General features: G+C 37.3%; 6 protein-coding genes and 1 pseudogene across 6 annotated transcripts; 2 read left to right on the plus strand and 5 right to left on the minus strand.

The window, feature by feature from the left end:
• Positions 1-8,943: 8,943 nt before the first annotated feature.
• On the minus strand, positions 8,944-9,464 carry LOC141566859 (histone H2A type 1-J). The gene has a single exon (XM_074311982.1). The coding sequence runs from the start codon at positions 9,402-9,404 to the stop codon at positions 9,012-9,014; it is 393 nt and encodes a 130-aa protein (XP_074168083.1). The 5' UTR covers positions 9,405-9,464; the 3' UTR covers positions 8,944-9,011.
• A 219-nt stretch (positions 9,465-9,683) lies between these two features.
• On the plus strand, positions 9,684-10,147 carry LOC141566868 (histone H2B type 1-B). Its single transcript, XM_074311993.1, has one exon. It carries the CDS (start codon positions 9,725-9,727, stop codon positions 10,103-10,105), a length of 381 nt encoding a protein of 126 aa, XP_074168094.1. The 5' UTR covers positions 9,684-9,724; the 3' UTR covers positions 10,106-10,147.
• Positions 10,148-25,948: 15,801 nt separating this feature from the next.
• On the plus strand, positions 25,949-27,828 carry LOC141566852 (histone H1.3-like). The gene has a single exon (XM_074311974.1). It carries the CDS (start codon positions 25,996-25,998, stop codon positions 26,650-26,652), a length of 657 nt encoding a protein of 218 aa, XP_074168075.1. The 5' UTR covers positions 25,949-25,995; the 3' UTR covers positions 26,653-27,828.
• A 6,102-nt stretch (positions 27,829-33,930) lies between these two features.
• LOC141540756 (hereditary hemochromatosis protein homolog) lies at positions 33,931-35,879 on the minus strand (annotated as a pseudogene).
• Positions 35,880-39,697: 3,818 nt separating this feature from the next.
• LOC141566858 (histone H3) lies at positions 39,698-40,894 on the minus strand. The gene has a single exon (XM_074311981.1). It carries the CDS (start codon positions 40,854-40,856, stop codon positions 40,446-40,448), a length of 411 nt encoding a protein of 136 aa, XP_074168082.1. The 5' UTR covers positions 40,857-40,894; the 3' UTR covers positions 39,698-40,445.
• Positions 40,895-54,180: 13,286 nt separating this feature from the next.
• On the minus strand, positions 54,181-54,671 carry LOC141566854 (histone H3-like). Its single transcript, XM_074311977.1, has one exon. It carries the CDS (start codon positions 54,638-54,640, stop codon positions 54,230-54,232), a length of 411 nt encoding a protein of 136 aa, XP_074168078.1. The 5' UTR covers positions 54,641-54,671; the 3' UTR covers positions 54,181-54,229.
• Positions 54,672-59,518: 4,847 nt separating this feature from the next.
• On the minus strand, positions 59,519-60,031 carry LOC141566853 (histone H3). Its single transcript, XM_074311975.1, has one exon. The coding sequence runs from the start codon at positions 59,984-59,986 to the stop codon at positions 59,576-59,578; it is 411 nt and encodes a 136-aa protein (XP_074168076.1). The 5' UTR covers positions 59,987-60,031; the 3' UTR covers positions 59,519-59,575.
• Between the last annotated feature and the right edge of the window lie 12,058 nt (positions 60,032-72,089).

Raw genomic sequence — 72,089 nt, forward strand, 5'->3', positions numbered from 1 at the left:
TTGAAAATTTGCAGCTTGAGGCCTAGAGAAATCTCAAAAGTGGGGTGTCATCCAGGGTTGAGATGGTAATATTTGGAAATTGGGCTTTTTGCAAAAATGCATGAGGTCCCATCTGTGGACTGCCTTAAGGATGCTGATAGTCCACCCAACAATGCTAAACAACCCCCCACTGCACTCTCTAGCTAAAAGTAGTTAAGGAGTTAACAACTGGCAGGGGTCATAGGATGCTAAGGAGTTAATTGCTGGCAGGGACATAGAATGCTAATCAAGAAAAGTAAGAGAGAAAATGCTAGGAGCAAAGAGTTCTCATCTTTGGAGTGAGAAGAAGAGTGAGAGTGAGGAAAGGATGCAGACAGTTTCATCCTTCTTCCAGAGTGCTCACAGGAGTACTCTGAAATATCTGAGAAGTAAAAGCTGAACTGTTTGTCTCTTTGTAAGGAGCCCAGGCAGGCTTAGTAATTGACCTGATGCCTTCAGAGTCTTCTCAGCCCTGCAGGGAAAAATTTTTACATAATTAAAACTGAAAGCTGTTTGAAGCCCCCTGCAAGAGGGCATTTGTGTAAAGTCTATTTGTCAATCTCCACCTGGGTATGTGCCCCTACTTTGTACCAGCTTCAGGAGAGGGGGAAGTTTAACAGCTCCCTCAGGACTCCCATGGGCACAAATTGGGCAGGCCTGGCAGACTTGCCTGATTGTTTCTCCCAGCTTGTGACCAGTGAAAATGCTTTTCACCAGAGATTGGAAAGCATTTCTTCCCAGGTGTTTGGCCTGATGAAGACCAAAGATCAGTTTCCACTGACTTGCCTCTGGGATTAAGAGTTGGTTGGAGGGTGTTTGAAAACAGCCAGAGGGAGAAAGGATGTACCCCCTTTCTTCTGCAAGGATTTTCTCCTGTGAACTATAGGAAGAGGTATAAGAATCAAGGAGCTGGGGGATTAAAGGTGCCATGATCAGGGCTAAGAGGGTAGCAGCTTTAGCAGCTGAATTTGTAAACCTTGGCCTGAAGTGAATCTCCCCTCTGGTGCCCTTTACAAAATATGACTGCAACCTCCCTGGGTTTGTGGACAGCTTATAATAGCTGTAGAATTTCTCCTGCATGTTTAATGGGAGAATTCTTTGATGTCAACAGACCTCTCTCTCTTCATGTAGCTCCGTGAGCATGTAAAATAGGAAAAGCATATTTGGAGTCAGTCTAGATGTTCACTCTAATTCCCTTCCCCAGTTCCAAAGCTCTGGTTAGGGCAATGAGTCCAGCCTTTTGGGCAGAAGTCCCAGGAGGCAGTGACAGCCTCCAGAGTGCTATGAAGAGTCACGATAGAACAACCTGCCTTTCTTTCTCCATTTTCAAGAAAGCTCGACCCATCTGTGAACCACTCTCCATCTGGGTTCTCAAGGGGCATTTCCCTTAAGTTAGATCTGCTGGAGTAGACAGATTCTAGAGCTTCTTCCATAAGGATAATTTCTCCCGGTGGAGGTGTGTCAGGGAGCAGGGTGGCAGGATTTAGGGTGTGGCACACCCAGAGAGGCAGGTGTGGGGTATTTAGCAGGAGTGCCTGATAGTAAGTCTCCCACTTGCAAGCCACTGGGTGCCCTTTGGCTTCTAAAATGCTCCAGACTAGAGTTAAAACTTCTAATGGCTGTCCCAAGGTTAAAATGTAGTGGATCTCAAGATCTCTTAACTCCCTAAAAGTTGGTGCTTAAAATTTTCTCTGGAGGTCTGAGAAAATTGGGTCCCCAATTTCATCATTAAATCACACCTCAATAAAGAAACAGGATAGGAGGGAATAACAAACGAGCATTTAAATGACAGGTCACCAAGCTGGTGAGGCAGAGGAGAGGTCTTGAGACAGCCCTAGAGTTCCCCTGCAATTCCCACTCAATGAGGGGAGAGGTGAGAGACCAGAGTTGCAGGTTGAGTGAAGTTCTTCTGCCCATCCCATAACAAAAATAAATTCAGTGGTCTTACTGGCCACCAGATGTTGGGCTGTCAGGTGTTGAGGTCTTGGTAGATCAAGGGGGAACTTGACCAAGCCCCTGCAATAGAGCAGGGCATTGGTGGGGGGGCAGCTTGTCCCCTGTAGGCAGTCCCTCCTCCAGTGCTGCTCCTGCTCAAACTCAGGTCAAGCACTGGGGAGTCTCAGACAAATTCCATGACACCTAAAGCCCAACCTCTGCGGTTTCTGGCAATAGCAGCCAAGAGTAGGGACTTTTCTCCAAATCTCACTTTAATTCCATGGCCTCTTTCCTCGGCTACAGCCTGATTCCTATCATTAAAAATTCCAACAGCTGTTTTTAAGAGAGAAATTTGAGGGACCAAATCTGGCTACTGCAGCTTTCTCTGTATATCTAGGGCTGATTGTTTAAAAACATTTCCCCAGGACAGATCATGGAAGGTTTCAGCCTTGGACCCCTCAAAAGGTTTCGTGGGGTCCTTACAGTAATGCAGCTTGGGAGAGATTTGACATTGAGACACCTCTGCTCTTGAGTGTCTCTCCTGGAGGGAGTGCTGCATCTCCCAGGAGGCAGATTTAGAAGCTCCTACCAAGGACTACATAGGGATGCAGAGTGGGGCTCCCTTGTCCCTAGAGGGGCTGGAAGGAAGAGTTTGGTTTCCTTCCAGCAAGTTGAAGCAGCATCTTACACTGATGTTTTAATTTAAGCTTCCCAGTTTTGAGATCTTTCAAGCTGAATTTGTTTCTGCTTAAGAAAGGATCCCTAGAAACAGAGTACCATTTTGCCACAGGCTTGAGTTTCCCCAATTCAATAGCTCCTCATTCCTCTCTAGAGATGGAGAGATGACAAAATGCTCCCTGAGTTAAGGGGACTTTTTCAGAGAATGCAGGAATTTCCATTCAGGCATTCCTGAGAAAATCTGGGGGAGGTTTGTGGAAAGATATAAAAACATGGAAAAGTGACTGGGTTTAGTGGGACAGTGAATTAGTTAGATATATAAAAAAAGCATTGCTTTGCCTTAATGAATTCCCAGTTGAGATTATATAACAATTTGTAGTAGACTGAGTCAGTATGATTTCATGATTTTATTCAGCTTTGTCCAGTTTTGTCATTTCTGACCTTATACCATCGGTTTTTTAATATCCCTTTTTCTCCACTCATATCTACTAACCTGGTGCAAACATTTATTATCTCTTTCCTGGACTGTTGCAATAATCTTCTGTTTTCTCTATTTCAAATCTCTTAGCATTTTGTACTCTACTCATATAGAAAAATGATTTTCCTAAAGCCAGCTCTTTTCATGTCAATCCCTTACTCAATAAACTCATAATTCTCTTTCCTAACCTATACCTGACTCTCTTGTACATTTTTTTATTATACCCTATGGCTTTCTTACTGTATCTCTCAGGTGATACTTCATCCTTAAAGAGATGTCTTACTTGTTGAGGGCATGCTTAGAATACAATTTCTCTTTTCTATCTTTGAGATTACCTAATACTTAGCATACATTTATCTTAAATGTTCTTAATTGTTTATATGTTGTCTTTTTCATTAGAATGTGAATTCTTCAGTACAGTTACAACTAGCACCTAAAGCAGAGAATGTTTTCCATCCATATGATAAGAGAACTCAGAATGTCTTCTCCCAGAAGCTGGTTGCACACGAATTTCTTCATTTTAAGTAAGAAGATCCAGCAGATAGTGTACATATATTGGTGGGGAAGATAAAGTTTAGCTGGAAATTAAAGTGCCATCTAGTGGCTAATTTCTATGAAAGTCAGGTTTTTTTCCTTGAAGAAAAACAGTTTTGAAAAAATTTCTGCATCCAGAACTAAGAACAATTCTTTTACTTTATTTATTTTCCATCTTTTCTTTATTTATTTTCTTTTTCTTTTTAAATTTCTGCTTCCAGAACTAAGAACAATTCTTTTATTTTCTATTTATCTTCTATAATTTTCCAATTCCAAGTATTATTTCATTTCATTATTATTCCACATATAATTTCATTTAATCTTTACTAAAACCTGGTCAGGTAGGCAGTCAACAAAAATTCATTATATGCAAAAGTAAACTGGAGATAACCTCAGAAAAAAAGCACTAATATTAAGAACTAGGAAGATTTCAAAGGTGTGACTTTAGTTGACTGAAACAAAGCAATGTAGAAGATAGAGAAGTGTTAGGACTGGAGACAAGCTGTGTAAATGTCTAGAGTCAGGAAACAGAATATTTTGTGTCTGAAATAGCAAGGACATCAGGCAGCATACATCATAGATAATGATCATAGAATCATAATTTAGAGCTAGATGACATACCCATGAATGAGCATATTATTGTATTATCTTATCACGTTACATTTTATCATATATCATATTAGAATGAAGTTAAATTTCAGAGAGGTAAAGTAATTAAAGTAACATAGTACAAAATCAGCTAACCTAGCTAAATACTGGATCTTTTCCATGCTTACTACAACAGTATATTTCTTCTCTCCCTAGTGTATTGTGATTTTTTTTAGAAACAGGAATAAACTTATAGTTGATCTGGGCATGGAGTTTTCTCTTGACTCTGTGGCCTTAAAATGGTCTCAGTTACTTCTCTTTAATATGAAGAGAATATAAAGCTAGTACTACTGATTTCAATGTTGTGAGGAAAGTCTTAATAGCTTGCTTTTATGTAGCACTTACTATTTGCTAGGCACCATGTTAAGTGCTTTAAAATTTTAATCTTGATGGATTTTTACAATAATTCTTACAATAACTCTGGGAGATAGATATTACTTCCATGTTGCATATGAAAAAAACTGAGTCTGACAGAGGTTACAGAACTTGCCTAACATCACAGAAGTGTCTGAAGCTGGATATGAAATCAGATCTTTTTGACTCCAGGCCTGGCATTCAATCCACTATGCCACATAGAAACCCTTAAAAATATTTTGTAAATCTTAAATATGAATTATGATTTTTCTTTAAAGCAGGATAAATTGTAGGAAAGTTAAAGCACTTCAAATAATGTTTTGGGTACATAGAAGAACATCCTTTATTATATATGTTAAAAAGTATAAGTGCTTTCAATATACCAAGAACTATATTAAATGATAAAGGAGCTTAGATTTTAATAAAACAAGTCCTTAAGATTAGGTATTAAGTTCTTTAAAGTCTTAGTATTTTTCAACAAATGTCTATTTCCAACCTATTAAATTTAAGGGGATACTTAATACAGTCTCCTGAGTCATTTCTTCCCTTCAGAGCTATTCATTTGTGGATTAGCTGAGCATGAAAGTTGTAAACTTGGAGTTAGGAGAACAGATCATAGTATGCAGAGTTAAATAGCAACTGTGAGGCCTTTCTTGAGTATCAACTTACTCCTGACTACTACACTTTCAAGGGAAGAAGTGTTAGGATTACTAAGTGAGAACTGAGGTTGTCTGGACAGTGACAAGGTGAGAATTCAGGTTTTCTGGACAATTACAAGGTGAGAACTCAGGTTGACTTGATAGAGGGGGCAAGCTCATTGGCTGGGGTGGTTCTTCCCAGAAGCCCTTGCATTATCCCACGCCCATTCTCTGGGAGGATAAAAGAGACAGCACTGGGCGCAGAGAGGAGATCGGCCTGGAGAAGGATAAGAGCTGGAGGAGATTCAGAGCCAGGATTCAAGAAGAGGGTCTCTGCATTACATCAGGCCTGACGGGGCTCTCTGCAGGAAGGGAAGTCACTTCTCTGGACAAGAGTTAACAGCAACTGCCTGGAGACAATGGTTCACTACAGGAAGAAGAATCTGTCGGAGAGATTTGAGTAGAAGACACAGCAGATCTCTTCCCAGAGAGCGATCCAGCAGCTTCTAGAGACGACAGCTCACTACAAAGAAGGGATTTAATTAGGTAAAAAGAAATGAAAGAATTGAAAGCTACATAGAGAAAATTCAGAAGTTAATGGAATTCAAGAGAAAGTCATATTTAAGAAATTTTTTTTTCACATATATGAAAAGACAGAGAAGTAGCAGAACTGGAAGCAAGTAATTTTTTTTTAAGTGTTCTATTCCTTTTGTTTTATTAAATTTTATTGAGAATTTTTATTCACGATTTTTATTTTCAAAACATATGAATAGATAATTTCCAACTTTTGCTCTTGCAAAATCTTGTGTTCCAAATTCCCACCCCCATCTCTAAACAGCAAGTAATAAAATATATGTTAAACATGTGCAATTCTTCTATACATATTTCTACAATTATCATGCTGCACATAAAAAAATTAGATCAAAAATGAAAAAAAAAAAAAAAAAAAGAAAACTATACAAACCATAAAAAATGTGAAAATACTAGGTTGTGGTCCACACTCAGTTCCCACTGTCCTCTCTCTGTGTGAAGATGGTTCTCTCCATCACAAGATCATTGGAACTGGCCCAAATCATCTCATTGTTGAAAAGAGCCATGTCCATCAGAATTGGTCATCCTATAATATTGTTGTTGCCATATACAATGATCTCCTGGTTCTGCTAATTTCACTTAGCATCAGTTCATGTAAGTCTCTCCAGGCCTCTCTGAAGTCATCCTGCCAACTGTTATTAATTATTATTAATCTAGTATGACAAATCCAAAGACCCCAGCTTTGGGGATAAGAACTCACTATTTGACAACAATTGCTGGGAAAATTGGAAATTAATATGGGCAGAAACTAATTGATAAGGTTGAAATGAGTTTAGACTTAAAAAGTGATTCCATAAAGCACATTAGAAGAATAAAGAATAGTTTACCTCTCAGATCTGTGGAGAAGGAAGGAATTTGTGGTCAAAAAAAGAATTAAGGTATATTATGGAATGCAAAGTGGATATTTTTTATTATATTAAGTTAAAAAGTTTTTGTACAAACAAAACTAATGTAGACAAGTTAGAAGGAAAGCAGTAAACTGGGGGGGGAGGGGAGAGGAATTTCATTCAAAGTTCTGATAAAGCTTTCATTTCTGAAATATATAGAGAATTGACTCAAATTCATAATTCAAGCCATTCTCCAATTGATAAATGGTCAAAGGATATAAACAGACAATTTTTAGGTGAAGAAATTGAAACCATTTCTAGCCATTTAGAAAAAGCTCTAAATAACTACTGATCAGAGAAATGCAAGTTAAGGCAATTCTCAGGTACCACTATACACCTCTCAGATTAGCAAAAATGACAGGAAAAGATGATGATGATTGTTGGAGGGTCTGTGGAAAAACTGGATGGAGTTGTGAACAGATCCAATCATTTTGGAGAGCAATTTGGAACTATGCTCAAAGGGCTATAAAACTCTGTTTTGATCCAGCAGTGTTTCTTCTGGGCTTATATCCCAAAGAGATCTTAAAGAAAGGAAAGGGACCCATATGTGCAAAAATGGTTGTGACAGCCCTTTTTGTATTGACAAGAAACTGGAAACTGAGTGGATGGATGCCCATCAATTGGAGATAAGTTATGGTATATGAATATTACTGTTCTATATTTTATAGTTATTTTTATTGTTTTGTGAACCTAACCTATTCCACTGATCAGCCAGTACCAAATGGTTTTGATGGCTGCTGCTTTTATAATAGTTTTAGGTCTGGTACAGCTAGGCTATCTTCTTTTTAATTTTTTTTTTTCATTAATTCCCTCTTGAACTTCTTGACCTCTTGTTCTTCCAGATGAACTTTGTAAATAATTTTTAATTGACTTAAAAATGAAGACACCTAGATCTCAACTCAGGTTATTGACCCAGTTATTGCAGAGATCTGTTTGAGAGATAAATATGAATGAGCATATTATTCTTAGCTTTCCAAGGACAGATCTCATTTCTAAAGCTGACAGGGAGTTGAGCAGAAAAAATTGTACCAAGGAAATTTGCAGGATTTTATAACTTGCAATTGTTCTTGTATCCCCCACCATTCTATTGTCTGAAGGTCGTTAATAACTTAATGCCTCAAATAAATGGTATTTTTTCAGCCATTCTACTTGGCTTCCTAAAGGAAGGCTACAAAAGAAAGGGTAAAATGCTACAAAGACACAAGCACTAGTTTATTTCCTACTCAATCCTCTTTTTTTCAACTTAAAATCGATTTCTACTTACTCTTTACCTATACCCACTTTCTTGACAATTTCATTCACTCCTTAAGTTTCAATGACCATTTCTATTTAGATAATAAATTATCTCTAGTCCTGGCCTTTCTTCAGAACTCTAGACACAGCATCTCATTTGTGTAGTTTTCCATATTTGAATATCCCAATAGTCTCACTTCTAACATATCATTGATTTGATGCATTATATGTTTAGCCCACTTTCCTTCCTGATGTCACTGTCTTTCTGTGATAGTTATAAAAATTGACAGCTCATATTAGTTAAGTGGGGAGGCTATACTTGACTTTAGTCTTTAACTCCCAGTTTCCAGACCTTGTTTTATGTCCCTGTCTCGACTATCCCTACTGTTAATCACCCTAAGAGAATTTGTTATCCCCTTGACAACTTCAAAGTCTTAACTCCACTTTTCCTGTTCCAATATCCAGGTCTTATCCTTGCTGCCTGAGTAATCATTCTGCTCAGTAACTTCGAAATTTTTAGTAGTACCTTTGCCCGGAATTTAAGGTTCACCATAACCTTATGACACCCTAATTATCCTATTTTATTTCCTGTTACTTCCCCTTATGTTCTCTATATTTTCAAACTTACCATTTTATGCCTTCCTAGTACATAACATACACTCACCTGTCTTTTTTAAACACCTTTGTTTCTATTCATTTATCTACCTGCACTTTTAATGTCCAACTTGGAAGTAACTTTCGTGCCCTTTCCTCACCTTCTTAACGATTTCTCAGACCAGACTACATGTAATTTCCTTGAAGTTTCTAATGCAAAGGAGAACGTGGAAAATTTTAGCATTACCACTAACAACCCAAAACGACACAAATGCTTTGGTCTGAAAAATATTCAGGCTACAATATTCCCCGAATCCACTTTCATCCCAGCAGTGAAAAGCTCTCCCTGAAATTGTGAAGCGGCTCTTAAAAGAGCCTTTGTTTTTTGGAAATTTCTCCCGGGCCCTCGAGCCCAGGTATTTTTTACTTGCTTTTGGTTTTATGATGACTCTCTGTCTTCTTTGGCAAAAGTACAGCCTGAATGTTGGGCAAAACACCGCCCTGAGCAATGGTTACTTTGCCCAATAACTTGTTGAGCTCTTCGTCGTTACGGATAGCCAACTGAAGGTGACGGGGAATTATACGAGTTTTCTTGTTGTCCCGAGCAGCATTACCTGCCAGCTCCAAGATTTCGGCTGTCAGATACTCCAGAACAGCAGCCAAATAGACTGGCGCCCCAGCCCCGACCCTTTCGGCATAGTTACCTTTACGCAGCAAACGATGTACTCGACCTACTGGAAACTGGAGGCCTGCTCTAGAGGATCTCGACTTGGCTTTAGCGCGAGCCTTTCCCCCTTGTTTGCCGCGACCAGACATCGTAAGTTGAATTAGGAGACAACAAAAAACAAAGCTGAGAAACTGCCTGGTCAGAAAGTGTGTCAGTGACGGCACTTTTATAGGTTTTCCAACAGTAACCTGGAGCAGCTGATTGGTTACCCGGCAATGTATACCAAGCAGCCAATAAGAAAGTAGAATCCAAATCTGCTTATTTACATACGATTTCTGGTTTATGACGTCATCTTTACTGTTTTGCCAATGAGAAAGAACCGGCTCTTGAGTCCTTATTTGCATATTGGGCCTATAAATAGAAGGAACCGTCTGCTTCTCATTACTCTCTGCAAAGCTTGTTCTTAAGAATGCCCGAACCTTCCAAATCCGCTCCAGCCCCTAAAAAGGGTTCAAAAAAGGCTGTGACTAAAGCGCAGAAGAAAGATGGAAAGAAACGTAAGCGCAGTCGAAAGGAAAGTTATTCTATCTACGTATACAAAGTTTTGAAGCAGGTTCATCCTGATACTGGTATTTCCTCTAAAGCTATGGGCATTATGAACTCTTTCGTCAACGACATTTTTGAGCGGATCGCTGGAGAGGCGTCCCGCCTGGCGCATTACAATAAACGCTCCACCATCACGTCCCGGGAGATTCAGACTGCAGTACGCCTGCTGCTGCCCGGGGAGCTAGCCAAACACGCCGTGTCTGAAGGCACTAAGGCTGTTACCAAATACACTAGCTCCAAGTAGACAAGCTTTTTGTACCGAACCCAAAGGCTCTTTTAAGAGCCACCATCGTTTTCACAAAATTGCTGTAATATTCAAATCTGCACATGGTGTGTACGCAACCTTGCTTGATATTCAAGTTAGGTCTCTAATCTAGGACAGGTCTTGCCCTCCTCCCAAAAGGAAAAAAGCCATAAAGCAAAACTTAAATACGCGTTTCAGGCGACGCTAAACTGCAACACATTAAGAATCTTAAAAAAAATTTTTTTCCTCTCTACAAGGTTGGGGAACAATTAGTTGTGAGTGGGACTGTTAGCTAGGGTAGTTCAAACCTTAGGCCTAAGTTTTCATTTCTCAAAAGTCGGCAGTTGGGAATACCAGGATGTGTGAAAGTCTGACTTAAAGCCTGTTCAGCGATAAGCAGTCAAAAATTCCAGGATGTATGGGAATTTTCTGACTTGCTTAATGCCGGCTCAGCAATAGGCAAGTAAGAATAAATCAAATATTCCAAATAAGGGAATCTTGGCGCCTGTAACCAGTTAGCTTAGAAATCAAGGGTGAGAGATGGGGGGAAGTCTTGCGGTTTTCAGCTTTATAACTCTGCTTCTCTGTTCGTGGCCTCCCTGTTGAGATCCTCTGGTGAAAGGATCGCCCTGCTTCTCGGGAGAACCGAAATAAACTTTGCACCTGGAGACACCTCCGAATAATGAAGAAAATAGTCCAAAGCGGAGGAACTCGGTGGAGCCGAGATGAAGGGTGTTACGTCTCCAGAAGTTCTGAAGAAAGCGAAAGCCGACTCGCTGTCTGTAGAAGGTGATTTGCGGTCAGGCAACTTGTGCGCGCATAGCCAGGAGGTAAGCACTCAAGAAGGTCTGGGGGTCAATTTCGGGAGTCTTAGACTTAGACCGGTGAGGGCTCCCAATCTAAATTGGGTGGATTGTGGACTCCAAAGGAAAGAACTGCCTCTGAACGCTCCAGGTGACTTCTGGTGGGACTACCCCGGCTGGTAATCTAGCAAGGCTAGAATAATTTGTTCAGTCCTGCACTTGGATGTGCCTGGCGACAGCCCTCAAAAATGGGCAAAGAGCAGTCCAAGCCCTGAGCACAAGAAAGAAACCCGAATATACCAGCAGAGAGTCCTTTTAGGTAACGGGTTTCAGAATTGGGAATTGCCAGAACGTAAGGGAAAGGACAAGAAGATGATGATTTTAAGTATTGTTGTTTTGTATGGGGTGACAAAAATATTAGTGGAGGGACAATCTGGCCCGAAGTAGGGCTCCTCCGAGGATTGGTTGTACCAACAGCTGAATTTATATGTTAATGAGAAGGACCCTGAACCCAGAGGAAATTATGTAGGCAAGCCTCTGGCTCCCAGACCAACTGTTCCTATCTCAAAGGTGAAAGGGAAGGAACAGGAACTGGTCCCACCACACCCTCTGGGACCCTTTTCTTGTCCTTCCACAACCTTGTGTGCCTCCACATAAGGCAGTGCCAGCAGAGTCTCCTTCCGCCCCTCCGAGATCTAGTGGCATCTCTCTTATAGATTTAGGGACCCCAGATGCAAGCAAACTGTCACCTTATGGGTCCTTGCAGAGAGGTTCAGCAATTGAGGAAGGATTTAGAGAATTTCCTCCTCTCTAACAAGTACGGTTCCAAAACTAACATGTACCTTCTTTGAGAGGTTCCAGTAGGGATGGGTCAAATTGGTTATGTTAATGCCCCTGTGACCAGAGCAGGGGTCAGGCACTTTAAGACCTGAAGCCCCAGGAGGGCCCTATGCGGGTGTCTGAACAATTGGATCAGTTTTGGGAATCTAGCCTTTACTCCTGGAAAGAACTGATGCACATTATGAACATGTTCACTCAGGAAGAAAGGGCATTTGTCCAGTGGGCAGCTATAATGGAATGGGAACAGTGACACCCATCCACTGCCAAGGTTGTGCCAGCTGAACAGAAGTTTCCCTTGCAAGACCCAGGTTGGGATAAGTTCTTAGAAAACCCGAGGAATGCCATTAGAAAATTCTTGGGGCTAGACCCTGAGATCCTGTTACTGAAATTATGTTAAAAGTCCATTTAGTCACCAATGCCTGGCGGGGCATTAGTAAAAAGCTACATAAGATAGAGGGATGGAATAGGAAACCCTTGGGGACCTCCTAAAAGAAGCAAAGGTTTTTGTGAGAAGAGATGATGAGAAACAGAGAAGGCTAAGATATTTGTACAGGCAGTTCAGAAAGCCATGGAGTACACTAAAAACCAAACCAGAGGCCCGCAGGGAAGAAATCAAGGGCAGCTCTCTGGAACATGAGTGATAGGGATCGGGGAATGGGTCAGAACCCCTGTTGGACAAATGGGAAGGGTCGGCAGAGGGGACCCCTCACTTGTACTTGTGGAAAAAAAGGACATTTGTCAAGAAACTGCCCTCAACAGAAAGAGGAACAAAGGATTTGCTCCCTCATGGAGCTTGAAGATTAGGGATTGTATTGTGATTTTAAAGAAAAGTTCGGATTCGCTCCTATAAATGACGCTCTCAAGCTCAGTTAAAAAGTAAAAGTAAAAAGTTTTAATCAAATAAGACAAAGTATAGATAGTTTAGATTTGCATAAAAAACCAAATAGAAATATGAACAATTAACAATATGACAGTTATAGCAAATAGAGGAAGAGAAAACATCACCAACTCAAGGGAACCCACAAGATCATCAAATGGCTGGGAGCCCCTCTTTTTCAGCCTTCTCAACTTGAGTTGTGTAAAGATTTTTCCAGGCGAAGCATCCTCCCCATGGATGAGACTCAGTGGAGGTATAGGACACTCAACCTTATATACCCTCTTTAGACAAAGAAGGATTTTTGCCAAAAAATTACATAAGGGTTTGGCACATACATCTGTGCAGGTGCCGGGTACGGGAGGGCTTCACTAGCTGACTCGTTCCATATCGTCTGTATCTTAACAGTTCTTTATTAATTGTCTATGCCCAGGGAGGGAGCCACTCTTCTCTGGAGCACAAACATCTCTAGGAGTGGCTAGTTCCCAGCATCTAGTGTCAAAAATATACAGAGTTCATGGAACAGTCAAGTTCCCATAATTTGGAAGCTCAGGCCTGTTAGATTTGAGTTTATAATCCTAATATGAAATTTTAAATTTCTTATTCAGGGATGTTGGGGGTTCTTGGAGAAATCCCACCCAGAGCCCTTGACAAATTTAAGGGTGGGACCTAATGGGGAGGAGATGGTATTTTTAGTCGACTCAGGAGCAACCCAACCTCAATAACCCAACTACCTCAGGGCACTTGTCATCAGAAATTTTGATGGTATCAGGGGTCAAGGGAGAAAAGTTCCCTGTCCCTCTGACTAGAGTACTGGAATTAGAATACCAAGGAGTCAGTCTTAGGATTCTACTAGGAACTACTTCTGGTTCCTGAGACACAAGTAAATTTGTTGGACAGAGACTTGATAACCAAATTGTTTATCAGTCTGATACCTTGAGTCACTCTAATTGTACCAATCCAGACATATGTAATGAAAGAAATTGAGAAGGAATGGATTGATCCCTAAGTCTGGGCTAGCCCAAATAATCCAGACACTTTACAAATTCCCCCCCCCCATAAAGATTAAGTTAAGGATCCAATGATAATAGTAAGGATTAGACAATACTCAATCCCAATGGAAGGAAGAAGGGGTTTCAAACTAGTGATCAAGGGGTTATTGACAACAGGGCTCATAGAGGCTTGCATTTCACCTATTAATACTCCTATCCTCCTAGCTAGAAAGAAGGATGGGACATAAAGGATGATACAAGATTTGAGAGAAATAAATAAGACAATGCTATCCTCTCACCCAGTGGTTCCTGACCTATATACTGTACTGGAAAGGATACCAGAGAATAGTGCATGATTTAGTATAATGGACTTGAAATATGCATTCTGGAGTTGTCCCTTGGATGAAACAAGTAGGGACATTTTCACTTTTGAGTGGGAGGATCCCACACGTTCCCACATAGGAAGGAAACAACTATAGAGATGGTGTGTCCTGCCACAAGGGTGTACAGAGTCCCCAAATTTATTTGGACACGTTTTAGAAGGAATATTGGAGGGCTTTGATCCATCTAGTGGGATTAAAGACCTTCACTATGTCTATGATCTACTCATCACAGGGCAGAAGCAGGAGATAGTCAGCCAAGTGACTATTGAACGCCTGAATTATTTGGGATCACAAGGGCTTAGGGTTTCACAGGATAAATTACAATTTGCCGAAAGAGAAGTGAAATACTTGCAAGTGAAAAGTGAAGGGAAAACGAGGTTGGATCCATCACAGATAGTTGGGATGGTTCAAATGGCCAGGCCTGAGACAAAGAGGGAACTACAGAAGTTACTGTGTCTCTAGTGGAATACTGTAGAAATTGGATTGATGCGTATGCTGTCCTGATCAAACCGTTATATAACCATTTGTTGGAAGGCAGGCCAGAATGAGTCCAGTGGGACCTGGAGTGAACGGAATTTTGAACAGTTGAAAAAGGTTTTGGTTTTATCCCCTGTACTCATGTTGCCCTCATTGGAGAAACCTTTCCATTTATTTGTAAATACAGAAAAGGGAATGGCACTGGGAGTCCTGGCACAAATGAGAGGACGGCAGAGATATCCAGTGGCCTTTCTGTCAAAAATCTTGAATCCAGTGGCCAAGGAATGGCCGATCTGTATACAGGTGGTGGCAGCCACTGCCTTCCTAGTAGAAGAAAGTAGAAAGATCACTTTTGGGGGCTGCTTAATTGTGAGTGTACCTCATCAGGTCCAGGCAATCTTGAATCAGAAAGCAGGGAAATGGCTGATTCAATGATTTTGAATATGTTGGAAAAGGATGATTTAGTCTTATCCTAGGATCATAATCTAAATCCTGACGATTTCCTGTTTGCTTCTCTGGAGAAGGCCATAAATTTAGAGCATTGCTGTTTAGATATTATAGATTACCAGACTAAGATGAGGGAAGATTTGCAGGAGTCCCTGCTGCTGGAAGGAGTAAATTGGTTCATAGATGGTTCCTCTAGAGTAGTGGAAAGGAAGAGGCTGAACCAATTTGCTATAATAGATGGGGACCATAATTCCTTGATTTAGGCCAGTTCCCTACCCAGGGGATGGTCTGCTCAAACCTGTGAACTAGACGTTCTCAATCAGACATTAAAGCTATTAGCTGATAAAAGAGGATCCATATACACAGACTCCAAATATTGTTGGGGGGGGGGGGTGGCACATATATTTGGGAAAATATGGAAAGAAAGGGGGATGGTAAATAGTAAAGGAGAAGGGCTGGCTCATGCCACCTTGATAATTGAAGTATTGGCTAATTTATTGTTACAAAAACAATTGCAATTGTGTATGTCAGAGGTCACCAAACAGGGATACTTTTGAGGCCTGGGGCAATTGCTTAGCTGATGAGGAAACAAGGCAGGCAGAGGAAGGAGAATCTGAACAATCAGAGAAAGTGCTAGTTTTAATTCCTGCCATTCCTCTTAAGTCTGCCTCCACCATCCTTCACTCCAGAAGAAAAACTGAAGGTTCAAGACCTCGGTGCTCAGGAAACGACCGATGAGCATTGGCTTTTCCCAGATGGTTGAGAAGTACTGACCAAAGCTGGTATAAGACATGTCCTCCAATATTTACACCAACGGAATCACTGGGATGTCCAAAACCTGTGTGATGTGGTGTTGACTAGATTTGTCTCACCAGGATTATATATCCTGGCATGGCAATTGGTGGAGGCTGCCTCATTTGTTGAAAAACAAATAAGACTGCCCAATGCAGAGCCCCACAAGGAGGAAGACGCCCCAGGGGTCAGGCCATTCCAAAGTATCTAGGTGGACTTCACCTAGCAACAACTTGTAGGCCATCTCAAATACTTATTGGTTGTAGTGGACCAACTGACCTCATGGGTAGAGGCTTTTCCCTTATCACAGGCTACTGCATCATTGGTTAGCAAGATGCTCCTGGAACACAGCACTTTGCTGCTAGAATACTCCAGTCCCTGGCCCAAGCCTTAGAAATCTCTTGGGAGCTTCACACCCCCTGTAATCCTCCCTTTTCAGGCAAGGTCGAAAAAATGAATCAAGAAATCAAGAGACAGATCACTAACCTAACTTTAGAAACACAGTTGCCCTGGACTAAGTGCCTTCCCCTGGCCCTTTTAAGAATTAGAAACCCTGCAGGGATATCAGGATATCATAACCCAAGCAACTGTTATATGGACATTCATATCTAGGGAATTGTAGGGAGTTGCTAGATCCAATAGTGGAAACTAAAGATCTGTTCATAAGACATAATGTATCTGCTTTGCTGAAACATTTACATGAAATGCAACTTAAAAGACCCCTCCTCTAGGATTTACAGTACACAGGTTCAAGCCTGGTGACTAGGTCCTGATCCAGACATGGAAAGATTGGGAGGGACCATTCCAAGTTCTTCTGACCTTAGATACTGTTTTAAGGACATGGAAGCTCGGTTGGAGTCATCACACCCCAGTCAAAGGACCTGTGGATGCTCCAAAGGAATGGACCGTAATATCTGAATTTGCAGAGGATTTAAAATTGGACTTGAAGTTTAAGAAGTTACTAACTCGGGGAAGGCAATTAATGAATTCTGTATATAGATTTCTATTGTGCTTTATATTTTGGGGAACTTTTTTTGTTTGTTCTAGACGGTGACTGCTCTATTTGCTGCTATCTGATGGACTCCTCAGGACAATGGGATCAAAATCAAACCTAAAGTTGAATTGTCCCTTTTATGCCTAATGTTGCTCCTGCTATTCACTTTCATGACCCCCACTTCTAATCCTTTTTTGAGGAAAGAGAATAGTTTTCAGAGTTTGATACAGACTGTTGCTGATACTTTCCATATCAGGGATTGCTGGATGTGTAGAGGACCCCAACAGTTTGAGCAATGGCCCTGGGTAGCCGTGCCTTTAAATCCAAGCAATAAGTCAGATGTACATGATGAGACCAGTTTTTGGTCAGACTGGGAGGAACATCAGTGGACAATGACCAAATCAGTCCCAGGTAAATACTGCCTGAATCGGACAGGGGAAAGAAGGTGGCTAGGTGAAAGTTGTGTGATTGGACCTACTCTGTAAGTACTGGAAATAGCCAAATTAACTGTACTAGGTACTGAAATATATGGAATAGTACTCATGTACAGTGTGATAATAGTACATGAATCTCATGTCAAAATGATAAGACAAGACTTTTAGAAAGCTGTTCATATGAGCTGGGGGTGAATGCGGCAGAAGATTATGAAGGAATCTGAATAGCAGTCTGAATGAAGAACAACAACAAAGAGACATTTAACCTTCCCAGTTATGATTGGGCCTGGAAAAATAAAATTTGGTCTGGGTACTTTGATGCGTTCTGGAGTCTGGAGACTAATATAGGTAGTCACCCATGTTGAGAAATGCCTATTTACGGAGATGCCAATATCATAGAAGCTCATATATATGTGTGGATGGTCTTCTAGGAGATAGGTATCTGCAGTATCAACAGAACATCAATCTATCGAAAAGGGAACCCTGCCTTGAAAGGGCACTATTAGATTTGTGGGCAGACTGCCGACACCCACCTCCCCCTTAATTGGAATGGTGTTGTATTTGTTTAATCAGACCTAAATTTTTCTTTCTGCCCAGTTCTGGGAAAAGTTATTTGGAGGTTCAGCTCTATAATGATCTGGATAGAGAAAAACAAAGCATTGACACTTCCCTCACTCAAGCCAGGGATGCTAATGGATGGGGATATTCCTGGCCTGAGAGAATAATCAAAGAATGGATCTTCAACATAGGCCCAGGATGGTAATTGGAGATATAGTAGTAGATAAAGTGGTAGAAATTGTCACTAACCAGACTGCAAAGGCCCTAGATTGGTAGGCGACCAAGGCACCCAGACAAGAGAGGCAGTCTTCTAGCATAGATTAGTCTTAGACTACCTATTAGCAGAGGAAGGGGAAGTTTGTGGAAAATTAAATCTGTCTACCTGGTGCATGCAAAATGCAATGGGAAACTGGTAAAGAAAATTATTAGGAGTATAAGAAAGCTTGCTCATGTTCCCATACAGACATGGAATTCCCCTTTTAACATGTCTTGGTGGTCCTAGTTCTGGGGGAGCTGGTGGAAGCAGTTGCTTTGGTTTGGGCTTTATAGCTCTCAGTGGGGTTTCCCTCCCTCCCTCCCTCCTTCCCTCCCATCCTCCCTCCCTCCCTCCCTTCCTCCTTCCCTCCCTCATTCCCTCCCTCATTCCCTTCCTTCCTTCCTTCCTTCCTTCCTTCCTTCCTTCCTTCCTTCCTTCCTTCCTTCCTTCCTTCCTTCCTTCCGCATTTGGGGTTAAGTGATTTTACCCAAGGTTACACAACTAGTCAGTATTAAGTGTTTGAGGTTAAATTTGAATTCAGGTCCTTCTGACTTCAGGACTGGTACTAGATCTCCTGCACCACCTAGCCTGCCCCTCATGCTTTTTTTTTATTCATCACACATTTTGGACTAAAATTAACAGCATTTCTCAGTTGATAAGCATCCATTTTCTTTCTTTCTTTTTTTTTGCTATCACCAAAAAATGCTAAATTTAAGTATTTTGGTATATATGCGGATTTTTTTTTTATGGGTTTATTGGGATATAAGCCCAGTAACAGAGTCTGATTCAAAAGGTATGAATATTTTTGTTATTTTAAATGCATAATTCCAAATTGCTTTCCAAAAAAAGATTGTACCATCTCATAACTCTTCCAACAATGTATTAGTGTGTGTGTCTATCTTTCCCCAACCCCTCCAATGCCTATTGCCATTTTTTGGGAGAGTTGCCAGTTTGCCAACTTTGTAAAGTGAAATTTCAGAATTTTTGTGATTTGCATTTCAATTTTTATTAATATTTGGGACATTTTTCATATGGTTCCTATTCTTTTGAGAATTGTTTGCTCATATTTCTTTACTATTAGAAAATGGCTCTTTAGACATTTTCAAAGAGTACTTTAGGTATGAGGATAATATAGTAGCTTTATAGCTAACTGTGGTGAATTTTTGGATCATTAAATAATTTAATGAATATCCAATTATCTTAAATTTGTAATTTGTTCTTTTGGACAAAAGGAACTTCAGTTTGAGTCTAATGTGTTGCTCATCTGCTGGATTGTTTGAACATAATCGCACATATATTGACTATTTTAATGTATAACAAATGACAAATACCAATTTAATTTTGTTCTTTCATGTTTAGGAAATATAAACTGAAGAACAAATATACTTAAAAGGCATTGATTGTAGTTGAAAAAGCAATCTTGTTAAGCTAAAAAAAAAAGCATACTTTAACACTGAAAAAGTTTTCTATATTAATAACATCTTTGAATACTCAACTAAGCAGAAACTTACCCAATAATATTTCCGATAGAATTTAAGTTCTCTGCAGTTGTTTTTCTTTATTGTATGACCCCCATTGTATGTGCTTTACATACATAGGTTATTAGTAGGTCAAGTAACAGCAAGAGTACTATGTTATTGGATTTGCAGAGTACATGGGAATGAATAAGATATAAGAAGACTGGAAATGTAGGAGGGGCTAGGTTTTGAAGGGCTTTAAAAACCAAATACAATTTTATATTTGATCTTGGAAAAATAGAGAGCCACCAGAGTTTATTTAATGGGGAAGGGGTTCATGAAGTGGTCAAAGTTGTGCTTTAGGAAGATTTATTTGATACATGAGTGGAAGATAAATTGCATGTTATGTTATGTATGTGTGTGTACATAAATGTTCATGAATGTGTGTTTTTATGTGTGTATATGTCTATACACACATATTTGAGTCCTGAGGAGTCCTGCTTCTTCCTGCTAACTTTATGTTGGCTCTGCATTCCCTTAATCTTATCCTTGTGTTTTGTTTTTATTTTTTTTCTAGCTCTATAGAGTATCCTTTATTAATTTAGTTGGAATGGCATTAAATAAATTATTTTAGGTAATACTTTTATGATATTGTTATGGCCATGCTGAATAAGGACCTTGTGATGAGGTTCTAATGGCAGTCAGAAAGTTATGTAAATCCCCTTTTGGTCGACACAGTTCCTTCATGAAAAAATTCATGAACCCGAAGAGTTTTAGGTGGCAAAAATGGAAGTTTATTGTTTGATGAGAAGTCAGCTTTGCTAGAAAAACTGACTTCTTCAGTAGCAAAGTCTTAATAGGGAAATGGAGGCTGGCACTGAGAAGGTAATGTTTTCTCAGTAGGCAGGGTTCTGGTAGCTAATACTTTGGATATTCTGCAAAGAAATGAGTAAACAGAAACCTATTATATGAACAGATCTTGGCGGGGGCTGGGGCAGTTTGAGCTGATCAGACCAGGATCTCCCACATGAAATTACTTTGAAGGTTTTTAAGTCTGAATTTGAATGGAGATCTGGCTATCAGTGGAGGTGATTTGCCTTAGAAATGGCCCAGTCAGGATGATATGCTCTCATAGACTCTGGAGTCTGAGGAGGTCAGGATTCAAAGGAGACAGAATATCAGAGTGTTAATTCACACCCCCATCACTTATAAGTTTCTCATGAGAACCTCAACTTAGCCTCATACATTAGATCAAAGTGACAAGCATGATCACGGAGCGACTTTGCCTATTTCTGTTCTGCTTATTTGGGCATCACACCTGTGAGGTGCTTCTACAGATAAGATCAGTTATTATACCCCTAAAATATTGACACTGGAAGTCCCCTTAAGCCCATTCCCATCATTGCATGCATCCTGTTGCTCCACTATTGTATACATCCCAAACCCATTCCCATCATTGTGTGCATCTGGTTCTTGCTTTAGGCTGTGAGAAATATATATATATTTTTTTTTTTTTTGCATAACAGCTGCCTGATGATCTAACTGCATTCTTTTTGTTTCCGTATCCTATATAAACGCTATTCCTCAGTCACTCTAGACCGAATGATTTTTGAACGTGAGTTTGATTTGGTCAGCTAGCCAAACTGTCCACAATTAAAAGATTAAAAACCAATCTCTGGCTTGCTTCAGTTTTTCTGGCATTACAGCCAAACTTTGATTAATTTTTTCCAATTAGTTGGTTCCATCTATTTTTCTAAAGAGTGTTTTATGTTTGTATTCAGATAGGTCAAGTATATGTGTTGGTAGGAAGGTATTTGAATATTTTCTACATTCTGTAATTATTCTGAGGGTAATTATCAAGTCCTAATCAATTAAAAAAAATGTTTTTGCAATACACAGAAAGAATGATTTGTAGTGATTAATTTTATATCCTGCAATTTTGCTGAATTTTTAATTGACTTAAAGGTTTGCTAGAAAAACTATTCTATTTTATTTAAAAGCAACAGCTTTGTTTTCTCTGTACAAATGCTTATTCCCGCAATTTATTTTTCATGTGTTATTGTTATGGTTTTGATGTGTGTCCTTATGTCAAATAATAATTGTAACAATGGCTATCCTTGTGTTATTCTCTGTATTCTATATATTATTTGAATATTCTCCATCACATATAATGTTGGATCTTGATTTTTAGTTAGATAATATTAACCATATTAAGGAAAGATCTATTATTATTAATTATACAGTGAGTTTTCCTTTCAATATTGTTAATTTATGTTTTGATTTTCAGAATTTTTAATCTGATAGTTGGGAATTTTTAAGCTGCATATTTTAAATTCATGTCCATTTCATTGATCTGTTATTTCTCTGTTGTGATGAGGAATGTATTTGAAGTGAATTTTCCCTTTAAGAAATGTTTTAGATGCATCTATCCAAGTTTTGATATGTTTGATATGTCTTGTCATTTTCTTTGGTGAAATTTTCTGATGTTTTTATAATTTATTGACCCATGAATTACTTAGGATTAAATTCTTTAGTCTCCAATTAATTTTAATTCTTCAGGTACCCTATATTGAAATATTTTTTATTGAATTGTAATCTTAAAATATGTCTAAATATTTCTGCTTTTCTGCATTTGTTTGTTAAATTAGGTTAGATTAGTAATAGTTTTGTAAATGTGCATGAAACAATTGAAAAAATATGTATATGATTTCCTGTTCCCATTGAATAATCTTCAGAGATTTGTCATAGATAACTCTTTGAAGTTTTTCTTCAGTTTTTTACCCTCTTTATATTTCTGTTGGATCTTTCTAGGGCTGAAAAAGGTAGGTTGAAAGTAGTCTATTTCAGGATCTTCCTTTATAGTGGTAATTACCAAGTTTAAGAAGAACTTGATCATGATTCCTTGGTATTTTTCCTGTCTGTTTGCAGTTTTTTTTTTTTTTTTTTTTTACTTGAACACTAAATTTTCAATGACTCAATAAAGCATTTGTTATGTGTCAGGCACTCTGCTAAGCTCTGAGAAAAAAGACAGTTCCTGATGTCACATGGAGTTCACAGTATATACAAAGTTATACACAGGATAAATTGGAGATAGTTAACAGAGATGAAGAGGGAGAGAATTTCTGGTATGAGTTGACAGCCAGTGTCACTGAATCATAGAGTATGTGGTAGGGAGGGTGTAAAGTGTAATAGGTTGAAAAAAATGGGAGGAGGCAGGTTATAAAAGGCTTTGAATATCAAATAGAGGTTTTTATATTTGATTCTGGAGATTATAGGGAGCCATTAAAGTTTAATAAGCGAGGAGAGGGGGAGAGGAAGAAGGGGCAGCCGGTCAGACCTAAACTTTAGGAAGACCATTTTAACATCTGAATGGATGATAGAGGAGAATATAGGGAGACCAAATATCAGATTAGTGCAGTAGGTGGTGGTGGTGATGAGGGACTGAACCAGAGTGGGGAAAGTATCAAAGGAGAGAAGGGATACACACAAAAAAAGTTATGAAGGTATAATCAGTCATTGGCAAAGGATTGTCTAAGGGTGTGTGAGAGAGTGAGGAGTTGAAGATAATGCCTCCATTGTAAGCCTCGGTGACTGGGAAGATGGATTGTGGTGCCTTTCACAGTAATATAGAAATTAGGAAGAAAGGATAAATTGGGGGTAAGGAATAGAGAAGATAAGAAGTTCAAATTTGGCCATGGAATTTAAGAAGTTTGAGAACCACTGTTCTAGAGTGTAATTCATCTGGGCCAGGAATTTAAAGTCACCAAAAAGGAGCTAGATGCTTGCTTTTACTCTCTCTTCACTTATCCAGGATATCAACTCCCTATTATGTTGTTATTATTTTTTTGTCTAAAACTCCTCCTTTATGTTTCTCACATATATGAATAATATATAGCAACTCTGAGCAATTATGCCTTCTCAGCTATTATTCAGCTATTATTTCTCAAGGTTGACTCAGTGGTTTGAGCACTGGACCTGGAGTCAAGAGGACCAGAGTTCAAATTTGGCCTAAGATATTTACTAGCCATGTGACCTTGGTCAAATAACTTAACCCAGTTTGCCTCAGTTTCCTCATCTGTAAAATGAGCTGGAAAAGCAAATGGAAGACAACTTCATTACCTTTGTCAAGAAAATTACAAAAAGGGTCATATAGAGTCAGACACAACTTAAAAAAAAATTATCTCCCACCTTCCTGTCTTTGATTCTTCTTTGCTCCCTAATATACCCTAACTCCCCCCAAAAAAAAACAAAACAAAAAATCTATCCTTTTTGTGATCCTTAGCCTTAATAGGCTCAGTTCATTATGAACTTTATTAACAAGATAAAGTATTATATTTGTATATTTATTCTCCATCATTTACACTTGCTTCCATGTTTAAAATTCCAATTTAAAATGTATTCCTGGGGCAGCTAGGTGGCGTGGTGGATAGAGCACCAGTCTTGAATTCAGGAGGACTGGAGTTCAAATCTGGTCTCAGACACTTAACAAACATTTCCTGGCTGTGTGACCCTGGGCAAGTCACTTAACCCCAGCCTCAGGAAAAAAATAAAATAAAATAAAATGTATTCCTTATTCATTTGCATCTTTTCAGAAAACTCATTCTCTGAAATTTACCCTTTCCAAATCTAGGGTGTTTCTATCTACTATCACAATCTCTAGGGAGGGTAGAAAACTTTCTCATTGGTGAGGATGAGAGAGATTAGCATTTCTTCTTGTTGATTTCTTCATTTTTTGAAGAATGAAGTTACGATTAAGGTAAGTATAAAAAGTATAACGTATATTTTAATTTATAAAAAAAGCACTTTTTTTGCTTTTTTCTTTCTTTTGCGCACACATACACACACATATATTTTGCTGATTTCAAATATCACTTCAACTTTTGTTTTACCCGCTTATTTCAATGTTTTATACTACAATATTTTTTTGCCTCGCAAAATGATAGGAATATCCACCATTATACTATATGATATTTGAGTAGAAAATGGCCAGGCAATATATCTTGTTTTATTTGAAAAAAAAAATCTATTTTTTGTTATTAAGTTTTGTTTTAGGTTTCATAAATTTGAAATTGTTCTTTCTCAGAGATATAAATTCAAAGATAATTTAGTTAGAAATATTAAGGTCCAGAACAAGGACTTTTGAAAAATCTGGTATAAATTGGGAACAGATTAGATATAGGAGATAAGAAAAAAATGATTTTTCAGGCTTAAGCATGGGCGACTGGTAGTGCCATTAAAATTACAACAACAGCAAAAACAAATAGATGTCAGAAGGAAGAGATGATTTTCAAAGGAGACTTAGTCTTAACTTTAAGATCCACATTTTGTAGCTGGTTGTTATCTTAGAAGAATACTTTCCTAAACACATAAAATAAAATTTTCTTTGCTTTTGATTATTTCCTTTTTTAAAAATATCTTTTTTTTTTTTTTTTTTTTTTACTATTCTCATTCTCTGGATACCAGTTTATCTATGGAGCATTTTTATAGCTGGAAAAGAATATTAAAAGGCTCAGAAAAGGTCTCATAACCACTAGTTCAATTCAACTCAGTTTTGTTAATTTCAACAAATATAAATTTTTTCCACTTTTTACATGGAGAACACAGTTCTCATTAGTGGCAAAGTTGAAAGTAGGTCTCTCCTCAGAGTTCAATGTACAATCAGTCATATCACTATGCTTGCCCTTCTCAGCCTTCCTTTTCTCTAGATGCTTCTCTTTCCCAAAGATCAGAATATTATTATTACTACAGCTTGCCTATTAAAAAAAAATTCCTTACCTCAAATCCACTTTATTCACAATGCTCATTGGATGAGTTGAGTATTTTTTTTTTGTCCCCAAATACACAAATCAACTAATTATGTTGATTTTTACTTTGTTAGGATCTCAGTCCTTCATAGAAAAGGGGCCCTTACAATAAAATAGCATAATTGCAAAGAAGACAAAAGTATTTGAGCCTAAATATGAAATAATTTTTTTGGTCAAATTAATCAGTACTTTTAAAAATGCAAGGTTAATAGGAACTGATGCTAATTAACAGAAAGAAACTGCCCTCTAAGCAGCCTGTGCTATTTCCTTCATCTACAGAGAAATTTTTAGCAAAACTTCAAATACAGATAATTTGTTTTTTAGATAAATTAAGAGGCCAGACACATAAAGAATCATCTCTAACGGGTCACAAGCATTATCCCTTTAACTATTTATTTTAAATTCATAATGAAAAGAGCAACTTGGGTTTCTTGACATTGAATTGTGCCCAAAGTTGCAAGTATTTTTGAGAGCTTTGGGTGTCATATTTTATATTTATTAACAGAAGAAAAAGTATGTAAAGCCTGAGAGTCCAGGGATGATTCCCTGATAAAAACTGGTCAATTTGACATACGGAATATTTTGAGTTTGGGCTTTTTTTGATGTGTAACAAACACAATTTAGAAGTCAGAACAGAGACTACAGGGCCCACAAGCGGGCTAAGCAACGCACCAATCACAGCGCAGCTCCGCCCTATATATACCGCTGGTCGAAGCCGTTCCTATTTAGTTCGCATAAATCTAGTTTCTTACTTCTACTTTTGCCCACGTTGTATAATTATGTCGGAAACTGCGCCTGCTGCTTCTGCGGAACCTGGTTCCACGATAGCCACTGCGCCACCTCCAGTACCTGCAGAGAAAGCGCCCACGAAGAAGGCCAAGAAAGGAGGGCGGCCTAAAGCTGTAGGTCCCCCGGTATCAGAGCTTATAACCAAAGCAGTGGCCGGGTCCACTGAACGAAATGGGGTGTCCCTCGCAGCTCTCAAGAAGATCCTTGCTGCCAGTGGCTATGATGTGGAGAAGAATAACAGCCGGATCAAGTTAGGTTTGAAGAGCTTGGTGAGCAAAGGCACCTTGGTGCAGACCAAAGGCACTGGTGCTTCCGGCTCCTTCAGGCTCAACAAGAAAGTGTCTCCAGGTGAAACCAAGAGCAAGGCCAAAAAGCCACCTTCGGTTAAAGCTAAGAAACCTGCTGCTAAAAAGCCTAAGAAAGCTCCTGGGTCAGCAACTGTCAAGAGCGTGAAAACTCCAAAAAAAGCAAAGAAACCGGCAGTGGTAGGAGCCAAGAAAACAGTCAAGAGTCCCAAGACCAGTAAAGCAGCCAAGCCCAAGAAAGTAATCAAGAGTCCAGCTAAGACCAAGGCAGTGAAACCTAAGGCTAAGGTTGCTAAGTCAAAGGCTGTTAAGCCTAAGAAGGTGTTGCCCAAAAAGAAGTAAATTAGCGGTCAAATTCTTTCTAGAAACCCCCAAAGGCTCTTTTAAGAGCCACCATCAGCCATCTTACGGAGAGCTGCTTAGCACTTACTGGGAAAGAAACTTGTCTCTGAAAATGGGCTGCTAAAATCATTTTACTTGCTTGTTTTTTGGTGTGCCAAAATTTAGTAATTTGGTATTTTCTGCCTAATCGATTGGGTTGCAAGTTTTGTAGTTTGAGATTCGAATCTTTTCACCACTACAGGGGTCAAATTGCTTTTTGTTGGGTGGTGTTAGGTACTGGTAGTTAGAAGCAAATTAACTGAGTGGTGCTTGCTTAAGACAATCTTGAAGTCTATTCAACTATGATAAGCAACTTATGACAACACTTGCAGCTTATTTTTTCTAAAGTGCAAAGTTGGCAAACTGCTGATTTTAGCAATCTTGTTCCTCTAAGATTTAAAGAACTTGGAACTGATTATTCAAGACTACTTCAAAAAGCATGAGAGACTTGAAGCCAGAGTTTTTACTTAGTTACTAATTCTAGTTAGTGACAGAACTTAAATTTGTCTATTGGGTTTCTGCCTCATAGAAGACCCTGTTTGAATTTTTTTCATTGTTCTACATATACAGAACTAAGAGGAGTTAACTTTATTTTGAGAGCCCAGGATTGATGTATACTAATATTCCTAGGTTATTAAGTCAAGGAAATTCAAATTACTGAGGAAATGTGGAAAAGTTTGTGTGTTTTGGAGTGGCATTAACTTTAACTCAAGGTGAAATCAGTTATAACTGGAAGAGGGTTTTGTTTCAGTGGTACAGTCCCATTTTACAGGTTAAACTAAACCACAAATTAAATAATACTACAAATATTTTAAAAGCATGTTCTGTTTGCTAGGTACAGGGGGGGGAAGGAAGATGGGGAGTTCACTTTACTGCTTTTTAGGTAGTATACCAATTTTTAAAATTCTTCTAATCTTTTGTCTTTATTTCTGTGAAGAGTGCTTAGTTGTCACACAATTCCTTTGTGTAGGTAGATTCACACTTTTATATATTGATTTGAAATTGAATTTTTCTATCTTGTTTAGTTTTGTTGCTAATTTTCAGAAAACATAATTTACATGAGTTTATATCATCTTGCTACTTGATGGAAGATATTTGACTTAAGTTTGTAGGGTTTTTAAATAAAGTGTTACTGCATAATGTTTGTTTTCTCTATTTCATATTCTTTTAAAATGTGTTACTGTGTAGTAATTTTTAGACCTGTTAAGTAATTGTGGTAGCAACAGATAACCAGTTTACCCTGAATTTACTGGAAATGTCTTATTCTTGGTTTTAGATAGACTACTTGCCATACTAAGTAGTAAAGATGGCTTTGGCTTCCCCAAGAATTACCTGAATCAATGAAATCACAAATCTATATCCCCTTCCCCTCCTCTCATAGCAAAATGAATGTCTAAAAATGTCTATGTGCACTCAAATGTTTGTGTGTACAATATGTATAATGCGTATGTTAATATGGTCTATTTTGTTTATAGTTTTCCTAATAACCAAAACAACAATTCTTGGTATAGATCCAGTGTTTCATGGTATATAAATCTATTATGTTGTTTTATATATGATCTTTGCTATTCAATATTTTTGCACCAATAGAGATATTAGTCTTTGGCAGGGTTCTTATATTTGTATACATAATCTTATTTTGATAATGGTGTTAATGTGTTTTTATTCCTTGCAATCTTATGCATTTATTTTATGCATTTAAAAACTTGAGAAAGGAACCTTAGATTTCACCATACTACTGTCAATGGCATGACAAAAAAGTTTAAGAAATCCTGGCCTATATTTATTTTCTTCTCTGCTTTATCTCTCCCTTAAGCAGCAAAACTACATTTATTTAACGGAGTTCTGCTTTTAAATTCAACTGGTCATGGTAAGTGATTTTTCTTTGGAGAGTTTGTGGTTTGTTCAATTCTCTTTCATATGAGTTATTTAGATTATTTTTTCTTCTGGGCAATTTATATTATTGTAAATATTTATCATTTGTGTTAGTGTATAATTTGTAAATGTTTTTTGTAATATTTTTAGACCCACTTTATAATTTTAATAATCCAAAACTGGGATTAAAAAGTTTTATTATTTTAAGTATTTCTATTTTGTCTTTAGTTAGGTTTTTATTATAATATATATTTTGATATATATATTTATATATAACATATATTTTGAAATACATGCTCTTTTATGGATGAAAACAAATTCCAGGTTCATATTTACTAGTTGTATGAACCCAGGTCTTTTAAGTCATTTAACTTTCTTTTGCCTCAGTTCTTCAGTTATAAATTGGATAATTGCACCTACCTTGTGAGAATCAAATGAGATAATTTGTAAGTACTTTGTAAACTTTAAAGAGCTATATAAATTCTACGTATTATTCATATGTTCTTTATCATATCTTTATTGTGACAGCAAATTTATATAGTCTAGAGTACTTAATCTTTTTTGAATTTGTTTACAGTGAATTTTGGTAAAAATTCTTTATATAGCTGAGTAATGTGTATGATCTTCTAATCCTGTCTGCAAAGAGCTAACCATTCCACAATTCTATTCAGATTCTTAACTTTTATAAAATGTTGTAAGTTTGTTCTAGGTCTGAAAGGATGTATAAAGTTTATCTTTTATATGAGCTTTTTATCTTTCCCTCTAAAGAGGGAATAATTCTACCTTTATCCATGTGTCTTAAGACTTCAGCAGAGGGGAAGAGGATGCCTCTTTTACCCTATCTATGCTCAAAGAAAAGAAAAGAAGCATTTATTTAATGTTTATAAGCATTATGTTAAGTGCTATTATAAATATCTCATTTTTCTCTTTTTATCTTGCTAACAACCCTGCATAGTACATGATATAATTCCTATTTTATAGTTGAGGAAAATAAGGCAAACAGATTAAGTGACTTGACTAGAGTAACACAGTTAACAAGTGTCTAAATCCAAATTTGAAGTTTCCAAATTCCAGGTCCAGCACTAGTATCCACTGTGCTTCCGTTTTCCTTAGTGATATTTTGGAGTACGGCATGTCCAGTGGAAAACTTTATGCCCAAGAAAGTTAAGAACAGAAAATTCAGATGCAGAATGAAGGTAAGCTGTAGAGAGGAGCAGGTTGAAGGAATTTTCTAGCTCTTCCAAGGCTATTTCAGTAAAACCCTTTTCTTTGCCCTAAATCTGTTTTCAAGTTGACTATTGAAAATTCATCCCTCAGTAGAGGTTTGTGAGTTATGAGTGTGGTATTACAGAATCCCTTGAATTTAGTGAAGTCATTCTAGGCCTGACTTTGCCTATAAGTGAAATTTTAAGGGGTTAAATTCAAAGGGGTGCTATCAAGACTTTTTCTCTTGACATGTAATGTTCCCAAAATTATAAAATGTGATTTTTAAATGTTCTTTGGTAATTAGCTAGATAGTTAGGACTTTTATATCACAGAGTACAAGAATTTCAAAGAGGGCATATTATGGTGGTGGTGGTGGTGAGTGGGAAAGAAAAGTCTATTCAAAATGAGCTTGCTAACATGAGGAATTTCAGTGAGCAGCACCAAATCCTAAAGCTTCTTTTTTACCTGTGTTCCCCTTTGATTTTGGTCTTGGGCTTGTGTCCTATTATCAATACCCAAGAATAAAAAGAAATAGAATGAGAGCAAGTTCTATTTCTAAGATTACATATCTGGGTTCATGACATTTCTTACTCTTCTCTACTTCAACTGTATTGCACCCATTCTTTCCACTGTAGTAATTGCTTACATATGATGAGAAGTGTACAATTATTTATTGCAATTATAAGAAATTTCAGGATTCAAATTACACTTAAATCATACATTTGAGGTAAATCACAAGTATACTTTAACATTATTCAGCTTGACACAAATTAAAAATCCTTTAAAAAGTTTATAGCCCTTTCCAGGTGCTCCTCCCTGTATTCAATGTTCTTTTCTAGCTCTGCTTTTAGGTCATCAGGAGATGTGGAAGGATAGAAAACCCTAGTAATATGCATAATTAAGAAAATCCAGAATTACAGTAATTTGTTACTTTGTCTGTAAACATGATGGAGATGACTACCTCTACCAGGTAGAGAAACCAAACCAAATTAACATTTGAAGGAACAATTTTTTTCTAATTATCTATTCATTATATATAATCTTCATATTAAACATAAACAATCACAAAAAGGGAGTGCCCAGTGCAAATGACCAGTATAGGTTACCCTAACTTTTTTTGCTACTTTTGCAAAGACAAAAAATATAATTTGTCCTCAAAGAGTTTATATTTTACTTATATCTAGAAGATGTATACAGACAAGTAAATGCAAAATCATTTTAAGAGGAAGAGAATATTATCCAATTAGACAAAATTGAAAAAGGGTTTATATATGAGGTGGCATCCGAATGCTTGGAGATGTTAGAAGCCTTGCTGAAGGCAGAGAGGGGATGAGGGAGTGCATGGTAGATAGGGAGCACAACCTATGTAAAAGCACCTAGATGGCAGCTATAATCATGCTATGTACATTTACTTGGTCACTTTGACTAGAATGGAGAATGCCTGAGAGAAATTAAAAAAAAAAAACTAGAAATGATAACTGAAAAGTCATTTGTAAAAATTAATGAATCATCTCTTTTGAGACTGAATAAATTCTCCAGGGATTTACTATTTATGGCCCAATATCATAGTAATAACTTATCAAAATTTTGAAACAGACTCTGCTAATCTCTTTATCATAACTTCAAATTTTAGGTTTAACCTTAATATACTATGTGTATCTTCAGGGACTTGCCACTGAGGGGGATAATATGAAGTCTAATATTGTGCAGATGAGAGTCTGACAACCACTCAAAAGAGTCTGGTACTTTAATGTGTAGAAGGTGAAAGGATGGTGGTGATGGATGCATAGCATGGCTGTTACCTTCCAAGGCTCTTTCTACTGGGATTATAGAGGGAAATTGGCAGCTGAGAATCAGCAGAAAGTCTTGACTCATTTTTTTCGTTCAACTGGGTCAGTTTATTGAAAAGAAATGCAGCATGGGAAGAGAGTTGAGACATCTCTTACTAGTTGCAATAGCATGACCTCTCCTTGCCTTCCTCTTGAAGTCAACATTACAGTTCTCTTAAAGATGGTAGCATGGTGATTTTTTTGGGAAAAAAAAATCTGCTAGTGTGTGGTACAGTCTGATGAGAATGGAATTAAGGTAATTAGGAGATTATTGCAAATAATCTAGACACCCACTTTGGTCCCTCCCACTTCTTCCTTGCCAGTAGGACTGGAATTTGAGTTTTTAAAAAGCCCAGGAAAAATCTTGGAGCTTCAATCACTTTAACATACCATTGTATCATAAACTCCAGGTGCATTATCTCTATCCTTGCTAGGGTAATTCCCCCTCCTTTGGAGTATTGCCCCACACTTTGATGTTTCCTACTCTTGACCACCTTATTTTGACCCCTATCCTGTCAGTATTAAATTATGATCCTTTGCTGGAATTATGGTTTGTCCATCCTCTCAGTATCCTTGCCCCTCTTATTTGCCTTTGTTTCTCCTTTAAGATTGTATACTCAGGTTATATATTCTGTTTGCACACCCTAGTTACCTAAAACCCTATAGAAGTTCCCTGTCTCGGTTTATCTGTACCAAATGCTTTGGACAGGAGTCCCATCCAGTCAGCTAGTTTAAACTCCACATTAAAGATAAAAAAGCAATCTCTGCTTGCCTCAGTTTCTCTGATATCAATGCATCTGGTGGTAGCAGTGGGAATGGAGAGGAAGAATTTAAGCTTAAAGGCATTTAAAAGGAAAAATAATAGAACTAGGTGACATATTGGATAGCTGAGGTAAAGGAGAATGAGGTGTCAAAGATGACTCCAGTTAGTGAGCCCAAATAACTGAAAATATTGGTGCCGTAGAGAGAGAAAAAAAGTGTTGGTTATTTGGAATATCCATGGAAACAAGAATAAAGATATAAATTGGGCATTAGTATAAAGGTGATAATGCTATAAAAGAAAATGAACTTCTTGAGAAAGTAAACAATGAATATTATAGTAGTAGAAAACAATGGAAAAAGAACCTTGGTGCCTTGAAAAATTTATTTTGAATGGTCCCCTGGGCCTTTCAACATTTCCTGCTCCCAATCTTTGAAAGGGCAGTTAAGTGGTGTGTAGTGGAGAAAGGAGAGGGCCTGGAGTTAGGAAGAACTGAGTTCCCTAGTTTCAATATCTGTAAAATGGGGATAATAAAATATACTTCACAGGATTGTTGTGAAGATCATTCATATACCATAATTTACCCAACCATTCTCCAATTGATGGACATCCATTCATCTTCCAGTTTCTAGCCACTATGAAAAGGGCTGCCACAAACATTTTGGCACATACACGTCCCTTTCCCTTTTTTAGTATTTCCTTGGGATATAAGCCCAGTAGTAGTATGGCTGGGTCAAAGGGTATGCACATTTTGATAACTTTTGGGGCATAATTCCAGATTGCTCTCCAGAATGGTTGGATTCTTTCACAACTCCACCAGATTGTTGTGAAGATCAAATGAGATCTCTGAAAAGGGTTTAGCATACTAACTGGCAGATAGTAAGCATTATCTAATTGTTAGCTGTTATTTTTATTGTTATATAGTGGATATTCAGATCGTCAAAAAATAATTACTGATAAAATCCCTTAGAAGAATATAGTATAAATTCTGAGGTGTATGTTAAGAAAAAATAAAAAAGTGGAATTTGACATCTTTCCTTGGATTCCTTTATATGTCATAACTTCAGCTAGGATATTCTTGATCAATCTTCCTGTGGAGATAAGAAGTCTTGTAATGAGAGATAGGAAAATGAGAGTTATAGTTAATTCTTCCCTACTTCCCTACTTAGGATGTAGGAGCAAAAGTGATGCATCTTATTTAATAGCACTTCCATTGCTAAAACAATGACCAGATGATGCCGAACCATTTAAAAATCCTAAGTAAATCAATATGTCCTAGGAGCTACTATAATCAGCTAGGCAAAAACCATTCCCCTTTTTCCTACTTACTTGATATATTCTTTTTCTTCCAGATGATGACAACTGGTGGTAATGATGATGCTAACAATGATCCCAGTGGAGATCCTGGTAGTCAGGGTGACAGACAGTGGACCATGTTCTGAAACAGGATAGGGAGGTTAGGGGCCCATGATTCCACCATTCCATCTCCCCACCCTCCCAGCTCCCACCTGCATTCTTCTGGGTCCTACAGGCCAGACAAATAAACTCTTTTTTTTTTTCCCTGTAAAAGAAAAATTCCCTTTTCTGCATTATTCATTCTGGTCCATATCCCAAGTCATAATGAGGGGTTGATCTAGTTCCATGTGTTCCACTTGGCAGGTATATCTCTGTTCTTCTCCTGGGGTGATATCCACACCTGTCCAGACCTGGAAGGTTCCTTCTCCACTGAGATAGATGTCCCCAAGCTCAATTCCTTGGTTCAGTTGCTTCCCATCTCATAACCAGCTGGATGTGATGATGGTCAATTGAGGAGAAGTTGAGGGCTTGGCATTTCAGAGTGATAGTACCTTCGTGAGTGACATGTCTGGTCACTCTCACCAATGGGGACACTGAAAGTGCAATTAAAAGAAAAAGGTGAGTAGCCTCTCTCAATGCATTTCCAGGGAGATTGAAGTTTTCAGTTAATTTTATCCCAGTGACTAGTCATAGAAAGAGATTAGCTTCAAACAAATATACTAACTTTACCAATAGATTACATATGTATGTGTATGTGCACACACACATATATCTGGTGAGAGAAAGAATATGGAAGAAACTCTGTGAGCATTATACCTTTCTTATTCAGGATTTCACTTCCAGTCTCTAAATATTCTTGTAGTTACTCGAAGCAGTCTCTTTCTAGGTAAGCTCTATGTTGCTTTGCTCTGATTTTGTTCATCTCCAATTCCTTCTTTGTGGCCTGGACTTCTGGCTGAACTGCTGTCCAGTTCATTGTCACTCGATGGAAGATGAGATAGTCTTGACCATCATAGCAATACTCCCAGAAATTTCTGTTGTCTTCCATCAGGACTTCACATCCAAGGAAGACCTGTAGTATATGAGAACCTGATAACCCAGACCAGTTGTATATATATATATATATATATATATATATATACATACACACACACACAGATGAACGCGAAAAAATATGTATGTGTACATACATAACTCAGAGCTATTTGGCTAATAGGACTAGTCAGATCATGGTGCTAATTTCATTAAGCTTATAGGTTTCATTCTTAGGTCACCATCACAAAGAGACAACAGATGCCAAGGACAGATATTACATATTCATATTGAGTTGATATAAAGGGATTTCCTTGCTTCGTGACAAGGAAATATAAGTATTGATGTAATCACTACTGAAAAACTACTGTGATAACTTGGAAATAGGAAATAAAATGTCTCTGATCCAGAAATATTACAAGTCTCAGCTTTTCCTTTATTCTGTGATCTTGGACAAGTTGGTTAAGCTTTCTGGTCCTGTTTCCTTATTTATAAATTGCACTATATGTTCTTCAAGGTCCCTTCTGGCTCTAATGTTCTAACATGCTACCTCCCCATCCTGGACAATCTCTGGACTAGAGCTCTAGAGACATTCTCTTATTCTGCTGTCTTCTAATTGGTATGTAAATATATGCAAATTCACCTAAATCACTTATTATCTAACCAGCCTTAGACCATACAGACCATACTTCATATTCTGAGCATAAAGCAACCATCTCTTTTCAACATTTGCTTTGGGAACAATAATCAAATGAATAGCATCATTGCTTCTGTAAAGGGAATGGCAGTTGACTACCCAATGGTTTTATTCATGATATCTGTATCTCCCAGAACAAAACTTTCTCTGGTCACTACTCCCCTACTTATGCTCCCTAAGGGCAGGGATTGTGTCAGATTTATTTTTGCACAGGGCCTGATGCATCACAGGATTTAATAAATGCTTATTCATTCATTCATTCTATATATAGTAATTGGAAGTCCCTACTGCTGTGCCTATGTCAGAATAAGAAGGGGTATTAATTACCAAGACTACTTTGTGTTGAGAGATGTAAAATGCACTTTTCCTTATCCTCCTAGTCCCAAATCCATAAGTTCCAGTTCCAAATTCTTAGGGAGGGTAATGAAAGGAAAAGTTATGCTATTATAAAACATTTCAAATGTGTATCCTTACCTTGACTGTAATTGTCCATTATGGTCCAAAGATCAACAAAGAACATGTGATCCCATCCCTTCAGGCTTTGTGCAAGTCTCACTCAAAACTTATCTATTTCTTTCTTCTGTGTCCATGGACCCTGGGGTTTTTTGCCTTTTGGCTTTCATGATCATAGTATACAAATAAATGTCCATCCACATAGCCAAAGGCCACAAACGAAGAGAGTCATGAAAAGAAACTGAAGAGAATGAGATACTGGAAATTACAAAGACATCCAATTAAGTACTTAGCAGAGAAAGAGTGAACATAAAATAGCTCCAAATTAGCTGCTGCTCAGATCTTTTAACCAGTGGAAAATCATATGTCCTCTGTTACTAGGTGAAATCCACTGGGAACAAAGGTGGAGGCAATGACCTTTTTCTGGAACTATACATTTTAATTTGAAGATGAAGATTTAACTAAGGAAAGAAAACAGTATACCCAGAATCTCTGTTAAAACTCTTCCAAAATATTGTGTGACTTTGGATTTCTCTGGGTCTTGTTTTCCTCCACTGTAAAAACAAGGACTAGTACAAAATTGTCTGAAAAGTCTATTCTTATTCCAAATCAATGATCCTATGGTTATGTAAAGCCTCATAGATTTTCCCCCCCTCTTTTTCAGGATCAAATGAGATATGTGAAAACACTACTCAATTTAAAATTATTAGTAATAAAATTATTAGGGCAGTACTAGGAGGACAAAGTTGAGAAGAAAACAGATACTACCTACAGGATGAATCCTGTGGGGAGGTAAGGAACAGGAGGAAATGTAAATAAGGCAGGAAAGTTTAAAAGGCATTAAAACTTTTCTCCTATTTCCTATTCTATAGGGAAAAGGGTCGGTGAGAGTAGAAATAGGACCAAAACCACTTTTTCACTCTTCCCATTGACCCACCCCACTTGCTGACCACTACACTTAGACTTAAGAGATGATCTCTCCTATTGGACTACTCTTAGGAAGAGCAGAAGAGCCAGTTGAGATAGTGTCCTCATTGCAACCCTGAGCCTGCCAGGTATTTCCAAGTCACAGTAATGCCCCTTTCTTTGCTTTTCCTGTTTCTACTGGCCTCCAAATCCTACTTTGCAGGGCTTTATCTGAGAAGCCTAAGGTGTTTTATTTCAGGATAGGAGGACTTTCCTTTTCAGAATGTTCTCCATCCCATCTTTTGCTGAAATGATCGGTACACTCTACAAAGAGGATGGAATCTTTGTCCTACTCCCAAAGAAAAACACAGGAGTTGTGCTACATGAATTTTGAACTGGCTTATCTTTGTGCCCTCGCCTGTGACTCACAGTACACATCTCTAAAGGTATTGACCGGAGCCTAGAACAAGAAAAAACAAAAACTATTTACATAGCATGGATGAATGTGAATAAATGAAATTCATGGAGAGCATGAAGGTTTATTTGCAAGAAGAAGACATTTCTTAACTTCTGAAGTTTGACAAGGAAAACACAGTGGTGTAAGGCAAGAATAACGCCTTCAGGCAAAGCAAGAAAACCAGAAGGACAGGTTTGGGGGCTACAGAATTCATTCAACAAATAACCTTTATTACATGCTCTGTAGGTAATATTTTGAACATCTGTAAAATGAAGGAATTTGAACAGGTGATTTCTATATTTCATTTCAATTCCATTATTAATATTAGTGTTTAAATCTGAGAAATACTTTAAAGATTATCTATCCCTGGAATTCTTAACCTACAGTCCATGATCTGTGGACCATGGGAGCAAATTCCGGGAATTCTGTCAACTGAAATGGGGAAAAAACCAAAACAAAACTTTGGCATCTTTATTTTCACTAAATCTGATATTTCCTTTGATTTTTAATGTAATCAGCAAAACATTATACATGAGTCCATAAAACATCACAAAACTGTTAAAAATACATGACCAAAATGAAGATGAAGAACACCAATCTTAATCTAATCCCTTCATTTTATACTTGAAGAAATGGTCTCAAAGGCTGAATTTTGCCTGAGTCAAAATTGTGGGAGAGTTTCACCCCATTCACATTTAAACTATTAAGTCTGTATTTCCTGCCATCTTATTAACCCCAAATTTTTCTTTTTCCTTTTCCCCTTTCCCTCCTCCCATTTTACTTATGAGCATTATTTGCCTTAAGCAGTTCTCCCCCTTTAGAGACCCTCCCCCTTTCTTATACCTTTCCCTATTTGTTTTCCCTTCAAGTTAGCCTACTCCTTCCCTTTTTGCCTTTCCCCTCCCACTTTTCTATAAGGTGAGAAGTTTCTCAGTGAAACCAAATATATATATAATTTTTTTTTTGAGCCAAATCTGATGAGAGTAAGATTCACACAAAATTCATCACCTCAAATCCCTCAATTATAATAGGTTTTCTTTGCCTCTTCCTGAGATGTGATTTCTCTCATTGTAAACCTTCATGTTCCCTTTTTTTGTTACAATCCCCTTTTTACTTCTAGTTTCTTTTTTATAACAGTAAAATAAGATTATATGTGTATTCTCTATGTATACTTAGAAATAGTTCTCAAGATTTTTTTTTTCCTTTTTTACCTTTCTATGCTTCTCTCAAGTTCTAAATTTAGAAGTCAATTTTTTTGTTTAGCTCTGGTCTTTTCATCAAAAATAAATGGAATTCAACCGGTTTCATTGAATGTCCATCTTCTTCCCTGAAAGAAAATGTTCATTTTAGCAGGATAATTTATTCTTGGCTGTATTCCAAGTTCCTTCACCTTTCTGAATACTGAGCCAAAATTGCTACCAAAACAATTTTAATTGGGGGGGGGGGGTCAGGTGGGTCTAATCAGGATGGCCCAAAGGACAGTCTGGCTGATATAGGGCACCCTGATCCCCGTAGAGTTCTGGGAGGGAGCTAAGATATTTCAGAAATCCAATGGCATTAGACTCCAGACTGAATACTAATACTGAATACCCCATCAAGCATTCACCTAATTGAGGATTGTACCATATTATGATGGTTAGTTCCTGTCATAAGTAAAAGCTTTACATTAATATGACCAAGTATATTCTAAAATCTAGGGACCAGAACTGACTACAGCTTAAGTATAAATTTTTATGTTGAATAGTCTTGCCAGTAAATAGCTTTAATGCAGCAAATTAATAAGTGTAGTCTTCTTTCTTGACTTAAAACAGAAATCTTGAATAAAGGTGATCTAGAATCATAGAATCCTCTAGATTTACTTACAACACTTTCATTCACTTCATTTATATAGATGAAAAAACAAGACTATGAAGATCAAATAACTTTGGCCAAAGTCCCACAGGTAGCAAGAAATAGCATTTGAACCCACATCCTTTGACTCCTGATCATTGTTCTAAGTTCCCATTCCCTTATATCTAGAGATTCCATTATTAGGCATATATCTCCTTTGTCATACCCAGGAAGTCCCATATGAACCAACATACTCATAATAAACCATTTGTGGTAGCAAAGAACTAGAAACAAAGTTGAATCATGCTAATCAAATATTCAGTTATGTAGAATTCTTCATGATCACACTGTGGGTTTTCTTGGTAAAGATACTGGAGTAATTTACCATTTCCTTCTCCAGCTCATTTAACAAGATTAGGAAACTAAGGCTAACAGGATTATGTGAATTGGTCACAATAAGTATTCAAAGTAAAATTTGAACCCAAGTTTCCTGATCTCCACAACCATCATTCTACTCCGTATAACTCAGCTGTCCCATTTACTTAGGGGGACTTATGTTAAAAATCATTTTGTTAACCCTTTCAACCCTAACAACTTTAAGATCCACTTTACAAAAAAAAAAAAAAAAAAAAAAAAAAAAAAAAAAAAACAGACCAATTACTATCTACTGAGAAAGGAATTTTTAATACAAAAAATATTATACAGGACTTAGAACCGGTAAAGAACTTTTGGCTTCTAGTTCAATTTTCCGTGAGCAGTTGCAGATGAAAACTAGTTCAAAGTTAAGTAAATTAGGAACTAAGCATTTAGAATCAAGACACTGGGTACTCTTGACTCACATCTTTTCCCATTCAGTAGTAATAATTTCAGTTGAGTTTAGCCCTTGCCTAAATTTCTGACAGTAATCTTGAGTGGCAAGTCTTGTTACTTGGCTCCAATTCACCGGAACTGGGCAGACATTTAAAAACGAATTTGAAGATTGAGACTTCAAAGCAAAATAACATTATTCCCTGCTCAGGTTTTACACATAAATTTAATTCTGGCTTTGTCTGCAAACCTTTATGTAGGCAAATTTTGCATGTGTGCTTGTGTTCATATTTGTAGTGTTTTGGATTCCTTTCCTGCTCCCCCGCCCCTCCCCCCGCCGTGCTGGTGGCTAAAAGGCAAAAATTAATTTTTGAGAAAATGTTTTAGTCGCAATGCCATCGTGGAAGTGAAGAGCCTAGTAGTTGTTGCGGAAACGAATGCTAAAGCAGTTATCCCTGAACCGCTCTGTGGTAAAATTCAGAATCAGCAAGCAAACCAAATATAACGCAAAACATTTAAGCCAAAAGGCGTTACAGTTATCTAGAGAAACTATAGGTGGCTCTGAAAAGAGCCTTTAGGTACGGCTTTTCAAAGCCTGCTAATAGTTTAAGCTCTCTCCCCGCGGATGCGGCGAGCCAGCTGGATGTCCTTGGGCATGATGGTCACCCGCTTGGCGTGGATGGCGCACAGATTGGTGTCCTCGAACAGCCCCACAAGGTAGGCTTCGCTGGCCTCCTGCAGAGCCATCACGGCCGAGCTCTGAAAGCGCAAATCAGTCTTGAAATCCTGGGCGATCTCACGCACCAGCCGCTGGAAGGGCAGCTTGCGGATCAGCAGTTCAGTTGACTTTTGGTAGCGGCGGATCTCTCGCAGGGCCACGGTACCGGGCCGATAGCGGTGAGGCTTCTTTACGCCGCCAGTAGCGGGTGCACTCTTACGAGCTGCTTTTGTAGCCAGCTGTTTCCGGGGAGCTTTGCCGCCAGTAGACTTCCGAGCAGTTTGTTTAGTACGAGCCATTTCAAGGGAAATAGGAAAACCAATCCACTGAAAGAAGGAAAAGAATTTCGCTCTATTTATAGACAAGGTCCTCTTCTGATTGGGCTAGAACATTTTCAAAAAGCCCGCCTTGAGGCGGGATTGGTCCATGATCGGGTTTGCAACTGAAGGCACCAACCGTTTTCAGATTTTTGGTCCCTTTTGTTCCTTCTTTGAAAATGGTACTTTTGAAACACAAAATTCCTTTGATACTGTCATTCTAGTTGAACAAATATTTTAAATACCATTTGAAATTTAAAAACATAATTTGAATAGTGAAGCAACATTTATAGCAATGGCCGGAAGAGGAATATGGGCTCTGTGATTAGTTAAAAACTCACCATCTAGTAAACTAACCAATCAAAATACAGTATTGCAATCTCTTAATTTCCATGTTTTGACCACTTAGTGGTCATGGTCATGAATTTGACCCAACCAGAGATTAGGAAAATGTGATACTATAGTATGAATCCTAAGGAATCTAATATTTACTTGTAATTGCCGATCTCATCTCCCCCAGCCCCCCTCAATCTATTTCTATTCAATTTTTCAATCTGTTGCTAAGGCATTTTTTACTTTTGTAGCGTATCTCTCAGCTGCCCCACCTTGTCTTCCTCTGACACTATGATAGAGTAATCTGTATCATACTACCCTCTCCCTACTCCAGTCGAACCTGTATTCAGCTAAGGATTCTGATCTAGATCCCAGTTGACACCAGCAACTTCCCTCCCTCCACCTAATTGAGGAAGATCCAAGATGGATACATCAAGAATAGGTCGTTCCAGACTAATCTTACTTCCTTTTCCGAACAAGATAATGGTAATAGGTAAATCAGAAGAATATTATACTTTTCTTCAAAATTAGAAAAGCATATTTAAAACATCTTATTTCTGTTTTAGAAAAAAAGTGATCAACTATTTTGGAAATCAATTTAGAAAAAAGGTCTTTTCAGTGAATACTCCAGTTGTCAGTGGCTAGCCTCATCTTGTTGAACAAATAAGTTATTGGAAATAATTGTAATTAATTAAATTGGAACTATTCAACAGAGGGGGTCAGCTAGTTGTGCAATGGAATAGAGTACCAGCCTTTAGTCAGGCTGACTTGAGTTCATATTTGACTTTAGACACTTCCTAGCTGTGTGATTGTGTGACATTAGGCAAGTAACTTAACCCCAACTGCCTCAACATAACATGCATGCATACATATATATATTCAACAGAAGGAAGGCACTAGAATTAAGGAGATCAAGAAAGGTTTCATGTAAAAGGTGGAACTTGGAAGAAGCCAGGAGAGAGAGATGAAGGCTGAGGGCTCTTCAGATGTGAGGGACAACCAATGAAAATGCCCATATTTAGAATTTAATATCTTGTTCAAAGAATAGCACAGAGACTAATGTATTGAAGAATTTAGAAGACTAAAACACTAGGGGGAAGGGCAGGTGATGAAGGATTATGAACATCAAACAAAAATTTATATTTGATTCTGGAGATGAGAGGGAGCCATTATAATTTACCAAATTTGAGGTGGAAGTTTGACAAGGTCAGACCTATAAGCATATTTAGGTAAATCACTTTGACAGCTGAGTAGAGAATGGATTGGTGTGAGAAAAGATTTATGGCATGCAATTACCAACCAGAAGACTATTACAATTGTCCAAGCATGATGTAATGAAGGCCTATACAAAAGTAGTGGGATGTCAGAGGAGACTAAGGTGTGCATATGGAAGAACTGTTAACAAAGATAAAGTCAATAGACTTTGGCAACAGATTGGATATGGGGGTTAAAAATGGAGGATAATATTTAAATTATGAGCCAGGGTGACTGAGAGAATGATAGTTCCCTTGAGAATGGAATAATAAAAAGTTTGGAAGGAAAATCGGATTGAGGAAGAAAGATAATGAGTTCAGTTTTGAACATGCTGAGTTTAAGGTATCAATGGGATATCTAGTTTGAGATGTCAAATACATAGATGGAGATACAAGATTGAAAATTACCAGATTAGGGTTTTGAACTCAAGTCTTCTGATTTGAAATCCAAAGCTCTGAGCTTTCTTCAGAGTTTACTTGGTTATCCCAAATGGTTGGAGATAATTAGCTTCTTTAGAATTAGGATTGCTGTTTAAAAAAGGAAAGTATAGGATCAAGTCCAGGTTTAAATTTGGAAAGGTATTGGACTCTAGACATTGTTTTAGGATTAAAAAATAAATAAATAAAGTAAAACCAAACCAAAAGACAAATCAACCCCACCAAATCCTGATTTTGAGAGATCAGACTTAACTTACCACTGTACTTTGGAAGAAAGTGAACATTGGATTGAAGACCTGAAGTCCTGTTTCAATCTGAATTCCCTATAAATATAGTATATAAAAGAGAAGAAAATAGAAGACCAACAAGGCAAACTGACAACACAAACTTGCAAGAAAATATTGATACCCTCTCAGTTAATAATCAAGGTGTCAGTCTGTACTGATCCTAGAATTCTCACAAAGACACATATGTAATGTTCTGTTTCTCTCTAAATTGTAATCGTTCTCTTGGAGGCAGGTTTCTTGGGGAGCTTCTGGAGCCAGCCTTCCTTTCAGTTCAGTTCAATCACTCCTAAATGCAGCCAGGAGTTAAAACTTTTACTGTCTCTTTCCAAATATTGTCTCCTTCTTTGGGCCTAGTTAGGTTTCTTAGAGGCCTCTCTCTCTCTGGTTCCATGAGCTCTAGCAACTAGTCCTTTACCTCTGCCAGCTTCAGCCTCTCGTCCTCCCAATGTCTCCATCCAACACAAAGGTGGAAGTTGGACTCTGCCTCCTAGAGTAGGCTTGTGGGTTTCTGCCTTGTGAATCTCCCAGAAGTCAATCCTAGTTCTGAATCTCCCAGAAGTCCATGAGCAGGCTTTTCCTTTAGACTTATGAATCTCCTGGACTTGCAAATCCACTGAATCCTGTCTCTGAATCTCCTCTAGCTTCTCTGAATTTCTCCCCTTGACTCATTCTTGACTTCCAGAGAGTGGGCTTCTATATGCTCTCTAAAGGTGTGAGTCTAATGTGTGGACCAATGAATGAACTCCTTTAAAGGTGTAAACTCCTTTAAAGGTTTGAACTCCTTTAAAGGTGTGAACTAAGTGCATAAGTACCTTATAAGAATCCTAACACACATATATACACATATGTGGGGAAATGTCTCCTTACATTAAGACAATGAACAATTATGTTTTGAAATGAAGAGGAGTTCTTTCACTGAAGGCCCCCCTCACATGATCCAGCAAATGATAATCATTCCTGGGGTAGCTCTCAAAGAAATAAGGATTTTCTCATATTGCTTACCACACCCATCTCAGAGTAAGACTTGGGGAAAATCTCTAAAAGAAATGTTAGATTTGGTTCATATCTAGGTTCTCCCTCAAAAGTAATGAGATCATGAAAAAAAAAATAAATAAAAGTAATGAGATCATGTTTAGAAAATACACTTAATGTACCAAATAAGGACAGCTATTTATTTTCTCTACCACAAAACATGTTTAAAACACAAAAAATTTATATGTATACTTTGGAACCTGACACACATTATGATCTCCCTAGGAGATTTATATTTTAAACATTAATATGAAATATTTTTGAGAATTGATTGACACGTTTCATTATCAATTCAGATGTGTGCTGTTAAAGCAATTCAATGAAGGCTATCTTCTGGCAACCAATGTCCTGGTTTGGATTTTCTTAGTCCTTTCATCTGAATTATCCTCCTTATAGTGATTGTCTACTTTGAGAAGATATGATCACTTTCTGTGTGGCAACTTTGGTCCAGACCCAGGGAATTGTCAGATTCTCAATCTGATGAAGCTGTTGTCATAGCCAGGAATATCCATCTCAGGATTAATGTTTGGTCACCTATGCTCAGAAAAAGAAATGCAAAACAATTAGGGACTCAAAATTTAATCTCTGACCTAAACATATATAAGCTTTCACTATTACATGTGAGAAGCTGCCATAACTACTGATGATATCACTCCTTACTTTCTCCTGCCACAGGAAGTCTTAGGGAATATTAATGACATGCATAACAGCTAGGATGAGAAAAATGTGTGATTCCTTAAAAAAAAAAAAAAAAAAAAAAAAAAAAGATGTAGCTCTTCCTGCTCAGGGCCAATCCCATTTGGCAAAGCCTTTGCTTCTACCAGTATAAGACTGTTGCATCATTCTAAAGTGAAAGGAATTCAGTTCTGAACTTGGACACATGTAGAAAGTAAGCCAGTGCATAGGTTCATTGCTATGCATGTTCTATGTGATGGTGCTGAAGACCCCAGTAGAGCAGATTAGAGAATTCCTCTAATAACTGTTGGGCGCTGGATGTGTTGGGGTCACAGCTACTTCCCTTCTCCCCTGTCTTCCTTGCCATTAGGACTGGGAAAATTGAGTTAAAAAAAAAGAACCCAGCAAAAATCTAGGAGCTTCAATCACCTTAACATAACATTGTGTCATCCAATGTTTCTGATACTTCGAGTAATGTTTTCTTGGTTCTGCTCATTTCACTTTGCATTCTCTCCTACATGTATCATTTTCCATTTTTGTCATATAAGCCAATCTTAATAGGTGTGAGGTAGTACCTAAGAATTATTTTACATTGTATTTCTAATCAAAAGTGATATAGAATGATTTAAAAATGTACTCCTTCATATGCCTATAGGTAGCTTTGATTTCTTCATCTGAAAACTGCCTGTTTATATAGTTTGACCATTTATCAAATGGGGAATAATTTGTATTCTTATGTGACTTAGTTCTTTACATATTTGAGAAATGAGGACTTTATCAGAGACATGATGTAAATATTGTTTTCCAGATTTCTGCTTTCCTCCCAATCTTGGTTGTATTAGTTTTGTTTATCCAAAAGCTTTTTCCTTTAATAAAATCAAATGATCTATTTTACATTTTTAATATTCTCTTTCTCTTGTTTGATCATGAACTGAACATGTAAGTCACTTAACTCTTAGAATTTGGACACTATTTCACTTAATGAATATATGTTTAGTATTGATATTACTTCATACTTATATACTTTATCAAGTTGTATTTTCCTTATCTCTCTCTCTCTCTCTCTCTCTCTCTCTCTCTCTCTCTCTCTCTCTCTCTCTCTCTCTCTCTCTCTTGCTTTTTCTTTGTCTGAACTCAGAACTGCTATCCCTGTTTTTTTTTTCCCCCACTTAGCTGGAACATAATACTCTTCCAGACTCTTATGTTTACTCTGTGTGTCTTTTTGTTTCAAGTATGTTTCTTGAAAAACAATATGTTTTAGGATTCTGTATTTTGATCCACTTTGCTATTTGTTTCCATTTTATGGGAGAGTTCATCCCTTTCCCATTCACAGTTATTTCTATGACTGTGTATTACTCTTCATCCTATTTTTCCTCTTGTTTTTCCTTTCTCTTTTTCTGTTCTTTTCCCTCCTCAATAGTGTTTTGCTTCTGTCTACTGCTTCCTCTGCCTTCCCTTCTGTAAGTGCCCTCATTCAAACTCTCTGTTCCCTTTCCTTAATCTCCTCCTCTCCCACTAAGACAGATTTTTTATATTCAACTGATTATATATATTATCCTCTCTTTGAGCCAATCTGATGAGAGTAAGGTTCAAGAAATGCCCATGTCCACCCTCTCATCTTCCCCTCCATTTGATTTATCGTAGCTTTTTATTTACAAAACATATATATGCATGGGTAGTTTTTCAACATTGACTCTTGCAAAACCTTCTGTTCCAACTTTTCCCCTCCTTCTCCTCACCTTCTCCCCCTAGACGGCAGGTAGTCCAATACATGTTAAATATGTTAAAGTATATGTTAAATACAATATATTATACATATTTGTACAGTTATATTGCTGCTCAAGAAAGATTGCATCTAGAAAGAAGGTAAAAAAAACCTGATAAGGAAAACAAAAATGCAGACAATAACAAAAGTGGAAATGCTACATTGTGGTCTGCACTCATTTCCCAGAGTTCTTTCTTTGGGTGTAGCTGATTCAATTCATTACTGCTCTATTGGAACTGATTTGGTTCATCTCATTGTTGAAGATGGCCACGTCCATCAGAATTGATCATCATATAGTATTGTTGTTGAAGTGTATAATGATCTAGTTCTGCTCATTCCCTCAGCATCAGTTCATGTAAGTCTCTCCAGGCCTCTTTGAAATCATCTGCTGGTCATTTCTTACAGAATAATAATATTCCATAACATTCATATACCACAATTTATTCAGCCATTCAATTTTCAGTTTCTGGCCACAACAAAAAAGGGCTGCCACAAACATTTTTGCACATATGGGGCCTTTTCCCTTCTTTAAGATCTCTTTGGGGTATAAACCCAGTAGAAACACTGCTGGATCAAAGGGTATGCACATAGTTCCAAATTGTTCTCCAGAATGGTTGGATCAGTTAACAGTTCCACCAACAATGTATCAGTGTCCCAGTTTTTTCACATCCCTTCCAACCTTCATCATTATCTTTTCCTGTCATCTTAGCCAATCTGACAGGTGTGTAGTGGTATCTCAGAGTTGTCTTAATTTGCATTTCTCTGATCAATAATTATTTGGAGCACCTTTTCATATGACTAAATATAGTTTCAATTTCTTCACTTGAAAATTGTCTCTTCATATTCTTTGACCATTTATCAATTTCCCTCTCCATTTTAAAGATTCTTTTACATCTCTTCATGTGAAATAATTTACCTCATTCTACCTCTCATTTCCTTCTGTACCATTTCATTCCTTAGTTATTTTTATGTGATTTCTTTAACTTCATCTTATTCTTGTGCCCTCTGTGCATGTAGGTCATAGAAAATAAATAGAACTTACAGAAAATAATCCTTAGCTGTTAACCTTCCCAGAGGCCTTTTTATCCTTATCCACTTATAGTAGTTTGGTAAGCTCTCAGCAAGTGCTTTCTTTAGTGTGGTTCTCCAGTGTGTGTCTTCTACTAAAGTTCTTGGGTTTTTTTTCCTCACTGGTGTTCTCCATGTTTATTCTGGCCATCTTCATAGTATATATATATATGTTTCATTGCTTTGTCTATATTTCTCAGTAGATTACAATAGATGATTGAGGATAGAGCAGGACTGTTGCTACTTGTTGTCCCTCCTTTACTGTCCTGTGACACATTATTCCTCCTGATGTTTTCTAGCAGATAGGTTAGTTTCTTTCCCCAGCTGTTAATTATTGGGCATTTTAGTAATCAGTCAATCTGAATTGTTTGTAAGGATATTGCAATTCCTTATCTGAGAACACTTGGCCAGCCTGCTTCCACATTTCTTCCTTTGAGCATTGCAATTCTGACCATCTCTGATCTCATGGAAACATGGTCAGGAATCCATCAAGTGCTTCTCTATTCTCAGTACTTAAGTTTCAGTGACTAAAGTCTCGTATTTCACACAAATTTTATTTTCTGCCAACATTAGTCCTCATCTACAAGAATAGTCCAGTCCCTGATTTCTACCATTAATTATCCTTTCAGGTACTGAGTTACTCTGTAATTAATTGGTTTCTTGGGGAGATGGAATGAAAAGGAAGCAAGCAGCTGAAGAAGAAAAAACAAGTTGCCACTACATATTCTTCCCATTAACAAATCTCAGTATTATGAGGGCTATCCTTATTTTTGTATAAAAACTCCTGTTTTTATAAGTTTTCAAAACCTGCCCTTCCCTGTCCTCACATTTATTATCATGAACATAAAAATTCTCCTATTCATTCAAGATAACACCTGTCATCTTTTTGATGGAACTAGACTCGTAATTTCTGCATTGTTATATGCAGAATGCTAGTTGTAATGAAATTCATAGTCTTAAAGTGTTTTGGGAATCAAGAAGATCAATGATTTCCCCATGATCACGTAGCCAATGTTTATTGGCATCAGGACTTGAAACCAGTCACTTTAACGTTAAAATCCCACTCTATGCTTAATCTCCCTAATTTGTAGTTTTTCTAAGATTAATCTCTTTCCTCTATCATCATTTAATATGTCACAGCTTAAATATTTGCTGTGTGTCAGGCTTCCGTTGCAATGAAAAAAAAATACATAAATTACTAGGTACATAAAAAATATATGTAGAGCAGATGGAGACAATCTGAAAGGAATGGCACTAGTAGCTGAAGTGACTAGGCAATTCCAGGTCACAAATCCAGAATAGATTGATGTTTCAGGGTAAAGGATGGTCATGGATCCTGGAACAAATGTCAGAGCAAATAGTGGTTGGGTAACTCTAACTGATCCTGAAAATGAGTTTGAAAACCATAAAAGAATTACCAGGGCAGAAATCCCAGACTAAAGGTGATCCTGAAGTTTTGCCGATCTAAACCAATAGAGTTTTCTAACTGTCTGGGAGTGGTTGATTCAGTACTAATTTATACTGGAACTTTTAATCAGTGATAAACCAAAAGAATTGTTGTATATACTCAAACTCAGATCAAGAACTTGAAGGGCTCAGATCAGCAGGGCAATGATCAGACTTTACATTGAATCACACCACTAGGCAGGCATGGAAAGTTTGCTGGTTTTAAACCTGAGTTGGCCCTGATATACTGGAATAACACAGGGCTTAAATATCTCAAGAGAGGCAAAAAGACACAAGAAGATACAATCTCAAGTCAGGACTTCCCCAAGAAATGCCCATTCCTAAAATAAAATCTAAAATCAAGAATAAGACTAGAAAAGTGAGCAAACAAAAAAGACTACTATATAAAGCTATTTTGGTGACAGGGAAGCTCAAAATACAAACCTAGAAAAAGAGAATACTGTTAAACATGTATAGGCAAAACTGCAACAGGATCACACATGTATACACACACATGAACACACACATGTATGTAAACAGACAATGAACATACATTCAATCAGTGTTCCTTGATGAGTGTCAAAAAGAGCTTTAAAAGGATTTTACAAATAAAATGAAAATGATAGAGGAAAAATGGAGAAAGAACTGAAAGCTATGAAAGAAAGATGTGAGAGTTAACAGTTTTGGAGATGTATAAAAACTTACTAATAAAATCACTCTCTAAAAATTAGAATTAACCAAATATGAGACAATAAGACATTTTAAAATGAAGTCAAAATACTGACAAAAAGTACTCGCCTGAAAAACATATTGAGGAGGAAGAATTGGAGAATCATTGAATAACCTGAGAGTTATAACCAAAAAAAAAAAAAAAAAAAAGTTTAAGTATATTTCAATAACTGATAAAAGAAAACTGTGCAGATCTCTTGGAATTAGAAGATAAAATTGAAATGGAATAGTGACTTCTCGGAAGAAATACCAAAATAAAAATTCCCAAGAATATTATATTCCAAACCTAGAACTTTTAGTTTAAAGATAAAATACAATCAGAAAGAAAGAATTCTATTAGAGAAGAGCCACAGGCAGGATTCCATGTGATTTAGCAGCCAACACCATAGAATAACAATGAGCTTGTGGTATGATATTCTAGAAGGCAAAAGACAGACAACAAAAGATAACCTACTCAGGAAAAATGAGTATAAAACCATGATGAGGAAAAGGGGAAAAAATGAATCTTGAATGATACAGAGAGCTTTCAAGCTTTCAATAATCATAGAAACAATAATGAGACAATATGCCAGTATTTTGGGGAATGAAGTCAAAGTAGTCTTTAGAAGAAAATATATACCTTAAAACACTTTCACCAATTGTAATGCCCAATAATTGCGAGCAGGGACTTCTGTTAATTTCTTAGTAGAGATTTATTAATGTTAGATGACCAATGGGACCTATAGTCCAAAGCATTCAGTCCAGAGAAATTTAGGCACAGAGTAATAGTATTGTAACTAGTAAAGCAAGCAGATAAAGCAAAGAATGCATTTAGGCAGCTATTTATCATTTATCATTAGGCAGCTATTATACAAGAAAAATAGGGGGGCAGTTAGATGGCAGGTAGGTGGCACAGTGGATAGAGCACCAGTTCTGAAGTCAGAAGAATCTGAGTTCAAATCTGGCTCAGAATTACTAAAGGAAAAAACCCTGGACCAGATGGTTCTTACAAGTGAATTCTATCAAATGTTTACAATTAATTAACAAGGTCATTTAATTCCAATATTACATAAATCGTTTTACAAAATAGGTAAAGAAAGGGTCCTACCAAATTCTTTCTTTGAGAAAATATTGATATTTAAACCAGGAACAGTACAAAATGAGAAAGAGCATAGATCAATATCCCTAATGGATATTGATATATACAAAACTTTATGATATTAGTAAGGAGACTATAGCAACATATCACAAAAATCATACACTATGAGAAGGTTGGATTTATACCAGGAGTAGTCCAATATTAAAAAAAAAAATCTATAAAAATGACCATATTAGTTGTAATGCCAGAGAAACAGAGGCAAGATAGAGATTAAAGATTTTTCAATATTTTATTTGGATTTCTGAGATTGTGCTGGGGACATGATGCCCCCAAGGCTGCTATCTAAAGCATCCGACTGAGAATGTGAGTTCTCAGTGACATTTTATATATATAAAATCACACAGTTCCAAGCTGAGGTAGCTAAACAACGGGAAAGGGGCGAGAGGAGGGTAGAGTCCAAACTCTGGTAAGTGGGACTCTGCAGGCAGGGACCATTGATCTGGTTCTGACAGGTTGGGAGTAGGACCATAAATTCTTATAAATTGAGAGGATTTAGGTGTCCAAATAGAGCCAGGAAGTCTGAAACTTGGAAATATAGACAATGCCAATTAAGTATCTGAGATAGGACATCTGGAGTCTTATCTTTTGGAATGCCAGATCTCCATAGCCCTAATTATCTCATGAGCAGAAAAGGGAGGGTTGCAACCAGAGAAACTGAGGCAGAACAATTCAGGGAAACTGCGGCAGAACATTGATAACAATAACAACAAAAAAATTAAGTATAGCAATAAAGCACAGAGAAGGCTTTTGAAAAGATTGAAATTTGAAATCTCATTTGAAATTTAATAAAAGGACAAAGAGGTAAATCTCAGAGTAAGACATTGTGAAGAGCATGTTATTGTTTTTCTTTTGAAGACAATCATGATAGGAGTCAGGGAGGAAGGAGGCAGGGCTGGGAGAAAGGAAAGGAAGGAAGAGAAGAAGGGAGGAAGCAACTGCCTTGTTCAATTAGAATTGGGCAATTGGGTTCCCAATGAGACAGGCACTACTACTCACAGGTTGCCTTTTGTTCTCAAAAAAAAAAAAAAACATTGATATCTGGAAGCAGATGACATGACTTGTATTGAATTGGATTTAAGTTAGGGGCATATGACCTAATAATTAATAGCCCTGCATCTAGTCAAGTGAATTAAGAATATAGTCCATTTTTTTCTAAGTGTAGAAGAACAAAATAGAAAGCATTTAACTGGCTAGCATCACAAAGATGAAAAATCGCTATTGGCTGCATCAAATAAATTGTATATAGACCCCACATACTTTGAGAATTACCACTCACTATTTCTTTTTCTTTTTTTTTTTTAATTTTTAAGGTATATATATTTTTTTTACTTAATAATTTTTTATTATATATATTTTTAAATAATATTATCCCTTGTATTCATTTTTCCAAATTATCCCCCCCTCCCTCTATTCCCTCCCCCCGACGACAGGCAATCCCATACATTTTACATGTGTTACAATATAGTCTAGGTACAATACATGTGTGCGAATATCATTTTCTTGTTGCACAATAAACTTTAGATTCCGAAGGTACATGTAACCTGGGCAGACAGATATTAGTGCTAACAATTTACATTCACTTCCCAGTGTTTCTTCTCTGGGTGTAGCTACCTCTGTCCATCATTGATCAACTGGAAGTGAGTTGGCTTTTCTTTATGTTGAAGATTTCCACTTCCATCAGAATACATCTTCATACAGCATTATTGTTGAAGTGTATAGTGATCTTCTGGTTCTGCTCATTTCACTCAGCATCAGTTGACCTAAGTCTCTCCAGGCCTCTCTGTATTCCTCCTGCTGGTCATTTCTTACAGAGCAATAATATTCCATAACCTTCATATACCACAATTTACCCAACCATTCTCCAACTGATGGACATCCATTCATCTTCCAGTTTCTAGCTACAACAAAAAGAGCTGCCACAAACATTTTGGCACATATATGTCTCTTTCCGCTCTTTAGTATTTCTTTGGGATATAATCCCAGTAGTAGCGCTGCTGGGTCAAAGGGTATGCACAGTTTGATAACTTTTTGGGCATATTTCCAGATTGCTCTCCAGAATGGCTGGATTCTTTCGCAACTCCACCAGCAATGTATTAGTGTCCCAGTTTCCCCACAGCCCCTCCAACATTCATCATTATTTGTTCCTGTCATCTTAGCCAATCTGACAGGTGTGTAATGATATCTCAGAGTGGTCTTAATTTGCATTTCTCTGATCAATAGTGATTTGGAACACTCTTTCATGACCACTCACTATTTCTAAGGAAGGTCTTTATAAATTACAGGCTGTAACAACCCCTCTCTGAGGTCCCTACAGACTTACTGGAGACTGGGGAATTCAATAAGACCACTTTAATTGGTTAAAAAATAGGAGGTTAAATTATCCTAGCCAGTTTGCCCTATCTTCTTCAGGCAAGCCCCACAAACTTTGTAAGTGATACCAAAGCAATATTTTATGGGCGTATTGGGAACAGAATTTATCACCCTTATATTTTTGGGATCTAAAGTTAGAAAGAAGGGAGGTTTGGACTTCAGCATACTTAAGTTGTCCGCCTAAACCTTACAGGAAAGGTTTCGTATTTAAAAGAATTGTTATAGCACAAAGTAAATTATAAAATTCAAAATAAAAACCAATTTACTCAGTATAATGAAAAATTCCTATTAAAACATTGAAAAAATAGATTTTAAAAAATAAATTATATCCATCTTAAAACCTAGTCAGCAATATCTATAATGCAATGATCCCATTTTGGATAAAACAAAGTCCAATAACTAGAAGCCTTTTCAATAAGATCGAGGGTAAAGTCTAGAAAAATCATCATGGCAATTCAATGGAGCAAAACTTAAATTGCGGTTCAAAATCTCATATGTAATCATGTAAGGATTTGAGTCATATCAGCAAAGTGATTTTCCTACCTTACATAACCATATACTCGGTCTAGTAGTCCACTGTGGAAGATATTGCTGACTAGGTTTTAGGATGGATATAATTTATTTTTTAAAATCTATTAGTTGCATCAAGAGATTATGTATGTAGCATAACATGTTTTTGGACGTGTTAGCTTTTTATTAAGTAACCAACCAGTTTTAAGATCCACTTGTTTGCCTAAGACTGCGAATGTAACAGCTACTTTTAAAGAAACCGTAGGTGGCTCTAAGAAGAGCCTTTGGAAGTTGATGTCAATAAACTAAGTTTAAGCCCTCTCTCCACGAATGCGGCGAGCCAGCTGGATGTCCTTGGGCATGATGGTCACCCGCTTGGCGTGGATGGCGCACAGATTGGTGTCCTCGAACAGCCCCACAAGGTAGGCTTCGCTGGCCTCCTGCAGAGCCATCACGGCCGAGCTCTGAAAGCGCAAATCAGTCTTGAAATCCTGGGCGATCTCGCGAACCAGCCGTTGGAAGGGAAGCTTCCGAACAAGAAGCTCGGTTGATTTCTGGTAGCGCCGAATTTCTCGCAGAGCCACGGTGCCAGGACGATAGCGGTGAGGTTTCTTCACGCCGCCGGTTGCGGGAGCGCTTTTCCGAGCTGCTTTAGTAGCGAGCTGTTTTCGGGGAGCCTTGCCTCCCGTAGACTTCCTAGCGGTTTGCTTGGTACGAGCCATTTTCCAGGAAAGGTAGAAATAGGATGTAAGAAAAAGTTCTGCCGTTCTCTATTTATAGGAGCCAGACTTACTGAGTTGTTACATGATTGGTTTAAGGGAATCTTCGAAATCCCGCGCTATGACGTGATTGGTCCGCTTTTCATCCCCTTGTTTCTTTGATTTTTAAAGTGCCTCTTTTTTTAGATCCTCTAACTCAGTTCTTGTTTTGGTTCTTTTGCGCGTTCTTTGCTCCCTCCCCATATGTCATTGTAATGTGTTCACCTTAAATAAAAAGAGAAAACATTTGTCCTTGATATTGAGATTGCGTGCAATTTGTAAATAAAAATTTCATTGACTTTCTACAAACTTGAATTAGAAACAATTGGTAGTATGTGTGCGTTTCTTCCTTTGGGGTTCCATTTTCAATGACTAATTCCAATTATGGAATGTGTCTAGTCTTTTTATTAAATCAGCCCACAATATTAATTATATACCTAGTTTGTGCCAGGCACTTTATTAAGTACTTAGGGACATAAAAGTAAGACAGTTTACATTCTAAAAACAATCCAAGAAGACAACATGCAAACTATTAGGTGCAAATCCTACATAGAGGATGAATTATAGATAATTCAAATTTGGAAGAGACTAGGACTAAAAGCTTTTCTGATGAAATGCTCTCTATAGAAGGATTTAAGGTGGAATTTGAAGAAAGTCAAACAGTATTAAAGAGTAAAAGATCATGGATTGTCAAAATTGGAAAGTACAGCAATGTATAGTAGAAAGATTTGAGAATCAAAAGATTTAGATTTGGATAACTGCAGGCAATCACCCTACAAGGTGATATAATCATGGGCAAATTTTAAACTATTTGAATCTGTTTCCTCATTTGTCAAATAGGAATAATGTTTGTGGTATTTTCTTCACAAGTTGTGTTGAAAGACAAAGTGGCACACAAATGTGATCTTTTGTAACAAAATCAGTCTCATTGTTGAAAAAGAATTCCAAGGCAAGAATTCCCTGTAAAGCTTACCAGAAATGCTGTCATTTTAACTTATGTTAAGGACCACCCCATTACCTCCAGAAAAATCCCAGCTCATCTTTAGATAATTATTATTTGGTCTATCAAGTCTAAAGCTGCCCATTTGCAACTGAAGTTCATATATCTATAGTTTTAGAATGTAAGGGAGTTCAGTTTCATTTAGATGAGGTTCAGAGAGTTGAACTGTATGAACTGCCAAAAGTTAAATATTAAAGAGGCCAAGCTAATCCTCTGAACCCAAATTTTGTATTTTCTATGCTCCTTTGGGCCAAGGAAGAGCAAAAGTGCAAGTCATTTAACCTCTTAACAGATCTAATTTTACTATAGATGAGACACATCCCATTAGAATGTAAGCTCCTTGTCTCCTGCCCTTAGCAGAATGTCTGAAACATTAGTAAAGATTAATAACGTCTTTTGACTTAATGATTAAAAATTGGAGAGTTTCTACTACATAGGCATTCTTGAGAGTTCTTTCCGTTTTAAATTTGTGATCCTATTTATAGTCTAAATCTATTTCTTCCCTTTCCTACACCATAGCCCTTAAAAAATTTGAAAATACCTATCATACCTACCCTGTTCCCATTCTTCACCCTTGTTCTCCAGGCTAAGCTTTTCAATTTCCCTCACCCTTCTGATTTGTCTCCAATTTACCAATTTCTCTTCTTGACATAATATTCCAATTTCTCCATCAGATGTTTAGGATTAAATTACAGAGTTGCCTATCTGTATCTATGGAAGGAAAACTAACATATTATGAGTTCCTCCACATTTGGTGCTTGAAAGATGTCTTTGAGGCCATTGGTTAAAAATAAAAATTTTATGGGTCATATATGCACATATGTACACATGCATATCTTTATATGTCTCTGTCTATATGTATCCCCCAGTTACTGATATGGAAGTTAATTTAAAAGGAGCCAAACTACTAAATTTCACAGGTATTTAGAAAGCAAGATAAATTCTTTAAAAGAAAGTCACCTGTATGAATGAGAAGTAGGAATATTAGTGAGGCAATATAGTCACACTGATACTTGTAGAGAAGTGGTAATCAATAAAGAACTTGCTTTAGCTGATTTACTTTTTCATTGAAGCACTCAGAATTGAAAATCTGACAAAGATGGACACTAGTTACATGCCTCTTATCAAATTATTTGTTGAACTTTTCTTTGTGGTTAAATTTACAGGATCATAAATGATAGAAAGAACAAGAGAAATCTAGAAGTACTTTTATTTTTACAGATAAGGAAAAGGGATTCAAAGAAGCTCATGTGATTTATCCAAAGTCACACAGTAAATTATGGAATGGGATTAGAATCCAGGATCTCTGGTTGTAAATTCTTTCAATCCCAAAGTTTAAAAATGACTTCTAGCAATCAAATAACATTTTCAAGAGGACTATGAAAAGATGTTTTGGATTATAGGACTCGATTTGCACGACTTCCAGGGTACTGGAGCTCTTGCTGATTTTCACTTTTCTTAGGTGATCAAGCAGACTGGATACCAAACAGGACACTACTCTGTGCTAATGTCTTCGCTTAAAGATTTGTTGAATTCATGGCAGAAACTAGGCATGGACCCACATTTAACACCACATACTAAGATAAAATCAAAATGGGTCCAAGCTTTAGGCATAAAGAATGAGATAATAAATAAATTAGAGGAACATAGGATAGTTCACTTCTCAGACTGGTGGAGGACGAAGGAATTTGTGTCCAAAGAAGAATTAGAGATCATTATTGATCACAAAATAGAAAATTTTGATTACATCAAATTAAAAATTTTTTTTCACAAACAAAACTAATGCAAACAAGATTAGAAGGGAAGCAACAAACTGGGAAAACATTTTTACAGTTAAAGGTTCTGATAAAGGCCTAATCTCCAAAATATACAGAGAATTGACTTTAATTTATAAGAAATCAAGCCATTCTCCTATTGATAAATGGTCAAAGGATAGGAACAGACAATTTTCAGATGATGAAATTAAAACTATTTCCACTCATATGAAAGAGTGTTCCAAATCACTATTGATCAGAGAAATGCAAATTAAGACAACTTTGAGATACCACTATACACCTGTCAGATTGGCTAAGATGACAGGAACAAATAATGATGAATGTTGGAGGGGCTGTGGGAAAACTGGGACACTGATACATTGTTGGTGGAGTTGTGAAAGAATCCAACCATTCTGGAGAGCAATCTGGAATTATGCCCCAAAAGTTATCAAAATGTGCATACCCTTTGACCCAGCAGTGCTACTACTGGGTTTATATCCCAAGGAAATATTAAAGAAGGAAAAGGGACCTGTGTGTGCCATAATGTTTGTGGCAGCCCTTTTTGTAGTGGCTAGAAACTGGAAGATGAATGGATGCCCATCAATTGGAGAATGGTTGGGTAAATTATGGTATATGAAGGTTATGGAATATTATTGTTCTATAAGAAATGACCAACAGGAGGAATACAGAGAGGCTTGGAGAGACTTACATCAACTGATGCTGAGTGAAACGAGCAGAACCAGAAGATCATTATACACTTCAACAATGATACTGTATGAGGATGTATGCTGATGGAAGTGGATATCTTCAACATAGAAAAGAGCTAATCCAATTCCAATTGATCAATGATGGACAGAATCAGCTACATCCAGAAAAGGAACACTGGGAAATGAGTGTAAACTGTGAACATTGTTTTTTCTTACCAGATTATTTTTACCTTCCGAATACAATTCTTCCTTTGCAACAACAACAACAAAATTTGGTTCTGCACATATGTATTGTACCTAGGATATACTATATTTAATATGTATGGGAATGCCTGCCATCTAGAGGAGGGGATGGAGGGAAGAAGGGGAAAAATTTGGAACAGAAGGGAGTACAAGGGATAATGTTGTAAAAAATTACCTATGCATATATACTGTCAAAAAATGTTATAATTATAAAATTTTTAAAAATTGTTGAATTCTTATCTCTTGCATATATAACCAGCCGCAAGTGGCAGTGAAGGATGCGAATTATTTTTGTTGTCCGGCTGTATTGCCAGCTAATTCTAAGATTCTAGCTGTTAAGGGTTCAAGAGTGCTTTCAATGGTCCAGGCGCCACCTCGTTCTGCACAAGTGACTTGGCAGAGCTCACGAGAAACTGCATTCCTGCTACAGAAGATCGAGAAATCGGAGACAGAAAACACACACAAAAAGGAATCTATTTCTTGCCTTTTCAATGGATGGGAGAAACTATAGAACTGAAAATAAAGTTTAAAAGAAGAAAACAGATTATACAAACAAAAAAAGACAGTTCAATCGCTGAAAACGATTCACATTAGGGAACTCTGACTGGTTGATAGTAGTTTGATTCATTGGCCAATAAGAAACAAAATCCAGAATCTCTTAATTTGCATACGCCCCTTTAAAACTACCGAGCTTAACGTAAAGTATTAAAACGTTGATCGTTTTTTGTGTATGACGGCAATCTCCTAGACAAAGCTTTTGCGTTTTAGTTTTGTGATTCCATGGTTTTTAAATTAAACACTTAGCCAGGCGAAGTGTGCCGTAAATCGCTGGGTCCCAAGTCAGGAAAACTCCTTTAAGTTCAAACTTTAACTCGGGCTCTTTCAGGCTTGTGGGAAATTACCCCATTTGATTCAACTACTTTTAATAAGCAACTAAAGGTTTACGTCTCGCTAGATAACGACGGACTACGTAGCTAAAAATTAAACAAAACTTAGTTCCGGGAACAGTGTGTGAATTAGTTGGATAAAATTACAAATGAGATTATGAAGTTTTTACTTACAGTAGCGAACAAGGCATTCAAAGCCCAGGTAGTTGAAAATTGATTTTGTAAGATTACAGCCATTTTGAATGAAAATGCAGGTGGCTCTGAAAAGAGCCTTTTGGTTTGCCTATTTCAAAATGTAACTGTAAATCTTAAGCCCTTTCTCCACGAATACGGCGAGCCAACTGAATATCTTTGGGCATGATGGTGACCCGCTTGGCGTGGATGGCGCACAGATTGGTATCTTCAAACAGCCCAACAAGGTAAGCTTCGCTGGCCTCTTGCAAGGCCATCACGGCTGAGCTTTGGAAGCGAAGATCAGTCTTGAAGTCCTGGGCAATCTCGCGAACAAGCCGCTGAAAAGGCAACTTGCGAATGAGTAGTTCTGTGGATTTTTGATAACGACGGATTTCTCGGAGAGCCACGGTGCCGGGACGGTAGCGATGAGGTTTTTTCACGCCGCCGGTAGCTGGAGCACTTTTCCGAGCTGCTTTAGTAGCAAGTTGCTTGCGGGGCGCCTTGCCGCCGGTAGACTTACGAGCAGTTTGTTTGGTACGAGCCATATTGCAAATGAAACAACTCTTTTAACATATAACTGAGTAAGAGCAGGCGCTTGCTGCCCCTTTTATAGAGTCAGGATTGTATTGATTGGACTGAAGTCATATTCGAAGACCTGTGCTTCAACCCTATTGGCTCATAAGTCAATCCTCTCAGTGGATGAACTCAGAAATTGCATGTCTAAATGGAGCCTCACCTCTAGCTTATTTACAGCCCTTTACTCTCTTATTCTCTCATCTTTGGGAATTCCTTTTTTTTTTTTTTTTTTTAAACCAATATCTATTCTATATGTTAGTTTTCGCATAATTTGCTTATTTTCGATACTATTTTACCTTTTTAAATTTTAGTTTGTTCTTCAAAATAAACTAAAAGTTTGGCTTGCAACGGAAATTTTTTATATTTGAAAAAACAAAAAAACAAAAAACACTCGGCCGTTCCAGGATGGTCACTGTTTATAACTATTTCTTTCTCTTCTCTCAATTTATTTCATTCTCTACCACCTCTTTTCCATGCTTTCATCACAAGCCCCCAGCCTATTATCCTTCATGAGTTGTGGCAACTTTATGATACAGATTTTTGCTTTCCTCTGATAACGGATTCCTCGTGTGAAAAATTCTACTCTTAATTGACTGGAATGTCTAAGAAATTGTATGATTTCCTGATAGTCAGGTAGTTAGAATCTATCAGAGGCCAGATAAATCCCAGTGTTTTAGAATCCAAAACCTTTATCTCCCGCCCTTCGCCTCACTTCCTTCACAATGCTACCTCTCAATTTGTGGTTATTATTTATTTTAAAAAGAAATAAAGAAAGAAAATTCAAGGTCTGTTTTTTTTTTTTTTAATCAACACTTTATTCATGCCACTCTAACAAATCAACCAGTAAGCATTGATTAAGATATTTGTGCTGGTGATACAAGTATAAAAATGATTATATTTTACCCATTGAAGACACGTTGGTACAAGATGATAACTGGGGGGGAAACCAGGCATTACATGAGCAAGATTATAAAACACTTTCCATACAAAGTCAGATTTAAATAATTGGAAAACTATTAAATGCTCTTGGATAGGCTGAGCGAATATAATAAAGATGACAGTACTCCCCAAACTAATCTATTTATTTAGTGCTATACCAATCAGACTCCCAAGAAACTATTTTAATGACCTAGAAAAAAAATAACAAAATTCATATGGAAGAATAAAAGGTCGAGAATTTCAAGGGAATTAATGAAAAAAAAAATCAAATTGCCTAGCTGTATCTGATCTAGAACTATAGTATAAAGCAGCAGTCACCAAAACCATTTGTTATTGGCTAAGAAATAGACTAGTTGATCAGTGGAATAGGTTAAGTTCACAAGACAAAATAGTGAACAACTATAGCAATCTAGTGTTTGACAAACCCAAAGATCCCAACTTTTGGGATAAGAATTCATTATTTGACAAAAACTGCTGGGAAAACTGGAAATTAGTATGGCAGAAACTAGGCATGGACCCACATTTAACACCTTACAAAAAGATGAGATCAAAATGGGTTCATGATTTAGGCATAAAGAAGGAGATCATAAATAAATTAGAGGAACATAGGATGGTTTACCTCTCAGACTTGTGGAGGAGGAAGGAATTTTGTGACCAAAGAAGAACTAGAGATCATTGTTGATCACAAAATAGAAAATTTTGATTACCTCAAATTAAAAAGCCTTTGTACAAACAAAACTAATACAAACAAAATTAGAAGGGAAGCAATAAACTGGGAAAACATTTTTACTGTTAAAGGTTCTGATAAAAGTCTCATTTCCAAAATATGTAGAAAATTGACCCTAATTTATAAGAAATCAAGCCATTCTCCAATTGAAAAATGGTCAAAGGATATGAACAGACAATTTTCAGATGATGAAATTGAAACTATTTCCACTTATATGAATGTTCCAAATCACTATTGATCAGAGAAATGCAAATTAAGACAACTCTGAGATACCACTACACACCTGTCAGATTGGCTAAGATGACAGGAAAAGATAATGATGAATGTTGGAAGGGATGTGAAAAAACTGGGACACTGATACATTGTTGGTGGAACTGTTAACTGATCCAACCATTCTGGAGAGCAATCTGGAATTATGCCCCAAAAGTTAACAAACTGTGCTACCCTTTGACCCAGCAGTGCTACTACTGGGCTTATATACCAAAGAAATACTAAAGAAAGGAGAGGGATCTGTATGTGCCAAAATCATTGGCCAGAAACTGGAAAATGAATGGATGTCCATCAATTGGAGAATGGTTGGCTAAATTGTGGTATATGAATATTATGGAATATTATTGTTCTGTAAGAAATGACCAGCAGGATGAATACAGAGAGGTTTGTAGAGACATCAACTGATGCTGAGTGAAATGAGAAGAACGGGGAGATCATTATATATTTCAACAATGACACTATTTGAGGATGTATTCTGATGGAAATGGATATCTTTGACATCTAATTCAGTTCCAATTGATCAAAGATGGACAGAATCAGCCACACCCAGAAAAGGAACACTGGGAAATGAGTGTAAACTGTTTGCATTTTTGTTTTTTTCCCCTGGTTATCCACTTCTTCCTGTGCAACAAGAGAACTGTTCAGTTCTGCACACATATATTGTATCTAGGATATACTATAACATATTTAACATGTACAAGACTTGCTTGGAGGGGGTGAAGGGAGGGAAGGGAAAAGTCGGAACAGAAGTGAGTGTAAAGGATAATGTAAAAAATTACCTAGGCATATGTTCTGTTAATAAAAAATAAATATTATAACAGAAAAAAATGTAAATAAATTTAATCTTAAAAAAATAATAATAAAAAGCTGATACCAGGGGATGGTGGGGGAGGAGGAGACACTAGGAAATAGTGGGAAAAGAAAAGGACTCCTGAAGAAAGCAGTGCAAGATGCAGAAGTGAGGAGAGAAAATGTTTTAAGGTTGGGTGACAAGTATTGCAATGCAAAGGAAGCAGGTGGTAGAAGATGGAGTGTTTCGTGTGAGGAAGAGTTAAGAGTAGTTTGGTTGGAGTGTAGAGTGCATGTAGTGGAATAATTTGTGTAAGAAACTTGGTAAGATTGTTGAGATCAGTTTCTGGAAGGCTTTAAAATTTAAAGGGAAATTTGTACTTCATCCTGGAGACCCAGGTCCTACAGGTGATAAAGTTGAAAATGTGAGTTTTGGTAACAAGTACTTAGAGTCTAAATTCAGTGCTCTTTGTAACAAGCATTTATTAAGCAGCTACTATTTGTAAGGCATTATTATATTAATAGAGACAAGGAAAAGTTATCACTGCCTTCAAATTTAATAGGTTGAATTCAAACACATAATTGTATTTATTAAAAATTTGAATCACTATTCTGTGAAAGATCATTATATATTGTGATACACTTTCTATTTCAAAAGCAATATATATTCTGGATTCTAGAATTTCTGGGTTGACTTTTTCCTTTCTGTTTTTAATAAATTATTCTTTCTATTAAAAAAAACAAGCAGTGGAAGGTAGAACACTCAACTAACATATATAATGTTGTTTTGAGTGAACCCCTACCCCAACTAGGGCATGTTTCCTATGAAAGAAATACTAAATACAGACTTATATATATGCACACTGATAATAAAATAAACATAAGAATATCAGAATTTATAACTAGTCATACTATCAAGAAGTTGACACTTAAAATCCTTAATATATAAAGTCGTTTTAGGAACTGCTAAATAGGACTGTCCTTAATTTAACATTTCATCTCAGCTCTATACTGAGATTCTCTAGGTTCATATTTTCTGACTAGTCAGCTCCCCTGTCATCCTCAATAATGCTGAAATTCCCTTTTTTTGCTGGTTAACTCTGACCAAAGAATCAAGGAGCTTTAATCTCTCAAACTAAAGCTGCTATGTGATTATGGTTTGATATTTCATCTGGAATGGGAGTATTAATAAACGGCTCCTCCACAAACCCTCTGGAAAAAAGAGAAAACTACTTGTTAAAAGCACCAAACAGAAGAGATAACTGAATGCTGGCTCTCCTTTTTAAAGTGATGTAACCATTATTCTTGTTACAATTAAAAGTTTAAAAGACTAGTGGGCTGTTTCTTTCTTTCTTTCTTTTTCCCAGAGGCTGGGGTTAAGTGACTTGCCCAAGGTCACACAGCTAGGAAGTGTTAAGTGTCTGAGACCAGATTTGAACTGGGGTACTCCTGAATTCAGGGCTGGTGCTCTATCCCCTGTGCTATGAAGCTGCCCCCAGTTTCTTTCTTGAAAAGCATTTGAGTTCATCCGTGTCTAAAATTTAGAACTTTAATTATTTTCTTCAACAGTGGTTGCTCAATGTTTGAAGGTTGACTGTTGGATAGGTTAATATAAAGCCATGCCCATAGGAAGTACTGGGTTTTTATTTCATCTTCAAAGATAAAGTCATAAGTGAAACTATTTGGTATGTAATTCTTTTCAACAGCTCACAAATGGATCATCTGATACACCTCTCTATTTGAACAAAATCCTTCTCCTTTTCAAATTTATCAAGTCTGGGAAGATCTATTAGAGTATGAGAAGTCTTCTCTCTCTAACTGGGATGGCAGCTAGACACTTGAATAGAGAGTTAAACTTAGTGTGAAGGCATGATTTCAAATTTTATCTAGACAAATTATTAAATTTCTTAGTCAGCCTCAGTTTCCTAATCTGTAAAATGGTGACAATAACACCTATTTCAGGGTTGTTATGAAGATTAAATATAAGATCATATGTAAAGTGCTTTATAAACCTTAAGAAACTCCATATATGTTAATTATGATTATTGTTATTATTATTATTTTCTTCCACGGATCAACCTGTAAGGGCCTAGAGTCCAATCAGCATCCTCATGAACTACTAGGAACATAAGCAGAGAGAATTCTTTCTAGTTCACTCTCTAGAATATCAGGCCTACAATAGAATAGTATCTGTTATATCCTTGTTCCCTCACTTTACTAAAGTCCAAAGAATTCCCAGTCCATCTTGTTTAACTTGAGTAAGTCATCTTGTCCCAAATCTTACAAAAAGTACTAGGAATCCCCAGGAGTACATTAAATCACAGGATATTGAGAGGGAAGTGAAATGGAAAAAACAAAACATAGGAGGGGAAAGGCTCTGAAATGTTTTTCCAAGTAACTACTGCTGCCCTAGCATCATCTGTTATACCACAGTCTCCTTGAATTGTTTCCCTGCATTAGTTTCCCTGAATTATATCTCCATTACCCTGAGTCAGCATGCAAACCCTCCTCAACCCCCCCACCCCCGACTTTTTTCCTGTGCATTAGGGCTGCACTACCCCTTCTAAACATTCCAAATGATAAGACTATCTGAGATACCTAATTGACATCTTTACTTCTGGTTATTCAGACATCGTGACGCTGGCTTCCTAGTAAGAATTTATAGTTTGCCCCCCATCCTGTAGAACCAAATTTATGGTCCTGAGACTTCACACTCTTTTCTTCCTGCCTTTGTTTATCTTCTTACTAGAGTTCTATAAAGAAAACCTGGGATTCTCACATTCACCACTAGATATTTTGAAACAAGAGTCCTGTACAGTCAATCAATTAAACTCTCTAACAAGTAAAATATTAAAAACTCTCTAATCACTATTTTGCCTCAGTTTCTTCAGTATTATAAATCTTCAACATCTCAGAGATATGGCAAAAATGGTTTATTATATGTTCAGAGTATATCCAAAGGCTTTTAGAAATTCATTCATAATTTTATTTTTCTAGGTTAAACACATCCTGATATAAAAATAAAATAAGAATTTATAAAAATATTGACATTTTGGACTTTATATATAATCACAAACCAGAAGGTATTTTTTAACCACAAAAATTTTATCATATCATTCAAATCAAAAGAAAAGCTAATTTCCAACAAGGAATTACTATAAATTGCATATCAGGTATTTATTAGTGAGAAATAGTAAAACCCATAAATTTGAATTTAAACAAAGACATGTCTTTGCTGACTCTGAGATATGTGTTTTCAACATATGGGATGGATAAGGGCTAGATCAGTTCTCTACATTCCCAAAATTGTTCTGTTCACCCATATCCTGGGAATTGCTTGTCAGGAAGTATAATGTTGGAGAAACTGAGGCAAGATAGAGATTAAAGGTTTTACAATATTTTATTAGAGGGAGAGTTTGGACTAGGGGCAAAACAGGATCCATGTTGACCCCAGCCTGCTGAATCAGTTTCTTCTCTCAACCTGCTTTATTTCTAAGACCCTGCCATTCCCAGCTGAGGATTTCAATAGAATTCAATTGAAAAGTCAACTGGACATCTTTTCCCATTTGATTCCTTTGGCCACTTGGTGTTTCATGGTTCAGCTTCTTGAGGAGTGAGATACCTAACAGCATTTGGGGATCTCCAGGTGGGTGTCTCAGATTTTGTGAAAGAATTCACACTCCCTCAAGTCATTCTCTAATTGATAAATAGTATATGATATGATATATGATAAATGATATATTATATATAATATATATGATATATGACATATAAATGATATGTGATAAATGGTATATAAATGATATGAACATACAATTCTCAGATGAAGAAATTGAAACTATGTTTAGCCATATGAAAAGATGCTCCAAGTCATTATTAATCAGAAAAATGTAAATTAAGACAACTCTGAGATAGCCACTATACACCTGTCAGATTGGGTAGAATGACAAAGACAATGCAGAATGTTGTGTTGTGCCACAGTTCTCTTTTAAAGTCCTGACCCAGTTTCCCTAATTGTTCCTATTCAGTTACTCTGCCCTCAGGTTATAACCATTCCCTCTTTTTTTTTTTTTTTTTTTTTTTTTAGAGAGTATTCAATACAGAATTTATTAAATGGAGAGATCCATGGTTGGTCCCAGGGCTGAACAAGACTATAATCTCAAAGAATCCAGCACTGAATATCAGATACAGGAATTTTTATAGGTTGACAAGAACAATGATTTAATGGGGGAGGTACCTGGATGGGGGTGACCTAATGGGGGGAGGCACCTAGGATTACATGATGGATGGAGAGGCTCCTAATATTCTAATGATGTCTAAAATAGATAAAGACCTTTATTCCATCAAACATTAAGAAGGAATAAGTATAGCCTAAGGTCTTTATCCTAACATTAAGAGGGAATGATTATAATTGAAGCAGAGTAACTGAATAGGACAATTAGGGAATTAGGGAAAAATTAGGGTCAGGACATTAAAAGAGAACTGTGGTACAACATTCCACACACTCTCTCTTCTAACTATTCAAATCTTTGAATTACCTTCCTCTAGAAGGTCTTAAAACCATAATTTTGACCAACCCTATGTGAAATAAATAGACCAAATAAAAACCAAAATAAAGCTAGAAAAATGCATGTATTTATGACAAGGACAAGTCTCTCCCTGATAAGCCCAGAGTTAATCAGCAATACACAAAGCTCCTTATTGCAATCATGTCAAGTCCTCTGCAGTTGGGGAGCATATGGACAATTCACTGTGAGTTAGGTCTGTGGTCATTTGTGCAGCCTCTGCTTATAGAGCAGCAGGGCTCAAGACAGTTGTGCTGCCCCTTCAGAAGGGCAACTCTCTCCAGGGAAGAAGGGTAAGGCTCCACCTTGTCCCTGCCCAGAGGAACAGACAGGACAACAGAAAGGATCAGATTTCTGAGCAGATTATGCAGTTAGACCAAGGCAGGCAAACCCCAAACTTTTAGAAGGCTGACATCAAAACTGTAAAGTCCTTTTAAGTATGCTGAAATACTAATTAAGGACCTGGGGTAACAGGAGTGGAGAAACAGATCAGAGAGACTGCCATTCCCTGGACAGGTATCTGATTTCTGGTTGTTTTGTAATGCTGGAGAAACTGAGGCAAGATAGAGATTAGAGAGTTTTTAATGTTTTATTAATTGGAAAGTTTAATTGACTAGATAGGACTCTCGTCTCAAAGTATCCAGTAATGAATGGGGGAATTACAAACCTTTTATAGCTTTCAGACAAAGAAAAAAGAATAGCAGGAAAAGTTCTTACAGGGCCAGTTTGGTTCTGTCAGGATGGGGAAAGCAATAAACTCTTACTGAAAACCAGAGTCAGGAAACAGAAGTAAGAATACAAATTGAAGTATCCAGGATGATCTTATCTCTTAGAGGGACAGTTAAAAATTCTTTGAAGGCAGAGGGAGCTAGGAGACAGGATGTATGATTTGCTCCTCATCTCCCACTGATAATTTATAACCTTAGAGCAAATGATCCTCAGTCTTAATGAACCAGGGGGGGTTTACAACTTAAGGGGACTGAGGCAGAACAGTTAAGGAAATTGAGTTAGATCAATTCAGGGAGACTCAGGACAATAAGGGAAACTAGTGCAGGGAAACTGACGCAGAACAGCTCAAGGAGACTGTGGAATAACAGTTTCTAAAAAAATAATCCCAAAAAACTGAGTCTGCCAGGGTAATTCCAACAGAATAAGGGATTTCAAAGTTAAAGCATAACCAGCAAATCACTCCAGTAAATTTAAGCAAGAAGTAATAGAGGCAGGGTAGAAGTGCCTAAGAAAACACAAAATTTCCCCAATTTCCTGTGTCTTCCTCCCTTTTTTTCTTATGGAAATGAATTATCAAATAACCATTCCACATATAAATCCCAAGAGCTAATCAAAATTCCTATACATATGCATAACAGACAAAAAATCCCTCAAACATAACAGCAATAGTTACACAAGTTTAACAATTTCCATCCCAAGTCTTAAACACAGTAATAGTTTTAACAATTCAGCCACTTTCCCACTCCCTCATATCAGTCCAAATTACATCAGGAGCAGAGGGGATGGTTTTCTCAAAAACTGCTTTCTGCTGAAGATGGGAGGAGATTCTCAGTCCAGGGAGGGGGATGGGTGTAATGTGGTCTGCAGACAATCAAAACTCAATCTAGGTCCTAGAAGTAAGTCAGTTTGTGTAATGTGACCAATCTAGAAACAAAAATAAATTCTCCTGTAGCCGAAAATGGGGGGTGTCTACCATTGTGCTGTTGTAGCTGGAAACTGTTCTCTTTCCTGGAGGCTCTGGAAAAAAAAAAAAATCCAGGTGGCCTGGCCTCTGGAGGCCAAGAATTCAGATCCAAAGCCATTCAGGCCCAGGGCAGAGGCCTTTTAAGTTTTTTATCTCTAATCCTGCTCAGTTTCTAATATCTTACTGGGGAGCTCCAAAATGTAATGCCAAAGAAACTGAGCAAATCAGAGATTAGAGAGTATTCAATACAAAATGTATTAAATGGAAAGATTTACTGGGACCAATGGATCCATGGTTGTTCCCTGGGCTGAAAGGAGACTATTGTCTCAAAGAATCCAACACAGAATAACTCTTAATGTTAGGATAAAGGTCTTATTTCTTAGACTTAGGCTATAGTCATTCCTGCTTAATGTTTGATGGGATAAAGATCTTTATCCATTTTAGACATCATTAGAATATCAAGAGCCTCTCCATTATCTCTCTCCATTATGCCAGCCTCTATTATGTTATTCTCATCCTGGGTTCCTGTCCCCATTCGGTCATCCCTATCCAAGTACTTCCCCATTATGTTATTGTTCTTGTTGCCCTATAGGGGTTCTCAAACTACAGCCTCAGGCCAGATGCAGCTGCTGAGGACATTTATGTGGCCATTCGGTTATGGCAAATGGGCTGAGGGGGCGGAGACAGTGTGACTTTTGTTTTTACCCAACAGCCCTCCCACAGTCTGAGGTACAGTGAACTGGCCCCCTATTTAAAAAGTTTGAGCACCACTGCTTATAAAAGAATGCTATATCCGATATTCAGGGCTGGATTCTTTGAGAGGATAGTTTTCTTCCACAGATCCATTTGGTCCCAGTAAATCTCTCCATTTAATAAATTCTGTATTGAATACTCTCTAATCTCTATCTTGCTCAGTTTCTCCGGCATTACAGTTGGAGGGGATGTGGGAAAATTGGGACACTGATATAGTGTTGGTGGAATTGTGGACACATCCAGCCATTCTGGAAAGCAATTTGGAACTATACTCAAAAAGTTATCAAACTGTGCATACCCTTTGATCTAGCAATGTAACTACTGGGCTTATATGCCAAAGAGATCTTAAAGAAAGGAAAGAGACCTGTATGTGCAAGAATGTTTGTGGCAGCCCTCTTTGTAGTGGCCAGAAATGGAAACTAAGTGGATGCCCTTCAATTGGAGAATGGCTGAATAAATTGAGGTATATGCATATTATAATATTATTGGTCTGTAAGAAATGACAAGCAGGATGATCTCAGAAAAGCTTGGAGTGACTTACATGAACCGATGTTGAGTGAAATGAGCAGGACCATATTAATTATTATATAATCATTGACCATAATCATTACATAATTCAATAATAATATTATAAATGATCAATTCTGATGGATGTGGCCCTCTTCAACAATGAGATTGATGAGGAGTAAACTGAGGGTCTAAACCGAGATGGGTCAGTTCTTTCAGGAGGTCTAATAATCTCTTTCTCCTTCCCAAAATCCCAACAGGTGGGTCCTTAGCGAATGAATTTCGCTACTCAAGGCTGTGTAGAAACAAAGTCTTTATTGATTAGAATAGAAACACCTGAGAGTCAGTGGGCAAAATGGCTGCAAGGTACAAGGCCAATTTGCAAAGAGAAGATTTTTGAGTTCTCTCTTTTATGCAGTGATGTAAATAAGATAAGGATTCTCTTATCTTTTGGGGACAGACAGAAGTCTCTTCCCCTGCTGTGACATTTGGTCTGTTTGAGCAGATTAGAATGGGGGGCTGTAAAACTCCAACCAGCTCAGATAGCCCAAACTGGTTTGACCACATCAAAGTCCAAGTCCCAAATGGAGTTGGAGATCAAACAAGGAATATCAAGGGGCTACCACCCTCAACAAAATGAACCAAATCAGTTCCAATAGAGCAGTAATGAATTGAATCAGTTACACCCAGTGAAAGAACTCTGGGAAATGACTATGAACTGTTAGGATTACAAGGTGAGAACTCAGGTTGTCTGGGCAATTCTCTAGCTCAGAATTCACACCTTTAGTTCTGGTCTTTTAGGGGTAGTTTGCACCTTTGAACTTCTGAAAAGGAGTTTACACAACCTTTGGGAGGAGCAAATTCATTGGTTGAAGTAATTTTCTCACAAGCCCCATTGAGTTCTGACTACAATCTCTTAGAGGATAAATGAGGGCAGCATAGGGTCTGGAGAGTAGTTGAGTCTGGGACAGAGTTGGGACGGCTGTCTCCAAGGAGAGAGTCTGGCTGGGAGATGGAGTTGAGACGGCAGTCTGGAAGGATAACTTACAGACAACCGGACCTTTACAATGAACCACTACATAGAATTCCCAAACCCTCTATTTTTGTCCTTCTGCACTTTTGATTTCCTTCATAGGCTAATTGTACATTATTTCAAAGTCGGATTTTTTTGTACAGCAAAATAACTGTATGAACATGTATACATATATTGTACTTAACTTATACTTTTAACATATTTAACAAGTATTGGTTAACCTGCCATCTGGGGGACGGGGTGGAAGGAAGGGAAAAGTTGAAACAAAAGGTTTGCAACTGTCAGAGCTGAAAAATTATTCATGCATATATCTTGTAAATAAAAAGCTATTAAAGAAAAAAAAAAAAGAAGAAGAAGAAGAATTCACAGCCCCAAGTCTCCAAAGTGAGGTTTGGCAAAAATGGGTTTATTTTCACAGAGAAGCTCTTTGTCTCAGTGGAAGTTAATAAAGATTGGGGGTATAGAATTTTGATTTTATTTAGCTTTCTATGGCCTGGGGCTAGGGAACCATTTGAGGAACTAATTTCCAGATCAATGAAGGTGGTGATTGTTTCCTGGGTCATACTAATTTCCAGATCAGTTGAAAGTGGGAGTTTCTTGAAACCAAGTGGGAGGGTGGAGAGAAGTTGATTCAGGTGAGGATCATTTTAGGAATTTTCCTTGAGGCCAGGAGATGTTGAGATTCAGGGTTTTTCTAACCCACAAAGAACAGGGGGACACAGAGTCCTATTATACCAATTATATAGCCTTGAATCTCTTAATAATGCAAATAAGAACAGCAAAGATGTTGAAGTTT

The sequence above is a fragment of the Sminthopsis crassicaudata genome, chromosome 4 (genome assembly GCF_048593235.1).
Source record: "Sminthopsis crassicaudata isolate SCR6 chromosome 4, ASM4859323v1, whole genome shotgun sequence".
In the NCBI taxonomy this organism is placed as follows: domain Eukaryota; kingdom Metazoa; phylum Chordata; class Mammalia; order Dasyuromorphia; family Dasyuridae; genus Sminthopsis; species Sminthopsis crassicaudata.

Coding starts and splice junctions, on each gene's coding strand:
- LOC141566852 (XM_074311974.1), top strand. CDS start 25,996: ATGTCGGAAACTGCGCCTGCTGCTTCTGCGGAACCTGGTTCCACGATA.
- LOC141566853 (XM_074311975.1), bottom strand. CDS start 59,986: ATGGCTCGTACCAAACAAACTGCTCGTAAGTCTACCGGCGGCAAGGCG.
- LOC141566854 (XM_074311977.1), bottom strand. CDS start 54,640: ATGGCTCGTACCAAGCAAACCGCTAGGAAGTCTACGGGAGGCAAGGCT.
- LOC141566868 (XM_074311993.1), top strand. CDS start 9,725: ATGCCCGAACCTTCCAAATCCGCTCCAGCCCCTAAAAAGGGTTCAAAA.
- LOC141566859 (XM_074311982.1), bottom strand. CDS start 9,404: ATGTCTGGTCGCGGCAAACAAGGGGGAAAGGCTCGCGCTAAAGCCAAG.
- LOC141566858 (XM_074311981.1), bottom strand. CDS start 40,856: ATGGCTCGTACTAAACAAACTGCTCGGAAGTCTACTGGCGGCAAAGCT.